We start from the raw sequence: 72089 nt of genomic DNA on the forward strand, positions 1-72089 counted from the left end.
TCTCACCCTGGAAGGGCTTGATACGCTCCGGAAAGCGTGGAAATCTAAATCCAAGATACGTAGGGCCTTTTGAGATTCTCGCAAGAATCGACCAAGTAGCTTACAAACTCAAACTACCTCGCGAACTCAGTAACATACATTTTACTTTCCACGTCTCGAACTTGAAAAAGTGTCTGTCCGACGACACTCTTGTAATCCCACTCGACGAGATCGATATCAACGAGAGCCTCAACTTTGTGGAAGAACCTGTAGAGATCATGGACCAAGAGGTCAAGCAAACGAAGCAAAGTCGTATCCCGATAGTGAAGATTCGCTAGAATGCCAAGCGAGGACCTGAATTCACTTGGGAGCGCGAGGATCAGCTGAAACAGAAATATCCTCATCTTTTCGTTTAGTTATTTGTAGTAGCTTATTTGTTTAAACTCTAATTTTGGGACGATATTCTCTCTAACGGGGGATGATGTAACAACCCGAAATTTCTATCTTATACAACCATTCAATTCAATCAAAGTCAGACTTGTTTTTGGCTATCATTTAGCCCTTAAAGGTCTGTTTGGGTGTTTAAAGCCTAGTACCTTCAAAGTTAGGGTTTAGAAATGAGTTCCCTAAAGTTCACCACTTTTCCAAATTGGCCAAAAGCTCCATCATGTTGAGTTTATGGCCGTAAACTCATGCCTTTATGGGTGATATTCCCTCTCTTTTATTCATTTCTCACACTTTCATCTCAAGAAATCGAACTCTCTCTCAAGTATCATCAAGAACTTTCATCTTGATCTTCAATCTAGTAAGTAATCTTTGCATTTTCAAGTTGATATCATTCTATATGTAGTAAATATACATGATTTCATCCATGAAATCTCTTCTTTTGGTTAGATCTTCAAGTGTTCTTCATTATTCACCAAGAACACCAAGAACACCTACTAGTTCTTGGACCGTGAAGCCCCTCCCAAGCTTCAAAAATGTGAGTATATCTTCTATCTCATAGTTAGGCTTGTTAAACTCTTGATTCCTAGCCTTGAATCATCATATAATGCATGAACTCCAAGAGTTTACGGCCATGACCATCTCCCTTGGCCGTGAACCCTTGTTTAGGGCATATTTGGCCTCAAACTCATGTTATACTACAACACAAGACCATAGTCACTTAGAGGATGCAAGATAGAGCCTTGGACTACACGTTTTGACAAGTTCTTCAAGGAGTTTACGGCCGTAAACTCCATAGCCGTACACACCTGACCGTATACTCCTTAGGGTCGTGAACAAAATGGCCGTGAACACAAGGGCCGTGAACACCTTGGCCGTAAGAACACTTGTGTGGCCGTACTCCTATTATATGCAACCCTTGGTACTTCTACCACTCCAATCCAAGTGTTTTCCTAAGTCCTAGGGTGTTTTCCTTACATGATTAGTTGTTTAAATACTAATTACATAATTATATGTGTCATTATATGTTTATTAGGATCCGTTGTGCTCAGGTCTTCACTTGACACGTACCATCCTACAAACCGATCTTTCATTCGTATCACTCACTGCAGGTGAGTTTATACCCCCTTAATTTACCTTTTAAATGATTTTAAATGCTTTTATGAGGGGGGTGAGGGGAATACAAGTAGAAACATTATAGTTATTATATCAATCACATGTGATTAATAACTATCAAACAAATGGATTTCTTATACTCCAAACTGTGTTTTCAAACAAATTGCTCAAATCTTTTTATCAAACTCTTTTATATGCAAAACTCTTTATCAAACTCTTTTAAACTTATATTTTGTCAAATCACGTCTATATAGATATAGTTATATAAGTAGGATTGAAAGGACTTAGGACTGATAACTCGCATTACTTCCTTTTCCTTGTTTGGTTGTTGACTTAGGGATCGGTTGTTTGTCCGAAGGTCGTCTGAATCTTAGTTATATATTATGTATATGTATATAGATATAAAATTTCTTCGATCAGTTCAATACCTTTGAGTAGCAAACGTGTACAAACATGTCCATTCATACAAACAACATTACTAGTAAACTATAATAGGTATGGTTTAGGAAGTCACTACTTACTATCAATAGAACAATGAAACATACAGGAGTCGGTACATACTATAACGAGAGACAATACTCACTATAAAGAGAAACAGATAAAGCATACTATAATGAGAGACAATACTTACTATAAAGAGAAACAGATAGAGCATACTATAAAGAAAAACAGATAGAGCATACTATAAAGAGAAACAATACATACTACACACTATACACTAGAGAACATACTACATACTAGACAGAGAGAACATACAATACACTAGAACATACTATACAAATACAAGAATACTATAACATTAATGTGAGATACTACTTCATGGCTCGACAATATACTGATGCGTCACGTTTTATACCTAGATAGAACTACAGTACATCTTTATTTTCCCATTTCATTCACATTGTGATCTTCTCACATAAACGGTAATGAAAAACTATATTTTGGTAATGATAGTCATACTTTGGGAAAACACACACTTTTACAAAAGAACAAACATAGAGAACAGTTGAGTCTTGGTAGAAGACTACTTTAGCAGAAAATATAGGATTATCTAGGAAGTTTACAAACATTTACATCAAACACTTACAAACTTTTACATCAAACATTTACAAGCACTTTCTTCAAACTTATACAAACAATGACACTAAAATACTTATGAACACACTAGCTTTAATGCTGATCTACTCTTTCAAAATAAATTGTTTTCTCAGGTCGCCAGTAGACAGGTACCAATGACCAGGTTTTGAGAAGATGGAGCACATTCAAGACTCATCTCTTATTTTGATTATTTATATTTTGGTGTCTTATAAACTTCGAACACACTTGTATTAAAATTATACTATTAATGCAGTGGATGATGCTGTTGCTTGTTTACTATTATGCATTGTTGTGATACTGTACATAACGTCCTCCGCCCCCAAACGTTTCCGTCGTTCCGGTTTTGGGGTGTGGCACTATCTCTTTTTCCTTGTTTGGTTGTGGACCTATGACAGAGTCGCACATCCGACCGTCTTACTAATCATAATTATGTATGACTTGTATACACGAGGTAATGATAGATGGACCAGGTATGAATCCTATCATGGACATTAGGGCAAAGTTTCCCAGGTCTACGAGTGGGTATTCTGCCAATCAGAGGAGCACAACCCCAGTAGTACTGCTAAGAAAGCTAATTTCGGGACAAAATTTCATCTAACGGGGGGATGATGTGACAACCCAAATTTTTTTGCCTTGGAAGTCCAGCCATTCAATTCGACCGTGTGTCAGACTTGTTTATGCTATCAATTAGCATTGATTAGAGTCTGTTTAAGGGTTCTAAGCTCAGTACAATCAAGCTATGGGTTTAGGGATGTGCCAGCTAAAGTTCTTCGCGTTGCAATCGAGCCGAACACTCCATCAAAGGGAGTGTACGGCCGTACACATGGGTGTACGGCCGTACACCCATGTTGGCCGTAAACCCTCCCCGATATATAGAGTATCCCTTCATTATTCTTCATTCGTACAACTTCCAAGCCTAGAAAATCGATTCCTCTCAAGTATCATCGAGTTCTTCATCCTAGATCTTCAAAAACGTAAGTGTTTCTTCCATCTTTGAGTTGTTATCCTTCTTAATCATGTATCACCCTTTGATTTCATCCATGAAAATCATCTTTTTCGGTAGATCTTCAAGATCTTCATCTTTCACCAAGAACACACACTTGTTCTTGGTGGCCGTGAACCCCCTTCAAACCTCAAAATCATAAGTATCCTTTCCTTATGCTTAGCATACGTTAGGAACTCTTACTAAACACCCTAGAATCGACCATTTTACAAGAACAAAAGGAGTGTATGGCCGGACACCTTTGCATGGCCGTACACACCTCAAAACACTCCAAAAGGCCCTCCAAAATGAGAACCTAGTTAATATTCTTGATGAGCAATAGACCCTCTAGCTTCCCCATGGTTCAAACACCCTATTATGCATGTTTTACCATGAGTATATGGTCATACACTCCATGTTCGTACACCCATGGCCGTACACTCCATGTTGTGGCCTTAAACCCCTTTTAGTGAATCACATGTGATTCTAACACTAAGTCCAAGTGTTTCCTAGTCCCGAAGGGTGTTTCCTTGCATGTTAGTTGTTTTAAACACTAAATTCATGCCAATATATGCCATTATATGTCATTTAGGACTCGTTTGTGTCTCGAGACTTCATTCGTGGAACTTATCATCCTTACACAAATCTGCAATTGAATCACCCACATAAGGTGAGTTCATACCCCTATAATCAATCTTTTAAACTGTTTTAAATGCTTTTAAGGGGGGGGGATACAAGTTGAACACAATGATAATTTTGTAAATGTTTTGGTATAAACATCATTTCAACAGATTGCTTATGTATTTATAAGTGATCAAAACATTTCAAAAACTCTTTTAAAGTTATGTTACTTTATAGTTTATAAAACTCCGTTTGTAAAGTACAATCATAACTTAGTAGATAAATGAGTCTTTTCTTCAAGTCAATAACAGTTCATGGTAAACATACTAGTAAACTATATTAGGTATATTTTAGGGGTTCAGTTTACACTAGAACACATAGAACATACTATAAAGAGAAATAGGGAGGAAGATACAATACACTAGAACAGAGAGAACATACTATAAAGAGAAACAGGGAGGAAGATACAATACACTAGAACAGAGAGAACATACTATACAATAGAACATATAGAACATATTATAAAGAGAAACAGGGAGGAAGATACTATACACTATAACAAAGAGAACATACAATATACTATAACAGAAGAACAAATCATGATTAACAAAATTATACCAATGATCACTAACTCATTGTTCTAAACCAAATGTGATAATAAAAGTGGTATACAAGATCAAGATAACTTTAATGTGAGACTACTTCACAGCTTAGCAATTTGTTTGCTGAAGTCGTGTTTTGTAGCCAGAGTCTCTTGCAGGGAGAGCGTATAGTATGGTTACAACCACATCACATTATGACCTTAAGTAAACAAACTGGTTTTAAGGTAGTCAGTACCTCAGTAGTCATTTTAAAAGACTAATGCATTAGTTTCATTTTCCCATTTCTTTCATATTGTGACATCCTCACTTGAAATATAATGCAAGCTATTTTCGAGCAAAGAGAGTTATAAACTAGGGAAAACTTACATCATTACAAACGACAAACAGAACAGTCGAGTCTAGTACATTCATTAGGAAAGGGCCAATAATTCTAACTTTATGATTCCTTATTTTATACATCATGAATATATATTAATCGGATCCGACAGGTAGTTAGATGTGTGCTTTCCGCTTCATTTCCTGTTCCTTGTTTGGTTGTGGGCTTAAAGCAGATTCACCCAACCTACTACCTATTCGATCTTAGCTATATATATATATATATATATATATATATATATATATATATATATATATATATATATATATATATATATATATATATTTCGTATACACTAAGTAATCATAAGGAGTACCAGGTATGGGTCAGGTCATAGTACAATAATTCAATACACCGTTTTCTAGTACAAAACATACTTTTCAAGTAGAACATTTGGTATACAAAACTAGAAACTTACCAGAAAAAGGGTTTAATCCATTTTATTAAACCATTATAACTTAAAGGACCTTAGGTGGTTAATTCTATAATACCTTAGTTTATACATCAGGGTTATATATAATTAATACCCGATAGGCACTTGGATGTGTGCTTTCCGCCTTACTTCTTGTTCCTTGTTTGGTTGTGGGCTTAGGGCAGATTCACACAATTAACTATCCGTTCGATATTAGATTATATATAGGCTGTATAAACTAAGTGATTATAGGAGGAAGTATTATGGTTATTAGTTTTACTAAAAGAAATAAGGGTTTTCTTAAAGAATGCTTTCATCAAGTATAAAGGAACTATTACAGTTAACTCCGTGAGTACCAAGTGAATACGCCAGGGTTATATACAACGATAATCTAACAAACCATGGGATATGTGCCTTCCGCCTCATTTCATGTTCCTTGTTTGATTGTGGGCTTAGGGAAGATACATACAATCGATTGTTTGTTTAATCTGGGTTTTATATGACTTGTATCCGTTTAGTACTTACAGAAAGGATTCTAGAGTCATTTTACTTATCTTTCATCAGATCAGGAAATATAGGATTTTCTGGAGGAACATGCGAACTTTTCTAAAAGAACTTACAACTTACTTTACATCACTAAAATCTTATGAACTCACCAGCTTAAATTGTGATCTACGCTTTCAAAATAACTTGTATTCTTAGGAGACCAGTAGACAGGTTCGCACACTGGGATTCAGAAGATGGAGCATAATAGCTTCATCTCTTGTTTTGTTATTTACTTTGTAGTCTATGTTATGTGAACCACATACTTTGTAAATACTTTATTTCTAATGAAATGGTTGTTTATTACTTTGATTACTATGATGCATGTCTTGTGATACTAAACATGATGTCCTCCGCCCCCGAACGTTTCCGCCGTTCCGGTTTTGGGGTGTGATAATGATGACCGCTCTTCGGGCCACAACCTCGAATCAGGACTTTATTCGAAACAGGACATTACAAGGCTAGTATATTCTGACTGGGCGGAGGCGAGGTAGAAAGGTATGGGTAAATACCTTTCGTAGCCTCAATGTGATTAGTGACTTCTTGTGTCTCAAGTCCAATAGTAGTCAAGATATGTATGGGTAAGCGTCTTAAAAGTACCAAGACGGATTGATCTTTAGAGGGAGGGTACCTTTTGAGATCACGAGTGACGAAGAAGTTGATTTCGCTGCCCATGCAGATCTTTGCATCGCGGTGGAGGTCTGAGATGCATAAGGACCAAAACCTCGCAAAAGTGAGCTCTATAGGATTTACCCTTGGATTATCCTTTCGGATGTACTGAAGGAAGTCATCCCATAAGATATGACCGTAGTTGACGTCGTGGCCTGTGAAAATGCTCCAAACGAGCTCCAATAGCTTGAGGCCCATGTTATCTGTGCCTCCGGTTCTTCCTGACAGACTGTGGATCACGAAGTGACAGACGAACTTCCAGACCGCAGGGAGTTGATTTTTCGTGAACTCTCCTATCCCTTTGAGCTTCTTCTGGTATCCCATTTGGTACAATGAAGAGATGATGTCCGTCACACTGGGAGAGATGAAATTTGTAGTGGGATGAACCAGTAGATTGATTGCATTCAGAAACTTCTCTTTGGTCAAGATGAGCAAGGAATCATCCATTAAGTTCAGATGAACTTCTTGCAGGTTGTTGAGGGGACGGTATGCCGAGAATGCACACTTGAAGAGTGTTGAAATTGGAACCACATCAGTGAAGGAATCAAATGGTTCAAACAGTAGGTGATTAGAGATGAACTTGATCATGATTCGAATAGATTCATTGTAGGCTGAATGATCTTCAAAGATTGCCCTAAAGTTGCTTGAGGAAATAGATGGCGATTCGTTCCTTGTGGCGGAATCAGAACAAGAAGATTGAGCGGAACCAGAAGCTTTGGATTGCTTTTTTGAAATGCGAGACATCACCATTTTGAAAAAGATTTGAAGAACTTGCAGAAAAAACTTGAGTGCAAGAGGGTGAAGAAGATGAAGATCGTCTAAGAAGGTTCAGAAAGCGTAAAGCTTTCTTGGATGAGAAAAAATGTTTTTATAGGGGTGGATCTCAAAAGTTTATTGTTTTTACCTTATATGTGGTGGTTAAAGATAAAAACCCATGAGTTTTTATTTTTAAGGAAAAAAGGTGAATATCAGCCACAAAAACAATTGAAAAGAAATGTTTAAATGTTTTTTTTTATTTTCCAAAAATGTATAATTTAATGAAATGTTAGGCCCATTATCATACGTTTGAGGATCGTGTGGTGAGGGGCTTAAGTCCGTTGAATAAAGTGGAATTTGAACGGATATGACATCTTGGGGCAAGGGGGATTAGACAATATAAGGAAAAAGATTTCTTAAAGATCTCTTTTATTGGGAAACTATTTTATTTGGTTTCAAACCCAAAATAGGTCTGACAAAAGGATGATTTGAAAAAGGAGAACTGAAACGGTGATGTGCTACACAAAGAATGTTTTAGGAATGTTTTTTAATTTAATGAATGATCATTAAATAGCACACAAATTTCTTTAGAATTTATGAAGTAGTTGAAGGTTCATTCAATGGGACTGCGGATTGGTCAGTCATTACGGATTGATACATCAATGCAAAGAGATTAGTCATTGCGGTGGATGGTTATAAGACTGTGGTAGAAGGAACTGAGATAAACACTTGCACAAAATCAGAAATAACAAACAATAAGGACCTTAGAAATATAGGTATGATATAAGGTTGCGGTACACTAGGTATACTGCGGTACACAAAGTATACTAAAACCATGTATGATAGATATATTTTGTTAGGACAGCAACGGGGACCAGAGATGGTCTGCGGTGCCTATCAATTCAAAAAGAATTGTGGGTCCGGATTCATCGTTCCTAACATTCGTAAGAAACTGTTGAGCTTTGTAGAGTCAAGTGCTTTTGTGAATACATCAGCAAACTCTTCATCAGTGTTAACAAAAATTAGTTCAATGTTACCTTTCAGAATGTGGTCTTTGATGAAATGATATCGTAGTTCACTATCGCACTCTCTGAGTCACAGTAAATCGGTATCCGCAACATCCTGTATCTGTAGTCCATAATTTGTGTTTTCATCCACAAGACTTGTGAACAACAGCCGGCTGCAGCCACATATTCATCTTCTACGGTAGCCAATGAGACACAATTTTGTTTCCTTGAAGATCAGCTGATGAGTCTTCCAACGAGAAATTGACAACCACCGGAAGTGCTTTTTCTATCAAATCTACATCCAGCATGATCCGAATCTGTGAAAGCTTGTAGGCTGAAGTCATTCTTGTTGGATTAGGTGTCTAAGCCCATAACTATAATTGGTATGTACTTGAATTGATAGCAGCACAGTCCTTTTGGGTTGCCCTCAACCTAGCAACTGGACAAGGAAATTATGAAAGGAGAGATATTAATTTATAAGATTAATAAATTAATGTAAATGATTTATTAATATGTTAAAAGATTAATATATTAATTAGAAATCATTATGTTTAATTAATAGTTAGCCAGAAATTAATCAGAATTAATTTTGGGGTTAAAAGAATTAATTATAAAGTGCAGGGACTAGTTTGCAATTAACTAATAGTTGAGTGGAAGGATCCAGAACCCCCTTGGAAGGAGGTGGACGAAATCCATAGGGGAAACCCTAGAGATTTCGTCCAAGGGGTCCAGATAAGGCCCTTGGGTTTTGATTAGGCCCTAAGCAAAGGATAATTAGGGTTTTCCCTAAACCCTAGATACCTCAGCTATTTAAGGAGCCTCCTGGCTCACATTTTAGGTCACTTGTTCTTTGGAAGAAACCCTGGCCGAAATTGCATACTCCCTCCCCTCTCTCTTCTTCTACTTTCCTTCTTGCTAGTTCTTGGGTGTGATTCCATTAGAGGCATTACACTTGTGGTGCTAAGCTTCCAAGAAGATCAAGATCAAGATTAAGGGAATTATCAATTGTTTGCTATAACAATTGAAAGGTATGTAACTCCTAAACCCTAGTTTGTTAATTTCAAAATTAGCCTCTCTCCTCTAGGGTTCTTGTTTTGCAATTCAAAGTTATATGTTCAATAGTTAAAACATAGATCCAAAGTAGGTTGCATGTGAACTTAGGAATTGTTTTCTAGTTTATTTGTTTTACCTAAAACCCATCAGTGGTATCAGAGCCATTGTTTGTTTTAAATTGAATTGCTATAATTGTTGAATTGCAAATTAGGGTTTATAGCTATTAAACCCTAAAGGCCAAATTTTCGAAATTAGGGTTTTGGATAAAACGGTTTTCGAAAACCCTAGCCTCCAAAGAACCCTAATCGAAATTAGGGTTAGGGTTTTGAAAACCCTAGCCTCCTCCCTTGTAAATTTTGAAATATGCTAGAAGTTTTAGGGTTTCTTGTTTTGGATAATTGTTACTGGATTAGATTAATTGGATAATTATCCTTACCCTAATTTTCGAAATTTAGAGGGATAAGGATTAGGATTAAATTAATTGATTAATTTAATTAGATAATCCTTACAAGATTTAATAAATTGATTAAAAGTTAATTAATAGATAAATATTAATTCTAGTTAATTGGTTTATTTAAATTTAAATTTAATAGTTTGAATTTCGAAATTTATATAACCTTGAAGTTTTAAAAAGTTTTAAAACACACCTTATATATGTATTGTGATTAAATGTTTAATATTATATATGTATAAGACTATGGTCAGTCAAATCGCTAGTATGCCTCATTCACGAATCTAGTCTATAAGGGGGGTATAAGGAAACTGCCTATAAAATGGTAGTTGAATGGGTGTCCACTCTCACCCACCGCTCCCTTGATTAGTGGAGGGTCGTTAGCAGAACGGATTTGATAGGACAACTACTTCTCATTAAAAGTATAATGCTATTAAAGAAAGTACTAGAACATTATTTTTCAAAATCCCAACTCTAGTTACTTTAGGAAAAATGTGAAAAGTATGCTAATCCATGAAATTGCACATTATGCTTTATTGGTTGTTAGTGGAGCGTGTGTGGTTAACCAGCACACTAAAAGGCACTAATAAAGAGTAGTAATGGGTATCTCATAATTGTCATTTTGATGGAGCGTGTGTGGTTTACTAGTACATCAATAGTTAATGATAAAGACAATGAGGTTACCAAGCACATTTGCATGGTTATTCACATCTTGTTTGTGATCCTCGGCATCCCAGTCACAAATAGAAGAGCATAATCTGAGATTAAAACATGCCATTGAATAGTTTCAATGTATCTCAAAAGAATTAGGAATTTCACTTCGTTTGTTTCGTCTAATGGTGGAATTGGTGAATCGTCATTCACCTACCTTTATGAAATTTACACTTGGATCTCGGCATCCCATTTCTAAGTTGTGAATCTTCATAGTTGGATCCTAACCTTGATATTTTATCTTTGGGTTATTATATTGAGGTATCTTGAAATCTAACTAAAACTTTCTTTCTTTTCAGATGTCTACTCCTGGAAACACTTCTGCTTCATCCTCCTCCAACCAAAACTTCTCTTTGCTCAATATCTGCTCGAAAGTCATTATGGATGGCTCTAACTATAACGATTGGATACGTAACATCAAGATGGCTCTTCGTTTTGAGAACAAAGAGTATGTTCTTGAAAAGGAGCTCAAAGAGCTTGATGAGTCTGAAGCTACTCCTGAAGATCTAGCTGCCTACAAGAAACATTACGATGATGCTACCAAAGTGGCGTGCATCATGGTGGCAACCATGTCCCCAGAACTGCAGAGGTACTATGAGGACTACTGGCCTTTCGAGATGAACAAGGACCTTATGGAAAAGTACCATAAGCGAGCTCGTCAAGAAAAGTTTGAAGTAGTCGGTTGTGTCACATGTGCAAAGAATGCAACGCTACATAGATCGTTTGGTCAAGCTCAACATTCACATTGATGAGGAATTGGCCATTGACATGGTCTTGAACTCACTACCTGATTGTTATGGTCAGTTTATTCTAACTTACCATTTCAACAATACTGAGCAGACTTTGGCCTAATTGCACAACTTGTTGCAGACAGCTGAAGCAGGGATGAAGGGTAAAAGTATACCCTCCACACCTGCAAGTGCCCCTGTGTTGGCTATTGGACAGGTAAAGGGAAAAAAAGGAAAGGTCCTCCCAAGCAAAATTGGAAGAGCAAGGCTCAAGCTGGGTCGTCTAGTAATGGCCCAAAGGCTAAGCCCAATGGTTCCACTCCCCATGTTTCTGATCCAAAAGAGGCTGTTTGCTTTTATTGCAATCAAAAGGGGCATTGGAAGAGATCTTTCCCACAATATCTGCAAGATATCAAGGATGGCAAAGTGAAGCCATCTTCGGCAGGTATTTACACTATTTCTGCTAATAACTCATTATCTTCTCGTTCATGGGTCCTTGATACAGGATGTGGTTTTCATATCTGTTCTGATATGCAGGGGCTAAAGGAAAGTGAGGAGATAGAGTGAGGAAGGATAAACTTGATCATGGGAAACATAAAGTCTTCACCAGTAACCAAGATCGGAGTTTATCAGCTTTTGCTTAGTAATGATGTTAGATTAGACTTGATAAATTGTTGCTATTCGTCTGAGATGACGAGAAACATTATTTCATTTCATGCATTGTTCAGACAAGGTTTTAAATATTCTTTTAATGATTTGAATGGTTCAATTTCTATTTATAAGAATGGTGTTTTTATGTTTGAAGCTTTACCTTGTGATGGTGTGTATGAAACAGTGACTTGTGTTGATAGCTTAGGAAATAGTGTACTTAATATTGACTTGTCTAATAGTGTAGACAAGGCATGCTTGTGGCATTGTCGTCTTGGACACATTAACAAGAAACGCATAGCCCAACTCCAAAAGGATGGAGTGTTGGAATTATTTGACCTAAAATCAGATGATATGTGTGAATCTTGTCTTTTGGGAAAGATGACAAAATCACCATTCACAGGGTCTTGTGAAAGAGGTGAAGGTCTGTTGGATCTCATACACACAGATGTGTATGGGCCCTTCAGATCAACCACAAGGGATGCTAATCGATTCTATGTGACTTTCACTGACGATTATAGCAGATATGGTTATATCTACTTGATCAAACATAAGTCAGAAACCTTTGAAAAGTTCAAAGAGTTTAAGCACGAGGTTGAAAATCAATTGGGCAGAAAGATAAAGATACTTAGATCCGATAGAGGCGGGGAGTATCTTAGTATCGAGTTCAACGACTATCTGAAAGAATGTGGGATAGTCTCACAATTGACTCCTCCTAGGACACCACAAATAAATGGTGTAGCTGAGAGGCGTAATCGAACCTTGTTGGACATGGTTCGTACTATGATGAGTCGTGCTTCGCTTCCTATTCACTTCTGGGGGTATGCCTTAGAGACAGCCGCCCACATCCTCAATCTTGTCCCTACAAAGAAGGTTTCCAAAACACCTCACGAAATGTGGATGGGGAAAGTTCCCTCGTTAGCACATATTAAAGTCTGGGGTTGTGAAGTTTTCGTAAGACGAGAGACTCACGACAAGCTAGCAGCTAGAAGTGAGAAATGTGTTTTCATTGGTTACCCAAAGCAGACTTTTGGATATTTGTTCTACAGGCCTAGTGAAAACGTGGTCTTTATAGCACGAAGAGGAGTCTTTCTGGAAAGAGAGCTCATATTTAAAGAGGACAGTGGGAGCACCATTGACCTTGAAGAAATTCGAGAGTCAGCCAATGAAGGAACCTTAGATGACACTAGCACTCAACCAGAGGAAACAGTTCCTATTGAACCAGTTGATAACTCATTACCTCTTCGAAGGTCCACTAGGGTGAGTGTGCCACCTGAGTTGTATGGTTTTCATATTACTTCAGATGGTGAGACATTCATAAGTGACAGAACACTGGTAAACTTAGATGAACCAGTCACTTATAAGGAATCAATAGCAGGCCCAGAGGCTTCCAAGTGGAAAGAGGCAATGGACAGCGAGATTAAGTCCATGTATGACAACCAAGTTTGGAATTTGGTTGATAGTGCACCAGGTCGTAAGACAGTTGGGTGCAAATGGATCTTCAAGAAGAAGACAGACATGGATGGGAATGTGCATACATTCAAGGCTCGACTGGTTGCAAAAGGTTTCACTCAAACCCTAGGGGTTGACTATGATGAGACTTTTTCGCCAGTAGCTAAGATTAAATCTATTAGGATATTGCTCGCCATAGCTGCCTTTCATGACTATGAAATCTGGCAGATGAATGTCAAGACTGCTTTCCTTAATGGGAAGTTGGCTGAGGATGTTTACATGAATCAGCCAGAGGGTTTTGTTGATGCAAAGTTTCCCAATAGAGTGTGCAAGCTTGAGAAATCCATTTATGGATTGAAACAAGCATCTCGCAGCTGGAATCTTTGCTTCCATGAGAAAGTCAAAGAGTTTGGTTTCTCTAGAAGTGAAGATGAGTTTTGTGTGTATATCAAGGCTAGTGGGAGTATAGTAACTTTTCTGGTGTTATATGTCGATGACATATTACTCATTGGTAACGACGTTCCAACCTTGAGAGATGTTAAGTCTTGGCTTGGAAAGTGTTTTGCCATGAAAGACCTTGGAGAAGCTGCCTATATTCTTGGGATTAGAATATTGAGAGATAGAAAGAAGAGACTAATTGGACTTAGTCAGAGCACATACTTGGATAAGGTACTAAAGAGGTTTAGTATGGAAAATTCCAAGAAGGGAGAGCTACCTATCCAGAGCAACACCAAATTGAGTAAGACTAAATGCCCGAGTATAGATGTTGAAATAGATGACATGAGTCGTGTACCTTATGCTTCCGCTGTCGGATCGATCATGTACGCTATGACATGTACTCGCCCTGATGTGGCATTTGCTTTGAGCATGGTCAGTCGCTATCAGGGAAACCCGGGTAGAGCTCATTGGATAGCAGTAAAGAATATACTCAAGTATTTGCGAAGGACAAAGGACTGGGTCCTTGTACTTGGTGGCAATGATACTTTGAGAGTAGATGGTTACAGTGATGCCAGCTTTCAGACGGATAGAGATAACTTCCGTTCTCAATCGGGCTGGGTATATTTACTGAATGGAGGAGCAGTTACTTGGAAAAGTTCCAAGCAAGATACGGTGGCTGATTCTACTTGTGAATCAGAGTACATAGCAGCGAGTGAAGCGTCGAAAGAAGCAGCTTGGTTGAGGAACTTCATCGGAGATCTCGGAGTTGTTCCAACCATCCAGGAGCCTATGGAACCGTTCTGCGATAATGAAGGAGCGGTTGCCTTGACAAAGGAACCGAGAGATCATGGTAAAACTAGACATATCGACAGAAAGTACCATTTCATAAGACATAGAGTAGAAGAAGGCCATCTTGTAGTAAAGAGGGTGTCATCTGAAGATAACCCAGCAGATCCCCTCACAAAGGGTCTGAGTAGGGCTAAGCATATTCAGCATGCTCGGAGCATGGGACTGAAAGATGATATTAGTTTTAGTAGTTAGATTAGTTTTGTTCTGAAACTTGTAACAAAGTAAATGTAATTGACTTTTGGTGATTAAATAATAAAGTATTATTTATAAGTTTGGTTACTGCCTTTGTCGATTATTTATTATTGTGTTTCATATTTTGCATGTTTTACTTCCCGAATAATAAGATTATTCAAACTCCACAGTCGCTCGTACTTTTGGAAGTAAGTAGTGAATTAAGACTGTCATGAACTAGATTGTAGATTGTCTGTGGACGGGCATGGCAATAGAATTGCTACAATGTTCATGAGTACTCAGAAATTGAGATTTGAGTATTGGATAAACCCTCGCTCAGAGTATCACTTCATGGAATTCATCACGAGTAATACTGAGACGATAATATCTTATAATCTTGAAACGAAGATATACGAGTTGTAATTTACAAGTCGGTCATGCATTGGTGATACGAAAACACATCAGTAACTTGGTGTTATAAAACGTATTGTCATGTATAATTTGATGAGTAAAAGATACAAGCATATGAGTCAACGTTTATTCGTTCCTTTTGCCCTAAGCGGAAAAGCGATATCTGTGGGCCCCTCGATGATTTGGTGTTGACTTATGTGCTGGGCCCAGCCAGGACTAAATTGATGTGTTCAATTAGAAGTCCTACATCATCACAAATCAGGAATCGGGAAACATAGATTCTGGATAAAGAGATTGATTATATTCCATGTCTTTTGTCTGGGGATATCCAGGAGAACGAAGGATTATATGATCACTTATCTTAGGACACGTAACTGACCGGGTCAGAGTTCGGCGGCAGCTTTTTGGAAGCTACAATTTGCTGGTCAAATTTAGAAGGCATACTAGCAATTATAGTTACAGACTTATCCAAGTGGGAGATTGTTGGATTAGGTGTCTAAGCCCATAACTATAATTGGTATGTACTTGAATTGATAGCAGCACAGTCCTTTTGGGTTGCCCTCAACCTAGCAACTGGACAAGGAAATTATGAAAGGAGAGATATTAATTTATAAGATTAATAAATTAATATAAATGATTTATTAATATGTTAAAAGATTAATATATTAATTAGAAATCATTATGTTTAATTAATAGTTAGCCAGAAATTAATCAGAATTAATTTTGGGGTTAAAAGAATTAATTATAAAGTGCAGGGACTAGTTTGCAATTAACTAATAGTTGAGTGGAAGGATCCAGAACCCCCTTGGATGGAGGTGGACGAAATCCATAGGGGAAACCCTAGAGATTTCGTCCAAGGGGTCCAGATAAGGCCCTTGGGTTTTGATTAGGCCCTAAGCAAAGGATAATTAGGGTTTTCCCTAAACCGTAGATACCTCAGCTATTTAAGGAGCCTCCTGGCTCACATTTTAGGTCACTTGTTCTTTGGAAGAAACCCTGGCCGAAAGTGCATACTCCCTCCCCTCTCTCTTCTTCTACTTTCCTTCTTGCTAGTTCTTGGGTGTGATTCCATTCGAGGCATTACACTTGTGGTGCTAAGCTTCCAAGAAGATCAAGATCAAGATTAAGGGAATTATCAATTGTTTGCTATAACAATTGAAAGGTATGTAACTCCTAAACCCTAGTTTGTTAATTTCGAAATTAGCCTCTCTCCTCTAGGGTTCTTGTTTTGCAATTCAAAGTTATATGTTCAATAGTTTAAACATAGATCCAAAGTAGGTTGCATGTGAACTTAGGAATTGTTTTCTAGTTTATTTGTTTTACCTAAAACCCATCAATTCCATGCTGGATACCAGAGACCTAGAGCCTTGTTGCTCTTTAAGTATTTGAGAATTTGCTTAACTGCGGTCATATGAGATACTTTTAGATCGGCTTGGTATCTTGCGCATACACCTGTTACGAAGACAATGTTTGGTCGGCTTGCGGTGAGGTACATCAAAGAGCCAATTATTCCTCTATAAGTTTTGTGGTCTACTGATTCACCAGAAGAATCAGCAGAAATCTTATATCCGATGGCCATAGGAACCTTGGCAGATGAACAGTTGTCCATTGAGAATTTCTTCAGCAGTTCAGAGGTGTATTTCTCTTGATGGATGAATATTCCTTGGGGAACTTGGTTTACTTGAAGTCCAAGAAAGAAATTAATCTCTCTGTTCATGCTCATTTGAAACTTGTTGGTCATGAGCTTTGCAAATTCATCCACCATCCCTTGATCATTTGATCCAAAGATGATATCATCCACATATATTTGTACAAGCGTAAGGTGATTACTGTTTGCCTTTCTAAATAAAGCGGGGTCAATCACTCCTCTTTTGCAACCGGACGAGACAAAAAATTTGGAGAGAGTCTCGTACCATACTCTTGGTGATTGCTTTAGACCATAAGCTGCTTTCTCAAGCTTGTAGTAGTGATCTAGGAATTCAAGACATTCGAAGCCTGGAGGTTGCTGAAGATAAACCTCCTATTTCAACTCACCATTCAGGAAGCCACTCTTTACATCCATTTGATATACACTGATATTCTTGTGAGTAGCATACGCTAAGAAGATGCGTATGGCCTCCATCCTGGCTATAGGGGCGTATGTTTCATCATAATCAATACCTTAAAGTTCACTATACCCCTTAGTGACTAGCCTCGCTTTGTTTCTGACAACCACACCGGATTCATCTAATTTATTCTTGTACACCCATCTGGTACCAACAACAGTGTGACCTTTTGGCTTCGGAACGAGTTGCCATGCTTTGTTTCTTTTAAACTCTTCCAGTTCCTCTTGCATTGCGGATATCCAGTCGGGCTCCATTAACGCTTCTTCGATGGTTCTGGGCTCGAGGGAAGACATAAACGCTGCATAGTGACAGTGGTCAGATAAATCTTTGGAGCCCGTCGAATTGTCTTGGACTGGTGATGTGGAATTAACATTTTCTTGAGCAAGTGAGAGAGGTTCCCCCTGGATTGCGGATGGGAGTTCCCCCTGAACCTGAGAAGGTTCCTCCTGGATTATTTAGAGAGTGATAATCCTTGGATCGGTTTCCGTGTCAATGTTCTCTATATCTTCATCATCCGAGTCTGAGGAGACATTTGATGGGAGAGTAATTTTGCGGTTAGGGACCGGAGCTGCTTCCTCAGATACTAGAACCTCGATCGTTGTTACTTGATCTGGAGTGGAGCTTTCTCCCTCAACCAGCGAGGTGGAAGTATTGAGTGACACATCATCGGATAGAGTAGGACCAGAAACTTCAACATGCTGCTGTTGAGCTTCCGGAGACACGAGAATTTCGGAGAGTTGAGTAGTTTCTACGGGGTCGAAAAGACAATCATAGTTTATTTCAACTATGTTAGGGGACCCGAGGAGGCTAGGATATCACTTTCCAGGATTTCTTTTGTTTCATTTGAAGGAGAAGTGTTGCGGACGTAATAGTCATCGAATTTGACGACAAAGCTTTCAACTATTAGTCTCGTGCGTCTGATGAGAACCCTATAGGCTACCTTGTTTGTTGAGTAGCCAAGGAAAATGCCTTCATCTGACTTCGGTGAAAAATTGTTAAGATTATCCTTGTTGTTGATCACAAAACATCTATAGCCAAAGATGTGAAAGAATCTGACATTTGGCTTGCGGTTGTTAAGGCCCTCATACAGAGTTTTGTTGAGACGCTTGCAGACAATGCTTCAGTTTTGAACAAAGCATGTTGTGGCCACTACTTTGGTCCAGAAATAGAGAGGAAGATTTGCGAAGTGAAACATAGATCTGGTTGCTTCCACCATAGTTCGGTTTTTTCTCTCTACTACGCCATTCTGCTGTGGTGTGTAAGGAGCTGAGAAATTGTGATTGATGCCGTCTGAAACCAAGAAACTATTCAGGAGATGATTAGTGAACTCGGTTCCATTATCACTTTGGATGCGGCGCACTGGTAATTTGATTTGAAGTTCAATTTTGTTGATAAAATTGATCCGCACCTGCGGAGTTTCTGATTTGAGTCTCAGGAAGAAGACCCATGTGAAACAAGTGAAGTCATCAACTATATCCAGTATGTATTTTTTTGTGGTGGAGACTGGCTACGGTAGATGGACCGCAGAGATCAATATGTAAGAGTTTCACTGGTTCAGAAATTGAAGAATCAATCACCATAGGATGGCTTGCTTTTGATTGTTTTCCACATTCACAGGCTCAGCAGAGGATATCATTGTTGAATTTGAGAATGGGAAGACCTCGGACGAGTTCTCCGGTGACCAGATTGTTGATATATCTAAAGATAAGATGGGCTAGCTTGCGGTGCCATAGCCAGCTGACTTCGGATACTACTTTGGACAGAAATCACAACTGCGGTTTCCCAATGATCAGAGAAACGTCCAAAGGGTACATAGTCCCTTCGGACTTGGATTTGATCAAACAGGTGCTTCTATCGCTTGTCATTATGTAATAATATTCCTTATCAAATTCAACCCTGTGGCCTGCTTTACACAGTTGGCCTACACCGATGAGATTGTGTTTAAGACCTTCTACGTAAGCTACATTTTGAATAGAAAAGTTCCCTGTAGTAAGCACACTGTACCCTCGTATTATTCCATTCGCATTGTTGCGAATGTGACGTTTCCACCATTGCAAATAGGCCTAAAATCCCGAAGTTACTCTAACCTCCTGATCATGTGTAAGGAGTAGGCACTATCTATTAACCAGTCCTCTTCTTGATCCTCCTTGCACATTGCTTGATAATTAAAAGGTTAGTTTGGGCACCCAAACAAGTTTGGAGCCCGAGGTGACTGGTGGGTTTTTCAAAGATGCATGAGTCGAGGCTGTAGGGACTGGTTTTATGTCAATATTGAGACCTAAACCTGGGTGTTTGTGAACTTTTAAAGTGTTGTGAGATTTAGAAACGTTACGAGGTTTTTGAAAAGTGCGAGATTTGACTTGAGGTGATCCCTTTTGACAATGACATTTACATGAAAGATTTTTGTCATTTACCCTGACATTCTGCTTAGTCAGCGGTCTGAAGGGTGTGGGAACAGTTTTTTGACCAGTCCGAGAAGAGTGAGATCTGACAGCGGTGCTTTTGGAATTTGAAAAAGTGGGATTTGAGAGTGTGTGAGCAAGTGTAGATTTCCTAGGATGTGATTTCCTAAAAGTTTGAGGTGACCTTAAAAGTGTTGGAGTTGGCAAAATCCCTTTCCATTTTGGATTATCTGAGGAATAGATCTGAAAACCATTTCTTGGAAAAGACTATACATTCTTTGGATTGAGTCAGAGGAGTTTGAAAAGGTTTTACGAACTGTATATCCCTTTTTGTTGGTTTTCTTGACTGTAGAGTTTTTAGAAAAATAATTTGAGAAAACAAGTTTTTCTGGACTCTTGGGTTTTGAAACTTTGATTTGTCTTTTGTTTTTTGAAAAGATTTCCCGCTTTTTACCACGAGGATGAAGTTCCTCTTTGAAGGCCATTTTTGCCTGAGTTTTTGTAGAACCGTAGTCATTGAGATTCAACTGCGGTTTCTTAGATCCACTAGATTGCTTTTGAACATGAGGACTTGATTCATCTGAACTAGAAAGTTCAGGATTCTGGGAACATTGACCATACTCGAAATTCTCTATAGGAAACTCAGGATGAATTGGTTGAATGGTCACTGAACTCTTAATTGTAGACTGTGGTAAGGAAGATTGGACTACCCCAGAATAAGTCTGAGTCGATTTTTTTATGGGACATTTGATCAGAGGCAATTGGTCAGACTGCGGTTCAGAGTTGTAGTGAGCAGTACTGCAGTCCGAAGGCAGTGATGCGAAATTCATGCGAACTTCGGATTCCATAAGAATTTCTTCATCAGCAACTGATGAAGTCTGAGATTTGGGATAAATTGTGCAAGAGATAGGAATTTGATCACTTGAGTGACCCGAAAATTCAGGAAGAATTTCCTCAATAACACAATTATTACTCAGATTATGAAGTCGACCAAAATGAGTTTTGATGACCTCGGGAAAGGTTTTGTCATTGACTGGGAAATGGAACTCTCGGTCCGGAGGGACATAGGGACGATCTTTGTTAAATCGGGGTGATGAGTCCTTAGCGGTGGATTACCCATTGGACCAACCCCAATTATATGTGTTATCTACGGTTCCATTGTTCACAAGATTCCCAATAGCTTCACTTTCATTAGACAGTTTTTCTATTAAAAGTTTTAATCGTACAATTTCATTTTGAGCTAAATCTCTCTGATCTAATGATATGCCTAATTTGGTTTCACATAACATTCTTGCATGCTTCTCTAATCCTAAGTCTCTTTCTAGCATGGAAACTTTGAGTCTTTTGTCTTCTAGACGTCCTCTAACATGGAACATTTCTTGGGACACAATGTTCTTCTCATCTAGGGCTTTGTTATAGTCTGAAAGGACGACAACACATGTATCATTAAGGTTGCCAAGGAATATTTGACAATCATTCATGCTATAATTAAGATTTTGGATCATGAGTTTTACCTGCTCAACGATGCTCAGAGTTCCATCATTTGCCATATAGTAGTAATTTTTTTCTAGCTTGGTTGACCCATCCTCATCCGCAGTTGCTATCATGCAGATTTTTCCTTTACCCTTGATGTTGTTGATATCTACATCCTCATCTCCGAATGACCACACTTGATGGTCTCTCTTGACTTGGGATACGTATGCCCTTGCTTTCTCTTTTTCTTTCGTTTCTTGAGCCATTCTGAGATAAAATGCTCTGTCTTTCACTACATTTGCTTTGCAATATTTAGCAAAGTGATTTTCGTTGTTGCACTTGTGACAAATTACAACATCAGATTTTTCTTCTGCTGATGTACCGGAGTTAGTTGTCTTGACAGGCTGCAGTGCCTCTTTGGATTGAGTGTTTTGAGATTGCGGTGCTGGGTGAGGATTTTTGGGATATCGTGATTGACTGTTCTGAGGATTGAAGTTGCGGTTGAAAGGAGGTTTAGTAAACTGTTGATTTTTGTGGAAAGATGAGGGCGCTAACTTGTTGAATTGTTGACTAACTAGAGCAATAGCGTTTTTGGAATTCTTCTTCATCATCGTATTCTGAGTCAGCTTCATATGACTGCGGAGGGTTTTCATAAGAGGGTGAGTAAGATATAGTGTGAGGTGCTTGTGCTATGAGAGAAAGTGGTCCTCCGAAGTAAGCAAAATCTTTGATTACGGTTAATTCTTGTGCTTATTGTTCACCATACAGTTTGTAAAGAGATAAAGAATGAATTTTTCTATATCCATAGACTATCATCTTAGTTATAGTCCAATGTCTACCCAAACCATTGAGAAACTGAAGATTGGTCTCATAGTTACTTCGACTGGTTCCAGCATTTGATAGCTTTGTGTTAATTAAATTGAATCTCTTGAAGGAATCTTCCAGACTTTCACCAGCATGAGCTTTGAAGTTGTTGAATTCGTTGAGTGCAGTTGTAAGCTTCTTATCTTGAGCTTGTTCTATACATTCATACAAGTTCTTGAGAACATCCCATATTTCTTTGGCTGACTTGCAATTTATGATGATGTCGAATTTGTCAGGAGCAACTCCGCAAGATATCTCATAAAAGGCAACAACATCATTTTCCATTTTATCAAGATCATCTTTGGTGGGATGATTCATGGCTGGTTGACCTTCTCCTAGTCTAGCTTGAGTTCCATCGTTTTGAACTAGAGTAAGAACAGGGACATCAGGTCCTTCTACAAATCGCCATACATCTCTTCCAAGTCTTTGCAGATACCTGTCCATTCTTTGAGACCAGTGATGATATTCGTTTGCCACCAGTATTGGAGCTCTATTCGAACCTCTAACACTGTTGGAAACATTAAGAGATAATGGTTGTGCTATATTTCCTTGTTTTTGAAAAGATTTGATATTTTTGTTTTTTTTAAGAAATGGGCTCCAGTGGTATAGAAGGCCTTTTAAAATTAGAGTTCTTGTTTAAAAAGCAACCACTTTGGCTCTGATACCAATTGTTGAGAGAAAAACTTGAGTAACACACTTGAACAAACTTTAGAACAAGTAATAATGCGGAATGAAGTTTAACTCAGTGGATCATAAAGCTCAAGAATAATAATAAGTTAGAGTTAGATAATTAGGTGAGGAAATGTAAGGAAATATAAATGAAAACAAGTATTATATCAAGAAGACACTTAAGCTGATTCTTAACAAGGATTGCAATCAACCCAAGTTAGTAAGTGAGATCAAACTTAGTGATTAAGTCAAAGTTGACTTGCTCCGAAGAGATAGAACGATCTTAATATTTCAAATTAAGTTCTGAAGATCTTTTAAGATGAGAAGGTAAGAGAGAATAAGTAGAATGAGATATTTCAAGATAGAGATAATTGATAGAGAGATGTATTCATTCTGAAATGAGAGAGCTCTATTTATAGAGTCTCGAAGATTACAAAGTTAAATCTATCTAAGGTTGCCATGCAAGGCACATTGGATAAAGAAGTGTAAAGACATAAGATAACAGATAAAACTAAAAACTAAGATTGTTGACTTCGACTGCGGATACGGTTCTAGATTGCGGTGGGGATCTTGACTGCAGGTCTTGTGATGGCTTCGGATCTCTTCAAGTTTAAGAGGGTCACTTTTATGTTTCAACACATATTATAGCCTTAGAATGCCTGATTTATCCTTTTTTCTTGTTCCTTGTTTGGTTGTGGATTTGAGTTAGGATCATTTATTCGAATGTTTATTGAGTCTCATATTATGTACAATAGGCATACACAAAGCAAATAGCGAGGGAAACATAGATCTCATGAGGCGGAGCAGAGCAATCTTGAGTCAGTGTCTAAATGCTTAGTTGTTGTTCCAAGGAACCATTAGGGCGAGTCTATATATGATTTGAGGAGGTAGAGTCCTTGGGGTCTTGAGGGGACAACTTGAGACAAATATGGGATGGTGTGGAAAGTAGTATTAGGCCCGTACTACTAGAAACACTGGATCCGTATGCAGCTCGAGGAGTATCCTCAAGGAACTAAAGAGCTTGTAGGGTTGGGAGTGTCGGAATTGCGGTTTAGCTTAATTTATGATGATTTTCTTATGTGTTTCAGTATGGTGGTCGTCACACCCCAAAACCAGCACGGCGGAAACGTTTGGGGGTGGATGACTTTCATGTACAATATCATAACAAATGAATAGTAGTGATCAAAGCATTACAACCATCATATTTAATATTAAATAAGTTTACATTATACTCAAAAACATTGTCTACTTGATATCAAATGTGTATGGAAAAAATAGATAACGTTACGCGACGACGCCCCATCCACCAAAAACTCTTGTGAGTAACTATTTACTGGTTTCCTAAGAATACAAGTGATTTTGAAAAGTGTCAACAATTAAGTTGGTGAGTTCATAAGCATTTTGTATGAGAGAAAATCGGTAGCTTTTCCTTGTAAAATGATAGGATGTGCTTTTAGAAAATCAAATATTTTTTTTAAAAATGAGCTGTAAGTCTTAACCCAAGACATAAAAGTGTAAGTAGTGTTATACTGGAAAGTAGTATTATGAAGTTTTATCTTTATATAAAACTAATTGAATGTATGGTAACCCTGTAAACCAAATGTATTGTTAATACCCCATGTGAGTTATCATAACCATACTAATGACTAGTTGGCCTGCTACAACGTTCTTCAGGCGTCGGAACTGTTAGACATTTTCCACCCTAGACTGGCCAGTCTAACTGTAGCTAACAGCTCAGGTGCGGGGTTGTCAATCCCGTATAAATCTATACACAAGTTTCACACTCTCCCTACAAGAGACTCGGGTTATAATTTTGGACTTAGTGTGTACTCTAGTGGGTACGGTGAAGCCAAATGTCTCACAAAATTATATTAATCGGTTTACGTATAGTGTACTGAAAACCCCATTTTCTTGTAAATGAATGCATCACTCTTCTATTCTGGTTACATGGTGTAAAAATAATTATACCTTTAAATAATTATATGCTTCTTCCGAAATGATAATGTAGTGTTTGTGACTCCCAAACTATACCAATTATAGTTTATTATGTTTATTTGTTAAGACGATTTATATAATCATTTATATAAATACATAGTAGTTATCTTGTCTAGATGTCTATAAAAGATTATGTCATAAAAACTTACATCTAACACAAGTATGAGAAATTTGTATGAAAAAGTCCATTTCGAGCTTTTCCCCGTTTTTAATGGTGTTTTTGGTCTAGCTTGAACATGTATGGTCAAAACAACATATTTTGGGTTGTATCCCTAAAAAATGGTGAAATAACTAGAATGTAACTATTTTTGTTAGAAAAACCATATCTTGGTAAAATTCTCAAAATCCTTGTAGCTTTGTGGTTTTAACCTTTTACTAAAGAACATATACATAGTTTGTTTGTTTTTGTTAGTTTTATATCATTAAAACTACCATACCACATATAAATGTTTGAAACACTAGTAATACTCATATTTTATGCAAATAATGTATTATATTCACAAAGAAATAGATCATGCAAACATTTGTGTTAAAAGCTAACTTTACTTGTATTCCCCCCCCCCTAAAACATGAAAAACTCGAAAATGTAGGGGTATGTACTCACAATGAGTGTGTTTGTGGTTAGACAAGAAGGTTATGGTGAAGATCTCTAAGCCTAGAACACTTGAAAGTGGTTGATGAACTCTTTGAAGATGATATTATCCTAAGAGTTTTAACACATGATAATGTATATAAATAAGATGAAACTAGTGTAAAAGTGTGTACAAACAGCAGATTATGAAGAAAACACTTACCAAAATGTCATGAATCACTTGGAATAATTTGCCTAATGAGGAGAAGCTTTGTTCGTTGAGAGAGTATGGAGTAATGCTGGAAGAAAATGGAGATGGTGGGGGTTTGTGGGTGATCTCAGCCAAAGATAAGGAGGGAAGGTGAAGTGATGTTTACATTGATATTTGAGGGATAATAGCATTGTTATATGTTGGGTAATAACTCTTATAGGGAACTGATGTATCTATCACGTCACAAGGTCAACTCCTTTCATTTCTCTTCCCAGCCGAAATCGTCAAATTCCTACCGAAATCACATGTGATTTCGGTCCAAGAAGCCACCGAAATCGTATGGGGACTTCGGTCCAAGGATCCACCGAGATCCTAGAGATTTCGGTCCAAGGACCACCGAGATCCTAGGGTCCTCGTCCTAACCGCAAACTCTAAAAGCAAGAACATAGAGTTTTCGGTCCTAATCCGAAAACTCTAAAACCAAGGTATAAACTCAAAATTTATGTCTCACATGTTTGACCTTCGTTGACTTGTTCAACTTTTGCTGACTTGTTGACTTTACTTGACTTTTTTTGGATTGTTTGACTTCTGATGGATCCAAAATCGGCAGCTGTCACAGTGGTTATCCGAGGTTCAAGCTCCAGCAAACCCGAGAGGTCGAGTGCCAGCGATGATCAGATCCGGAGGATCGTTGCCGCGAAGGTGGCCGCAAAAATCAGAGAGTCTATTCCGGAGATTTTTTATTCTATCAAGACCACACTGATTGAGAATTTTGATGAGCGATATGTTGCTGTCACTGAGGTTGCTGCTGCCGTAGCCACCGTATATGGGGCTGCTGCGAGACCATAGGGGTGATTCGTTGTGGTACCGGGATTTACCAACACGAAGCCACCCAAGTTTGATGGGACACAAGATATGATTGCTTCTATGAGATGGATCTCTGATGTTGAGGGATGCTTCTATAGCTGCTCCTATCCGAAGAATCTGAGGGTTCGTTCCACACTGAACCTGCTTCGCTTGGGAAGGAAGGACTGATGGAAGTTTGTGACGGCTAATTACACTATTGTAGAGCACACTGCGGTGACTTGGGAGAGGTTTACTAAGACGTTCAGGGATGAGTTTGTACCCGCAGTCGAGCGGGAAAGGTTGGCCCACGAGTTCCTGTCTATCAATTAGAAAATAGAGACGATAATTGAGATCACCTGGATGTTTCATGAGAGGGCTTTGTTTTTCCCAGAGTAGGTGTCCACGTAGCAGGCCTGTGTGAGTCGATATTTGAGTGTTCATAAGAGGCTTGTCCATGATTTTGTGGCGAACACCATGTATCGGACATTAGCTGAGTTGCAGACCAATTCCAAGTGGAGAGAGATTGAGTTGGAGGGTCGGGCAAGGGAGGAGAGGGAGACCCAAGGGAGAGATAGGAGGCTAGTACAGTCGCAACCAGCGACTAAGAGGCTCAAGACCGCTGATCAGAGGGTTGGGGGCCAAAAGGCATGCACTTGTAGAAAGTGCGGTAAGGGACACGAGGGACCCTCTCGGTCTGGGCCAGCTTGCTACCTTTATGGCAAGGAGGGGCATTGCTACGGGTTGCCCCAAGGGATTTTTGGTTTGTTTCATCTACAACCATACTGGCCACATGAAGGCAGATTTTCCTCATCTTGCATCTAGGGCGGTTCAGACTCCCCCCCTCCCTTCCCCGACCCTGCATATCACTAATGGCCGACAGGTGAAGGCCGAGGCACCGAGGGTTCGATGGAGAGCATTTCAGTTGACAACAGAGGACGCCCGTGAAGCTCCAAATGTCATGGATGGTATGTGTTCTTTATATTTCTGATGATTTATTTATGTTGCTTATATTATCAATTTTGTAGGTACTTTTATTTATGTTCCTTATATTATTGATTGTGTAGGTACTTTTCTTGTGAATTTTGTGCATGTGCTTGTGCTATTTGACTTAGGTGTGAGTCGATCGTTTATGTCATCATTAGTTTGTCGCGATTTTAGTATCGCGAAAGACCTTGAGCAGGCCCTTGAGAGTCTTGATACCTGATGAGCATCCAGTCTCTTCTACTCATATCTATTGGGGTTGTGTATTAGAGGTCTTCAGTGTTAGATATCCGAAAGATCTCATCCCTGTCGTGATGGGAGATGTTTCTGTGATCGTGGATATGGATTGCTTGAGCCGGTTTGGGGCTATGATTTACTATGAGTGTCAGTTAGTGATGGTTCGAAACCCTAGTGGGGGAGTACTGACTATCTATGGCGATGGTACTAGATCGGGATCAACTTTCTGTTCCACTGTGAGGGCAAGGTAGAGTTTGCAGCATGGGTGTATCGGTTATCTATCATATGTAGTGGATACTTGGGTCAAGAAGAAGGGATCGACCTACATTCCTCATTTTCCGGTGGCATGTGATTTTCCGATGTTATTCCCGAGGAGTTACCGGGTGTGCCTCCTGAGAGGCCAGTGAAAAGCCAGATCGATCTGATTATGGGTGCGGCGCTGATTGCCAAGGCACCAAACCATCTTGCACCTCCTGAGATGAAAGACTTATCCTCTCAGCTGCCGGAGTTGTCAGGGAAGGGGTTTATTCGGTCGTGCAGTTCTCCTTAGGGAGCCCCGATCCTTTGTTTTTCACAAAGAAGGATGGTTCACACCGGATGTGCATTGATTATCGGGAGTTGAAGAAATTGATAGTGAAAAACTGATACCCATTGTGGAGGATTGTTGACCTTTTTAACAAACTTCAGGGGGCATCTTGGCTTTCCAAGATCGATTGGAGGTCCGACTGTTATCAGATAAGAGTGCGAGGGGAGGATATTCAGAAGACGGCCTTCCGAACTCGTTATGGTCATTACGAGTTCGTGGTGATGCCTTTTGGGCTCACCAATGCACCATTGGAGTTCATAGATCTCATGAATCGGGTGTGCAGGCCTATGTTGGATTAATCAGAGATTGTATTCATCGATGACATTCTGGTGTATTTGAAGACTGCACAGCATGAGGAGCATTTACAAGAGGTTCTTGGGGTTTTGAGGATGGAGAGGCTATATGCCAAGTTCTTTAAGTGTGATTTCTGGTTGCGTGAGGTTTAGTTTTTGGGATACCTCATGAATCAGAACGGTATCTTGGTCGACCCAACCAAGATAGAGGCGGTGATGCAGTGTGAGGTGCCGAGATCTCCATCTGAGATTCGAAGCTTCCTCAGATTGGCAGGTTATTATAAGAGATTCATCACAGATTTCTCAAAGATTATTGTTCCTCTAACCAGATTGACAAGGAATGATGTTTCTTTTAGTTGGGGGCCTGAGCAACAGGCATTATTTGAGACTTTTCGCCAGAGATTGTGATAGGCGTCGATACTTACCCTCCCTGAGGGAGTTGAGGATTTTATAGTCTACTGTGATTCATCCATTGCAGGATTGGGTGTTGTGTTGATGCAAATATGGCTTGTGATAGCATATACTTTAAGGCAGCTGAAGCCTCACGAAGCGAAGTATCCTACGCATGATTTGGAACTGGGGCGGTTGTTTTTCGCCTACAAGATTTAGCACCACTATCTCTATTTTCATCGGTGTACCATCTACACCGACCATAAGAGCCTGATATATCTTATGGACCAGCCTAGCTTGGATATGAGGCAAAGGATTTGGTTGGATGTAGTGAAAGACTATGACTGTGAGATCTTCTATCATCTGGGCAAGGCCAATATGGTAGCCAACGCCGTGAGTTGGAGGGCGGCAAGTGCCCCGATTTCGGATGTGTGCATGAGGATGACCTTGATGACTCCAGTCTTAGAGATCATTAAGGAAACGTATTCGGAGGCCATAAAAGAGGAAAATCATAAAAGTGAACAGGTGATTGGTCAGATTTCAGCCTTTAAATATTAATAGTCGAGGGCTTTTGACTCTTCATGGGTGGGTATGGGTACTGTATGTGGGTGGGGCCCGACGGATTTTGATGGAGGAGGCCTACAAATCGAGATTTTCCATCCATCCAAGGGCTACCAAGATGTATCTCGACTTGAAGCATAATTATTGGTGGCTATGTATGAAAAGAGATGTGACATGGTTTGTAGAGCGATATTTGACCTGCCGGAAGGTCAAGGTTGCACCCTCATGTAAAGTTATAGCCTCTAGAGGTTCCCCTATGGAAGTGGGAAAAGATCGCCATGGATTTTATTACAATCTTACCAAGGACTGCGAGGGGTGTTCACACTATCTGGGTTATACTGGATCGTTTGACGAAAAGTGCTCACTTCTTAGCAACTAGTGAGAGCTCTTATGCAGAGAAGTAGGCCGACATTTATGTTTGAGAAGTGGTGGATCGACATGGGGTGCCCGACTAAACTTCAGTATCGCATACCATCTGCAGACGGATGGACAAAGTGAGCGGAAGATTCAGACGCTCGACGAAATGTTGCGTGCCCGTGTCATTTATCTTGGTAGGATTTGGGACTCCTATCATCCATTGGTTGAGCTTTCTTATAAAAATAGCAATCATGCTAGTATCAGCATGCCCCCATTCGAGCTCCTTTGTGGTCAGAGGTGTTAGACTCCTATTTGTTGCGGCGAGGTGGGACAGAGGGTCATGGGGAGCTAGAAGGTAGTGCTCAAGATGACTGAGCTTATATAACAGGTTCGACAGATGTAATACCGTAAATTTCCAAACAAAATTTTCATTTTAGAATCATATAATTCTCATAACGCATTTCATAAAATCTCATTTATTTAGTTTATAAAAAATCATCTCCATAATTGTTTGATTAATAATCCAGGATCCTCAAAAAATAACTCTTTCTCTGCTGTGTACAATCGAGCCGTTGCCTTCCCGCGATCCTGAGAAAAACTTGAAACACATAACACGGTAGGCAAGAAGCTTAGTGAGTTCCCCAAAATACCACACACATCTCAGTAGCCTCTCATGGCTATACTCAGATAAGACCCTCCGATCAATGTGTCTCAGTGGGACACTCCGGTCCCAGAACTCAGGTGGACCCTCCGGTCCTACCTCAATAAGCGCTTAAATACAATACTCAGCATAAATCACAGAGACATAATGTAGAATATCACACCACACAAATAAGCACATAAGACATCTCAGACACACAAGGATACCACTCATGGTAAGTATAGTGAGAAGACTCACCTAGGATGAAGAACAGCCCCTAAAAACGCTGCTACTACGCACCGGCCTCTAACTCTGAGCCAAACCCACAATTAACCCAATTAGGAACTAAGTCCAAACTCTCACTCATTAGGCCTAAGGGTAGACCATTAACCAACCTATTAATAGCCTAAAACTTATTGGGCCCACATGCCCCAATAATAAATGGGCTCACCCGAGACCCACTCTTAAAACTAAATGGCAAGCCCAACTTAAGGTCCTAAGCACAAATATATATTCCTCTATTCCAATACTCTATTGCAACAAGCCCAAACTCCAGGCCCAACACTCAAGCCCAAAAATGAGACTTAGCCCAAAAGTCCACAGTGAGGTTACGCGGGGCGTACCTCCCTTAGTACGCTCAGCGTACTCACAATCCAGATTTGGCCATCGGGGACACTGGGGTAGTATGCGGGGTGTACAGGAATTACACTCAGTGTACTCCCCAGATTCACTATTTCTACTCCTTTGGTCTTAATTATTTAAGAAATTAACTCAAATCTCAGATCTGGACTCCCTAATGGCTCTTACTCCATAAAGTCAGTGACTTTAAGCCTTTGCATGGCTGGAAAGGTCACAAACACCCAAAACACTCACTCCCTTATCTCAAAAGGTCATAACACATGCATGGCTTGATTGCAACAACTAAGATTGGATTTTTATGACATTACACCACTAATATACTCAAAAGAGGTTGGTCCTAGTCTCTGGAACTCAAGATCTAATCAAGTCTCCTCCTTTTTGGGACAAAACCCTGAATGTCTCATCTATGATGCACATAAAAAAAGAGTGGTAAAGTTTGAAGCTTTGTACCTCTATATGAAGCTCCCAATATAGATTTGCTCAGATCCAAGCGCTTGGACTCCCATTCCTTCTTCTCCAAAGCTTTCTCTTCTCTTCAAGAATACACAAACACTCTCAAAGGCTCACAAATGCACTCACAAGCTCTAAAACGAGGGTTAGGGCACACTTAGGGTTTGATGTCTTAGAATGGTGGCCAGAAATGAGGCCATCATATCCTTTATATAGGGGACTCACCCTAAATTGAGGTTTTCACTGTAGGCCTAGTACGCCCAGCGTATGTGACAACCCAAAATTTCTATCTTGTACAGTTATTCAATTCAATCAAAGTCAGACTCGTTTCTGCTAACTTTTAGCATTGTTTAGAGTCAATTTGAGTGTTCTAAGCCTAGTACGTTCAAATTTAGGGTTTAAAATTGGGTTCCATAAGTTAACCACTTTCGAAAATGGCCAAACACTCCAACATAAGGAGTGTACGGTCGTACACTTGAGTATGCGGCCCCACACTCCCCTCCTGGAAGCACACTCTCATGTATAAATGAGAGACTTAGCCTTCATTTAGCTCTTTTCACCCTCCTAAGCTAAGAACTCATTCTCCCTCAACTATCATCCAATTTTTCATCCTATATCTTCAAGATTGTAAGTGTTATTCCCTTGATTTGTTGATTCCTTTCACTATCTAGTAAGGATCATTGATTTCATCCATGAAATCACTTCATTTTGGTAGATCTTCAAGTGTTCTTCAGTTTCACCAAGAACACCTACTAAGCTTTTGGACCTCAAACACCCCTAAAGGCTTCTATATCGTAAGTACCTTCTCCTATGCTTGTTACTTACTGGATATACTCCTTAGAAATCATCCAAACTATGATCATCAAGGAGTGTGTGGCCGCACACACCTCATGTGGCCGTACACCCCTTTGTTTAGTGCATATTGGCCTCAAACTCATGTTGTATGCTAGCACAAAGTCATGGACACTTAAGGGATGCAAGATATAGCTTTGAAACTCACTTTGGCATGTTTCATAGTGAGTGTACGACCGTACACCCACTTGGGCCGTACACCCTAGCCGCACACTCATGAAACTCATGCATTTTGGCCGTACACTCAAAGGTGTGGTCGTACACCCCCTTATATATACAATCTTATGTGATTGTAGCTACTACAAGAAAAATACCCTTTAATGACGCGCAAACAATGACACTCGCTGATTTACGATATGCATTTTTGTGTATCCTTAAAAATAATGTCAGCCTTCCAAAATTTGAAGGACAGAGGACACGTATTTTTGCGCGCCCTAAAATTAATGTCCAATAATAACAAAAAAAACACGGAGGGCACCTATAATAAAAGCGTGTCCTCTACAAATGTCACTTTATAATTTTTTACTAAAAGCGCATTTCTGGGACTCCTTGATAGATAAGGGGGAAAACGAAATCCCCCAAAATTTTGAACACCCGCCTTCCTCTTCCTCTGTATTCTCTACACCCGCCAGATCGACTTCATTCTCTCCCTTCCATCTCTATGCAAACTCCTTCCTCTACGATCGACTTTCACTTCCTTCTTTGTGCAAACCCTAATCAAACATAACGCATTTGCAATGGTAATATCTTCTTTCACAAAATAGACGATTGATCGAAGAACTAGGGCTTTTGATGAATCGGATATCACCAACAACGATAGCTACCCATAACAATTTGTGTTTTCTCTCGGACTCCATCGTTCCAACATCGCACCACAACACCATCCCTGAGCCACCACCACACTGCCTTCGCAATATCCCATAACCACCACTACACCACCACATGTCTTTCAACAAACCTAAAAAGTCGCAATCAGTTGTCGCTTTACAGATTTAAGAGTTTTGGTTGTCGTGGATATTGTCGATGTTTCCTCTTCTACTATCAACTCTCTCATCTCCAACCAACCTCAACCTAAACGTGCCTCCCACCTTTGATCAGGTTTAGTTTCCTCATTATACTGTTTCCATAAGAGCATTCGCCGTCTGTCTTAAGTTTTTTTTTTTTACACAAAGTATGTTAATTGCTACCTGAGTTTTGACTACTTTTAGATTTTAGTACATGAAATTCAATATTTCGGTTTAATTTCCCCATTTTTCTGTTTTAGAGGAACATTCGCTATATTTTTATTGCGTTATAAGCTTTTTTTTAACTAGATTTATCGTATTTCACTCGATTTCATGAGCTTTCATAGGATTACATGTGTGTGCATTTATCTATTTAACTGTGTGTATCTATGTGTATTGATTTGTTAATAATGGTTATAAAAATATGTTTTTGAACAAACAGGTAGCTTTTATTAATAGTTCTATAGCCTTTTCAACAGGATAGTGATAGATATTTCTTTGATGATGGATTTGATTTTAGTAATCTTACTTTAAAATTCATTGTGTAGATTACAGTAGGAAGGGGTTGTGCATATTGTTAGGGGTTGGAAGAGCTAATCGAGGGGAAGAATAGATGAGCTATCAAGTTGAAAATGCATGTAAATAGTCACATAACAATGATCTGAAGTATTAGAAACGCTTATTGAGGGGTGGATCTTGTGCTCTTTTGGAATAATAACATTATTGCCTTGACAATACAGATCTTCCAGCAGCAGAGATCAGCCAATATAAACTTGTATTTTCCCCCTTTTGGCTCTCATTCCTAGTTGCTGCAGAAAGAGCAGGAAAATCAAAGGTAACATATTACATTTGTGTGGTACTTGATTTTGAAAAAAAAAATATGCTGCTATACTCGATTTAACACCTAACCCGAAGAAAAAAAAAGAAAAAAAAAACAGTATTTGTTTGTACCGCTTGGTTTCAATGAAAAACAATATTTTTTTTGTATGATTTGTTAAAAATGGTATGAACATTGTGAAATTTTGTTAAAACTATATGAACATTGTGAAATTTTGTTTTATGAAACATAAGGGTAAAACGGTAATTTAGTCTAGTTAAAAAAAGAAGGTGTCTCGTGTATTATGCTTGTACCCTCTGGTTGTCTATATTCAAACTGTGAATCGTCCTTGACCTTTCTTTCTTTTTGTGAAAACTAGTATAGGTGGCTTTCCTCAAGATCATGTAGCCCTACAAAGTCACCATTTGAAGAAAAATTTCTCTCACAACAACCTCAAGCTCCAGCTGGATGGCCAAATTTTCTGTGTGTATGTTCTGTTTTCACATATGGATCTATTCAGCTCCAATGGTCTGAATGTGACAACCCGAAATTTTCATTTGTATAAACTCTACAGTCAAGCACTACAAATATTAGTCAAATTCATTTTGGAAATTTTTAGCCGGTTTTAAGTCCGTTTGGGTGTTTTTATTTTAAATTCGTCAAACGAATAAATAAAAGGAAGTATCGTTATAAGTGATGTGTAACAATTAAACATTTCAACACCATAACAAGGTGTTTACGGCCAAACTTGGGGAGTTTGGGCCGTAAACTCCTTTTGACAATGAACTCATGCATATAGCATGAGTTTACCCTTCATTCCCTCACTTTACACTTCCAAACTCAAGAACTCCCAACTTCTCTCTCAAGTATCATAACACTCTCCTTCCAATCTTCCAAAAATGTAAGTTTTTCTTGACTTGATTTGTTATTATAACCTTCCTTCTAGTTGTTATACATCATTTCATCCATAAATTCTTCATTTTTACTTAGATCTTCAAGTGTTCTTCAAAACACCAAGAACACCAAGAACACACACTAGTGTTCCTTAGCCCTAAACACTCTTACAAGCTTCCTATAAGTAAGTACACTCCTCCTAACTAGTTACTTGCTTAGAATACTTGCTAAACCATTGAAGAACACCAAAAACCCCCAAGAACACATGGGTTTACGGTCAAGGGATATCCTTGAATCGTAAACACCATCTAGTGGTGTTTAAGTGCCACTAACACCTTCTAAGGCTTGGATATTAGGCTACAACCTTGCATGCATGAGCTAGAAACCCCAAATCATGAAATGGTTGGAGTGACCATGAGTTTACGGCCGTAAACTCATGGGTTTACGACCGTAAACTCAAGGGTTTACGACCGTCAACTCCCAAGGAGTGGTCCAAGGACCGTAAACTCCAAAGATGAGCCATTTCGAGCCCTAGTCCCTTCCTAAGCCTTTGATTCAAACCTAGAACACTTCCTTGAGGGGTATAGGACCTTAAAACACACAAATGTACAATTTACCATGATTTTACGGCCGTAAACTCATCGGGGGAATGACCAACAACCGTAAACACATTTAGGGTTACCAAATGAGAAGTAAACTCCAATGTAAGGCCATACTCTCCTTAGATGCAACCCTTTAGCACTCCTAGCACTTGAAACAAAGTGTTTCCATGTATTAGGATGCCTTTACTTGATTAATTAGTTGTTAAATGACTAATTAGATACATTTATGTATCACTACATGTTACATAGGATCCGTGTGTGTGTTCAAGTCCTCACTTGACACTTAGCATCCTATCCGACGCTTCCATCCAAACCACTCACTGCAGGTGAGTTCATACCCCTTAATCAACCTTTTTAAATGTTTTAAATGCTTTTATGGGGGGAGGATACAAGTTGAACCATTCTAGTTATCGCTTTAATCACATGTGATTAATAACTAGAATAAACAGAAAGATTTACTACTACTTTCAAATTATTATCAAACTTATGGATTTTCAAGCTTTCAAACCTTTTTATTAAACTATTTAGATGCTAAAACTGTTTTCAAACTCTTTTATACTTACAATATTTTCAAATCCATATCTACATCACTATATTTATATAAGTAAGACTTGAAGGACTTAGGACTGATAGCTCACCTTACTTCCTGTTCCTTGTTTGGTTGTGGACTTAGGGTATCCTGTTATCTGTCCGAATGTCGTTGAATTCTTAGTTATATATCATATATATATATATATATATATATATATATATATATATATGTGTGTGTGTGTGTGTGTTGGATATAAAAGCTTTTACTTCAGTACTGTACCTTTGTGTAACAAAGGCATCCAAACAACCTTACTATTTAGCTATAATAGGTATAGTTAAGGGATTATTATTCACTATTATTATTACTCATACAAGAGTCAGTACATTTATGAGTCACTACATAAGTACTACATTGAGTAACAATACATGCTATACACTATACAAGAGAACATACTAAACACTATACAAGAGAACATACTATACACTATACAAATATTGAATACTATAACGAAATGCGACATACTACTTCTCGATACGACACTTCATAGTGGTATCACCGTGTAACCAGAGTCTCCTGGAGGGAGAGCGAGCATTGTGTGTATAGATCTATACGGGACAGACACTCCCACATCCCGACTGCTAGCTACAGTCCGAGCCGATACGGCCCAGGGGTGACAAAATGTCACACTACTACATATGACCTGGAGGGTCATCAGTTATTCAGCCGTCAATTAGCATGGTTACATACGAGTTCACATTCAAACCTTTATTTTGTAATCACATTATCTGAGTGAAGTCTAAAACTATATTTTCATACTGATAGTTTCACTAGGGAAAAACTCTTACATTTACAAAAGAACAATCATCCAAACAATTGGGTCTTGGTAGAAGACTACCTTTTTACTGGAAAACACAGGGTTTTCTAGGGAGTATACTATTTCCAAAACATTTGAAATCAATTACTACACTGCATTGTTACTAACATTTTTATACAAGCAAAGACACTAAATACTTATGAAATCACCAGCTTTATGCTGATACTCGCTTTCAAAATAACTTGTATTCTCAGGTCATCAGTAGACAGGTACAGATGAAGCTTCTGAGAAGATGGAGCACATACAAGACTCATCTTTTATTTTGATTATACTTTTGGTGTCTTACAAACTGTACAGAACACGCTTGTATTACAATTATTATATTAATGCAATGGACGTTGTTGCTTGTCTTTACTACAATGCATTGTTGTGATACTGTACATGACGTCCTCCACCCCAGAACGTTTCCGCCGTTCTTGGTTTTGGGGTGTGACACTGAATGGCCACTGAATCAAAGTGGCACATCTGAATGGTATTGCACAAGCAAAGCCCTCTTGGGAGCTGGGCCTAGTGGGATTATGACAACTCATGCAATCATGACAGATTTAGGAGCTTTACATGTGGCAGGAGTCCCAATTGTGAACCCGTCAATACAATGTTGCTTTTTTTTAATGTGGAATTGAATATGGTTTATCTGAAGTTAAATTAAAATTGCTGGAAATCTGGTAAAAGCCATATTGGTTATAATGTTGATTTTCTGGACATTAATTGGTTGTGCCGGATTACAGGTGCATAAAGATGCAACAACAGAAAACAGTAGGTGAACGCTTAATTACTTTGACATTGGGAGGCCACTAGGGAGAGGAAAGTTTGGTCATATCTACATAGCTAAGGAGAAGATCTGGAGTTATCTGGTGAAAGTGAAAGAAGTGAAAGATATTAATGACTTGGTATTGAGGTTTGACCAATTTCAGTCTGCATGTTGGGCGTTGACCAAGTCATGGATTGATGTTCAAGTTGATTTGGAGTTATCTGGTGAAAGTGAAAGAAGTGAAGATATTAATCTGAATCACTTCTTGGACCTGAAAATTGGCCACTTCAAGTATTAAACCAACAACCACGTGACCTTTCTGCCCTTCTTCAAAAGCTTCATTTAAGGTAAAAGTATAAATCTGGGATTTATATTTTTAGTTTAACAAAGATTTTTGGTACTTAATTTTTTTTTTAATTTATTTATGATTTAGTGAGTCTGTATATAAAGCTGTAACTCGAGGGTGTAAGGAGCAACATCGCCAGATCGACGTTTTCATTTTTTTCTTTTCCTTTTTACAATTTTTTATTTGAATAGAAATAAGTCAAATAACATGATTTTTTTTATTAATTTTGTAAACAGATGAGTTTAATGTTAGGGGATATTCCTCGTTTACTTGACCTTATATGGTCATGGATATCTCCATCAGGAGGCGATGAAGATATCTTCAGGTAAATAAATCATCACTCTTTCATTTCATTTTTTATAAAGTTTTTTCATTTTTAGATTTTCTTGAAATTGTTTTTTTCTTTTTGGAAGGCCTCATGGGGACCCACAGATGATCCGTTTTGGGGCACATTTAGTTCTTGTGCTTCGTCATTTACTAGCTGATGAAATGAAACATGCTTTCAAGGAGAAGACAATGACTCTTGGTGATCTTATTCTTCACATGTCAGTCTTTTACTATCCTTTTTTTCAATAATTAACTTTATTTCTTTTAACTTGTTTGAACTTAATATGGTCAAATATGTAATTTTCAGGTATGCTGTGTTTCTTTTTTCAAAACAACAAGAAGAGTTGGTCGGAATCCATGCATCTCAGCTTGCACGCCATCGTTGGAGTTACGCTTGAATTGCAGGTGAATTTTTATACATATAACAAAATATTTACATTTGTGTATTTTTAATACTTTTTTTAATGTTTGGTAGTGTTCATGTCCAATACAAAATCTTTCTTTCTGCTATAGAGTACCTCCCGTTTTCCCCTGGAGATGATTCAAATGGCAGTTTTGAAAAAGGAAGCTGTGAAGAAATTATGTCTATGGTGTCAACTTTTGACTTGAAAAAAAATGTTTTGTATTATAGGTTATTATAGCTACTTGTATGCAAAGTGTTTTGCATCAACCATATGGGAAAGAGTATGCAAGGAGGATCCAGTGTGAATAGAGACTGGTACTACTATTAGAACAAAGTTACCGCAACATGGTGGAGCTAAACATCCTGCACAGTTACTTAATGATCTTGCTGGTGATGGGATTACAAGGAGCTACCAAAATCATGGACATGGAGGAGGTATAGTTCCAAAAATGGCATAACATGTAATGAATTGAACTTAAGAAGATGAAACAAAATCACGATTTTGCCCTCCTAAGCTGCCAACAATTTTCCTTATGGTTTGATGTAAGACCTACTGCTAGGTCATGTTTTTCCTAGACTCATTTTACATCATTAATACCAGTAATATTGGCAGTTGTCTAATATGTGGAAAGTCTTTACTCTTGTGTTTCCCTAATTTATTTGTTGTACCTCTATCTGATAGTTGGACTATGACGATTTAGTCCATGAATCACTATCATCTTACTTACAATAGATCCTTACTATTGTCATCATCCCTATCAACTTTCAGTAAAAGATGTCGCCTCGTCCACGTCCAACCCGGGGCAGACCTGCAACCCAAACTCCGCCACCACCACTTCCTCCGCAGTTCGATGCGGTTATGTTCCAAGCAGCTATGACCGCAGCTGTAAATGCGGCCATGGCTCAAGTAAATTCTGGTGGCGCCAGTGGAGGTGGAATGGGCACTATCTTTAGCCATGGTGAAACCCAACCAAGTGCACGGGAGTGCACCTATAAAGATTTCATCAGCTGCAAACCAACCTACTTCAACGGAACCGGAGGGATCCTTGTACTATCCCAATGGATCGAGAGAACAGAAGCAATCTTCGAAATGTGCTCATGCCCTGAGGGAAGCAAGATAAAGTTCGCTGCTTGCACCTTCATCGAAAGGGCCCTGACGTGGTGGAATGGCCATGTCAAATCACTCTCACTGGTAACAGCCAACGTCATGGGCTGGGACACACTGAAGGACCTTCTGACAAGGGAGTACTTCCCGAGCGGCGAAATTCAGAAACTCGAGTAGGAACTGTGGAACCTCAATATGCAGGGTTCCGAGATAGTGGCTTATACAGCCAGGTTCTGCGACCTGGTCGCTCTATGTCCTAACATGGTCCCCACCGAAAACAAAAAGATGGAAAGATACATCTGGGGTCTGGTGCCCCCATATCGAGGGAACGTTCTAGCGTCACACACCCTGCGACCTTTGACAGCGCCAAGGAATTGGCCCAAAGGCTGATTGATCATGAAGTTCCCTCTACTCCATCAACGACTACCCCCGCATCAACCAAGACATCTGACAACAAGAGGAAGCGGTGGGACCGAAAGAAGGGTAAATCAGCTCAATCCTCTTCCAAGAACCAACAAACGGTGGCTGTCTGTGCTGCCACTACTCCTGCTGCCCCTGTACCAGCCAAAACATATGAAGGGAGCCTACCCAAGTGCACTAAGTGCTCTTTCCATCATAACGGCCCCTGCCGTGAGATGCATTGCACTAATTGCGACCGGAAGGGCCATACCGCCCGGTTTGCAGAGCACAACCCAAACCCATCACCTAGGTTCCCAGTTCCGGAGTGAGTCAAGCCTGCTACGGTCGCGGCGAGACAGGGCACTTCAAAAGAAACTGCCCTACGGCTGGGAATGCGGGAGGAGCAGGAAGACTACTTGCTATTGGCCACAATGAGGCCGTGGCAGACCCCACGGTAGTCACGGGTACGTTCCTTCTCGATAAGTCTTATGCTTGTATCCTATTCGATAGTGGGGCAGAAAGGAGCTTCGTAAACCAAAAATTTAAACACTTACTTAAACAACCACCACAAAGACTAAAAGAAACCTTCGTCGTAGAAATGGCTAACGGCAAGACAGAGAGTTCTAACGAGATTTACATAAGTTGTACCCTCACGCTAGATAATCATTCGTTCCCAATCGACCTTATACCAGTAGCTATCCAGAGTTTCGACGTCATCATAGGCATGGACTGGCTGAGTCTTTATCGTGTCGACATTCTGTATTTCGAAAAAGCAGTCCGCCTGAATCTACCGAATAACGAAACCTTGTTGATCTACGGAGACAAATCCAGTACGAGCCTTCGTATCATCTCGAATATTCAAGCCCAAAAGTAGCTACGTAAGGAATATCGTGCATTCCTGGCGCACATTGTCGATACGAGCCAGAAAACAAAAGACCTAAAAGACCTCCCCGTAGTACGCGATTTTCCCGATGTCTTTCCGGAAGAACTCCCAGGATTACCCCCGCAACGTCAAGTCGAGTTCCGAATCGACTTAATTCCAGGAGCAACCCCGTAGCCAAATCGCCCTATCGTCTAGCACCTGCTGAGATGCAAGAACTGTCCGATCAACTTAACGAACTGCTCAGCAAGGGCTTTATAAGACCAAGCTTCTCGCCCGGGGGAGCACCAGTCTTGTTCGTGAAGAAGAAAGACGGATCGTTCCGTATGTGCATCGATTATAGGGAACTCAACAAGCTTACAATCAAGAATCGTTACCCTCTTCCTCACATAGACGATTTATTTGACCAGCTGCAAGGGGCGAGCTACTTTTCCAAGATTGATCTGAGGTCCGGGTATCACCAGTTATGAGTGCTGGAGGAGGATGTCCCGAAGACAGCCTTCCGAGCTCATTACGGACACTACGAGTTCGTAGTGATGCCATTCGGATTGACCAATGCGCATGCAGTATTCATGGACTTGATGAATAGAGTATGATGTCCTTACTTGGATCAGTTCGTCATAGTTTTCATCGATGACATACTTATCTATTCTCGAAGTAAGGAGGAGCTTAGCGATCATTTACGACAAGTCCTAGGAACCCTACAATCAGAGAAGCTTTATGCGAAGTTCTCTAAATGCGAATTTTGGATCCGAAGAGTCAAATTCTTAGGACGCGTGGTCAGCGAAGAAGGAATCCATGTGGATCCATCCAAAATTAAGGCTATTGAGAACTGGTCAGCACCAAAGACACCTACAGAAATTCGTTAATTTCTAGGTCTCGCTGGCTACTACCGCATGTTCATTCAAAACTTATCTCGAATCGCGAAACCCCTTACGACATTGACCCAGAAAGGCGTGGCCTTTGACTGGGAAGAGAAGCAAGAGAAGGCATTCCAAAGCCTGAAGCGAGCCTTATGCACCGCACCAGTACTGTCCTTCCCCGAAGGGATAGAAGACTTCGTGGTATATTGCGATGCATCCAATCAGGTGCTCGGCTGTGTTCTGATGCAACGAGGTAAGGTCATTGCCTACGCCTCAAGATAGCTGAAAACACACGAAGTCAACTACACCACACACGATCTCGAATTAGGGGGAGTTGTGTTTGCCCTAAAGATCTGGAGACACTACCTGTATGGTACGAAGAGCACTATCTTTACAGACCACAAAATCCTACAACACATATTCAACCAGAAGGAGCTCAATATAAGACAACGACGGTGGGTCGAGCTACTCAATGACTACGAATGCGAAATTCGTTATCATCCGGGTAAAGCCAACGTGGTAGCAGACGCCCTAAGTCGGAAAGAATATTCGGGTCGAAGAGTCAAGTCATTAACAATGACTATCCATTCGTATATATCCGCACAAATTAAAGAGGCTCAGCTTGAAGCCTTGAAGCCTGAAAATGTAGCGGGAGAATCCCTGCGCGGAATGGATAAGAACTTGGTAGTCAAGGGTGACGGAGCCCTATATCTCATGGACCGGATCTGGACACCGCAACACGGTGGCTTCAGAGACCTGGTCATGAAGGAAGCACACAACACTCGATATTCCGTCCACCCGGGTTCAGATAAGATGTATCTGGATCTTAAAAAGTCATACTGGTGGCCTAACATGAAAGCAAATATTGCTACCTTCGTGAGTAAATGCCTTACTTGCGCCAAGGTCAAGGTCGAATACCAGAAACCGTCAGGTCTACTCCAACAACCAGAGATACCTGAGTGGAAGTGGGAGCGGATCACTATGGACTTCACAATGGGTGGGCTTGATACAATTTGGGTCATCGTCGACAGATTGACCAAGTCCGCGCACTTCCTACCCATCAAAGAGACCGATAAAATGGAGAAGCTCACAAGAACATACATTAGGGAGATCGTACGGCTGGATGGTGTCCCTATATCTATTATCTCCGACAGAGATAGCAGATTCACTTCGATGTTCTGGCAGTCACTACAAAGCTGCTTAGGAACGAGGCTAGACATGAGTACAACCTACCATCCACAGACCGACGGACAAAGTGAGAGAACTATCCAAACCTTGGAAGATATGCTGCGAGCCTGTGTGATCGACTTTGGGAAGGCATGGGATACTCATTTACCCCTTGTTGAATTTTCCTACAACCAAAATTATCACACGAGCATAAAGGCTGCTCCATTTGAAGCCCTCTACGGGCGGAAGTGAAGATCCCCTCTGTGCTGGGCTGAAGTGGGTGACACTCAGTTAGCTAAATGTGACACCCAAATTTTTACAAAAATTTTAAACTTTTAAAACCCATCTTAAACTAAATTAAAACAACTGAAATAGTCATAACATAATTCATCAACTTAATAATCATATAAAATAAGTGTGGAAGTAATAATAATAATAATAAGGTCCCAACAAAAATAACTAGTAGCGATGTCCCGGTGCTCCATGTCAAGCCTTAGCCTCTTTAATCTTAACACCTGAAAAGTTATAAAGGAAACCGTAAGCACAAAGCTTAGTGAATTCAAACACAGACATTGTAGTAACATTCATATTTACTAACCCTAATCCATTTTCCAATTATAATTATATGATAAGGGCAAAGAACGAATCAATGCCTATAATACAAGAAGGACTTGTAGGTTTGAACCGCACCGGGAAGATCCCGTATCATTTGGCCCTAATCACCGCACCTCATGATGAGTATTACGTTGGTGATATTACCTACCCACCGCACCGGTAAATCCATATCATTTGGTGGTGTCCCCATATCCATAATTAGTTACATACAGTGCACATGTACGAATTAAAACAATAGTTATATAGCATGCTCTTATAATGAATTCAAATAATCACACACGAGCTAACTAGCAAACACAATCATCAATACAACGGTGTGAGAGAACTCACCTTGAGTGAGTAGTAAGGATAGCTAACAATCAAATAATGCTACCAAGCTTGAGAAAACTTCAAAACCTCACCTAAGAAGGACTAAAGGTTAGAAAGGAGAAGTAATGAAGCTATGAGTTGAGAAAAGACTAATCACAGCAAGGTCTCTAAAATAGACCTGCTGTTCAAAACGGATTTACTCCAAAATATAAAAAAGAAACATAGCTTTAACAAAATTTTATAGGAAACTATGGTTGTTCAGGATTCGAGAACTATAAAGAACTCCTTCTAACTCCAAAGGATGAATTAAATATGAATTTTACAAAAAAGTGTATCACTGCTGTATCCAACAGGACAGTCAAGTGATGTTGGCTAATTCTACCTAACTTTTGAGTAGAATTCGCCCAAACCAAAATTCAGAGAAGTAAAGGACATACATATGAAAGTCTCAGAGTTTGAATTGAATGAAAATCATTTCCCAAGATCCGGATATAAAATTCACATTGTGGACAATCACAGCACTAGTAAAAGTTGGTGAATGCCCACTGATCTGGAGTGTGGATCCATTATATCCACTTTATAATTGGAAACAATACCTCATCTGCTCCAGATCTTAAATTCATAATATAAGGAACATATAGAAACTTGGAATCACTCTGGATCCTTTTCCAAGCCTTAGAAATGATGAAAACAAAATGACATATCAGAACAGACCCGGATCAGACTTAACAGAAAAGATGTCATTCGTGCCCATAGATACAGTCCTTATCAGTGAGGTTGGCCTCCTTAAGAAAGTTAGCCAACTCAATTTGGGAACTTTGGGCACTGGTTTGGGGTCTATTTGAGTTCTAGAGCTCCAGCTATGATTTTTACAAAATGACTACATATCTGATGAAAAACAGAATTGTAGCCACTCGTGATTCCTTTTTGGCTTATCCATCCTTCTCCCTTTGAAACACATTTTAGGATGTGTTCATCATCCCGATTTAGTCCCCATGATCATGGTGGTACTAAAAAGGGTTAGGGATCATTAGGATTTCATTTAGCCACAAGAATGTAATAATAATCAACATGAAAATAAACATAAAGCACATAAAATCACCATTCTCCCTTTTAGGGTTTCCATGATCTTTTGCAACATGTAATCACCTAGATCCATCATCCACCATGTATGGGGTGAAGATAGGATCTTGAGATGATGTATAACATACAATTCTTTGCAAATAACAAAAGAGATACAAATCAAATAAGAAGGAGTAGAAGTGAAGATGAAATCATAAAACCAGAACAAGGTTATGAATCAAGTTGTAAGAAATGATAAGGAGGTTCATACCAATACGAATCAAGGCTGGAAATAAACAAGAATTAAGCTCCAAACAACAGCCCCTAGGCTGCTCTTGATCCTAACGAGAGAGAGAAGGATGGCATGAGGGAGAGAGATAGAGAGAGGATAGGGTTTAGAGTGTTTTTCTTGTGTGTGTTCCAAATGACTCAATTAACACATTAAGTATTATTAACTAGATGGATTTTGAAAATAGGCCCATAGCCCCATGGACTTCAATAAAAGGAGTTTACAAGATGATCAAAAGAGTCCAATAACATAAGAAAATCAGACCTTGGTTAAATAAATTAACCCAAGGTTACAAGAATAATTAAATTAAAATAACTAAACGTACCGAGAAAAACTGGGGCGTTACACTAAAGGACGAGTTCCTGACAGCACTCTCACGGGTCTGGAGATCATTCGGGAAACGACAGAGAAGATCGTTCAGATTCGTGAACGATTGAAAGCCTCTAGAGACCGACAGAAAAGCTACGCAGACAAACGAATAGGTGGCAAACCAGGGAGGTCCTCCGAAAAGACATCACTGAAGTCGGAAACGATAGGAACGTCGTCTAGTGCTATAGCAGAAGAGCAAGAAGCGATGGTGAGGAGGGGGGTGTCCCCCTGAATGATAAGTTCTCCGCCTCTAGGGTTTTGAACACGAACTTGCTTCTTACGACAGTGTATTTCCACATCACACGCATCAAGCCAATCCATGCCTACGATAACGCAGAGCTCTCGCATCGCAATAGGGATAAGATCAATGGGGAATTCAACTCCATAAAACTCGAGAGTGCAACCCCGATAAACATCGGTGACATAAATAGTACGGTTGTCGGCACCTTCGACAACCATTGGGTGAGCCAATTTTCCGATACTACGCCCCAAACGATTAATAAACGTGCGAGATACAAAAGAATGGGTAGCACCGCTATCAAACATAACAACATCGGGCTCGGAATCTAGCAAATAAGTGCCTGCCACTGTCGCTGTAATCACCGGCTCCTTCGCAGTCATCTGGTGAGCACGACCTCGTGTCACCATAGTGGGTCCCTTAGAGGACGATGCAATTGCAGGATTTGTACCCCCGTCTCCTTTACTAGTCTTCAACTTCGAGCATTCGGGCTTTTTGTGTCCCGTCTCGTTGCAGTGATAGCAGACGGGAACTGCAGAAGTAATATGAGGTACTGCACTCGCAGGGGGATCCTTACAATTCTTCCAATGATGCCCTGGCTTTTTGCAGTTGTAGCATATCAACGGATTTTTCTCGCCCTGAAGACGTCCTATACTCATACCTTGACTTACCACCCTACTTTTGCTTTTTCTGGGCATCTCTGGATGTCTTGGAAGAGGTGTCATTGGCCTTCCTCTTGGACTGGGTCTGCAACTCGATTTCCCTCCTCCTCGCTGCATTCATGATCGCGGATAAAGTCGAGAACTCCTGCATGCTAACGAATTCCTGAATCTCGGTACGTAGGATGGCCGTGTACCGGCTGACCAACCAGGCCTCGTTCCCAGCAAACGAGGGGCAAAAAGATAGCATCTCCAAGAACTTGGCGTTCAGGTCGCTAACGGACTCGGTAGTCTGCTGTAAGGCCATGAACTCTTGCTGCATCCGCTGCTGCTCCACCTTAGGCACATATTGTGCCTCGAACCTCTCCACAAATTGGGCCCAAGACATGGCCCTCACTTCTTCTTCGTTCAATAGAGCGGTGATGGTGTTCCACCATGTCTTTCCCCTTTTTCGCAGCTGATTCATGGCGATCACTACTTTGTACTGGTCCGGACACCCAATAGTTATGAAGGCGCCCTCAACATCTGACACCCAGTGCTTAGCAGCAACTGGGTCGGATTCACCGTTCCAAAGAGGAGGGCTACACTTGTTGAACTTCTCGAAGTAGTATGCCGAATCCTGAACAGGCAGAGCCGGTAACGCTCCGCCGGGAATAGCCGCGAGGCGCTCATCCAGAAGAGCACCGACTTGGTTGATTATGTCGTTGGTCACACCCGGTATTAGTTCGTTGAAAGCGTTATTGAATTCCTCAGCGACAATATCCCTAACTTACTCCATTTGGAGCTGATTAAGTCTAGCAGGCGGAGCCATTGGTATCCACAAAAGAAGGAAAATCTTAGAAACAATTCAGCCTAGATATTTCTAGGAAGACAAAACACTCAGCTTGCCAAAAAATTTTCAACCTTGCCCCGACCCGAAACCGGCACCGATGTTTCAAATAGTAGGGGCCCTTCTACTACCTTCCACACAAGTTCCAATTTCGCATTCGCGTCTAGTTTCAAAATTTCCAGTTCGCTCTAGCCGTTAATTTTACAACTCTCTCACATGTTAACACTAACTAAGTGTGTAATCTAACATTTTAAGGCTAGTAGAATCCAATTCATAGTCAACAATTTAACATAAACATTTAACATAAGAAATAAGGCTTACTTGGCTGGCTGACTGGCACACCACGACATCTTCCACTACTAGTCTTCAGAAGGTTTGAAAAATATTTTAAAAAGAAAATAAACTCTTATAGAGCCTCAAATTTGAGTCTAGAACATCCACAAGAATGCCTAGTTCCCTCAAACTGTGGCTCTGATACCAACTTGTGATACCCAAATTTTTACAAAAATTTTAAACTTTTAAAACCCATCTTAAACTAAATTAAAACAACTGAAATAGTCATAACATAATCCATCAACTTAATAATCATATAAAATAAGTGCGGAAGTAATAATAATAATAATAAGGTCCCAACAAAAATAACTAGTAGCGATGTCCCGGTGCTCCATGTCAAGCCTTAGCCTCTTTAATCTTAACACCTGAAAAGTTATAAAGGAAACCGTAAGCACAAAGCTTAGTGAATTCAAACACAGACATTGTACTAACATTCATATTTACTAACCCTAATCCATTTTCCAATTATAATTATATGATAAGGTCAAAGAACGAATCAATGCCTATAATACAAGAAGGACTTGTAGGTTTGAACCGCGCAGGGAAGATCCCGTATCATTTGGCCCTAATCACCGCACCTCATGATGAGTATTACGTTGGTGATATTACCTACCCACCGCACCGGTAAATCCATATCATTTGGTGGTGTCCCCATATCCATAATTAGTTACATACAGTGCACATGTACGAATTAAAACAATAATTATATAGCATGCTCTTATAATGAATTCAAATAATCACACACGAGCTAACTAGCAAACACAATCATCAATACAACGGTGTGAGAGAACTCACCTTGAGTGAGTAGTAAGGATAGCTAACAATCAAATAATGCTACCAAGCTTGAGAAAACTTCAAAACCTCACCTAAGAAGGACTAAAGGTTAGAAAGGAGAAGTAATGAAGCTATGAGTTGAGAAAAGACTAATCACAGCAAGGTCTCTAAAATAGACCTGCTGTTCAAAACGGATTTACTCCAAAATATAAAAAAGAAACATAGCTTTAACAAAATTTTAGGAAACTATGGTTGTTCAGGATTCGAGAACTATAAAGAACTCCTTCTAACTCCAAAGGATGAATTAAATATGAATTTTACAAAAAAGTGTATCACTGCTGTATCCAACAGGACAGTCAAGTGATGTTGGCTAATTCTACCTAACTTTTGAGTAGAATTCGCCCAAACCAAAATTCAGAGAAGTAAAGGACATACATATGAAAGTCTCAGAGTTTGAATTGAATGAAAATCATTTCCCAAGATCCGGATATAAAATTCACATTGTGGACAATCACAGCACTAGTAAAAGTTGGTGACTGCCCACTGATCTGGAGTGTGGATCCATTATATCCACTTTATAATTGGAAACAACACCTCATATGCTCCAGATCTTAAATTCATAATATAAGGAACATATAGAAACTTGGAATCACTCTGGATCCTTTTCCAAGCCTTAGAAATGATGAAAACAAAATGACATATCAGAACAGACCCGGATCAGACTTAACAGAAAAGATGTCATTCGTGCCCATAGATACAGTCCTTATCAGTGAGGTTGGCCTCCTTAAGAAAGTTAGCCAACTCAATTTGGGAACTTTGGGCACTGGTTTGGGGTCTATTTGAGTTCTAGAGCTCCAGCTATGATTTTTACAAAATGACTACATATCTGATGAAAAACAGAATTGTAGCCACTCGTGATTCCTTTTTGGCTTATCCATCCTTCTCCCTTTGAAAAACATTTTAGGATGTGTTCATCATCCCGATTTAGTCCCCACGATCATGGTGGTACTAAAAAGGGTTAGGGATCATTAGGATTTCATTTAGCCACAAGAATGTAATAATAATCAACATGAAAATAAACATAAAGCACATAAAATCACTATTCTCCCTTTTAGGGTTTCCATGATCTTTTGCAACATGTAATCACCTAGATCCATCATCCACCATGTATGGGGTGAAGATAGGATCTTGAGATGATGTATAACATACAATTCTTTGCAAATAACAAAAGAGATACAAATCAAATAAGAAGGAGTAGAAGTGAAGATGAAATCATAAAACCAAAACAAGGTTATGAATGAAGTTGTAAGAAATGATAAGGAGGTTCATACCAATACGAATCAAGGCTGGAAATAAACAAGAATTAAGCTCCAAACAACAGCCCCTAGGCTGCTCTTGATCCTAACGAGAGAGAGAAGGACGGCGTGAGGGAGAGAGATAGAGAGAGGATAGGGTTTAGAGTGTTTTTCTTGTGTGTGTTCCAAATGACTCAATTAACACATTAAGTACTATTAACTAGATGGATTTTGCAAATAGGCCCATAGCCCATGGACTTCAATAAAAGGAGTTTACAAGATGATCAAAAGAGTCCAATAACATAAGAAAATCAGACCTTGGTTAAATAAATTAACCCAAGGTTACAAGAATAATTAAATTAAAATAACTAAACGTACCGAGAAAAACTGGGGCGTTACACTAAAGGACGAGTTCCTGACAGCACTCTCACGGGTCTGGAGATCATTCGGGAAACGACAGAGAAGATCGTTCAGATTCGTGAACGATTGAAAGCCTCTAGAGACCGACAGAAAAGCTACGCAGACAAAAGAAGGAAACCTTTGGAGTTCCAGGTGGGAGACCGAGTCCTTTTGAAAGTCTCACCCTAGAAGGGCTTGATACGCTTCGGAAAGCGTGGAAAGCTAAATCCAAGATACATAGGGCCTTTTGAGATTCTCGCTAGAATCGGCCCCGTAGCTTACAAACTCAACCTTCCCCCTGAGTTAAGTAACGTACATCCTACCTTCCACGTCTCGAACTTGAAAAAGTGTCTATCCGACGAGACTCTCGTAATCCCACTCGGCGAGATCGAGATCAACGAGAGCCTCAACTTCGTGGAAGAACCGGTAGAGATCATGGACCGAGAGGTCAAGCGAACGAAACAAAGTCGTATCCCGATAGTGAGGGTTCGCTGCAACGCCAAGCGAGGACCTGAATTCACTTGGGAGCGCGAGGACCAAATGAAACTTAAATATCCTCATCTTTTTACTTAGTTATTTGTAATAACTTAGTTACTTGAACTCTAATTTCGGGACGAAAATCCCTTTAACGGGGGGATGATGTCACAACCCCAAATTTTCATTTGTATAAACTCTACAGTCAAGCACTACAAATAATAGTCAAATTCATTTTGGAAATTTTTAGCCGGTTTTAAGTCCGTTTGGGTGTTTTTATTTTAAATTCGTCAAACGAATAAATAAAAGGAAGTATCGTTATAAGTGATGTGTAACAATTAAACATTTCAACACCATAACAAGGTGTTTACAGCCAAACTTGGGGAGTTTGGGCCGTAAACTCCTTTTGACCATGAACTCATGCATATAGCATGAGTTTACCTTTCATTCCCTCACTTTACACTTCGAAACTCAAGAACTCCCAACTTCTCTCTCAAGTATCATAACACTCTCCTTCCAATCTTCCAAAAATGTAAGTTTTTCTTGACTTGATTTGTTATTATAACCTTCCTTCTAGTTGTTATACATCATTTCATCCATAAATTCTTCATTTTTACTTAGATCTTCAAGTGTTCTTCAAAACACCAAGAACACACACTAGTGTTCCTTGGCCCTAAACACTCTTACAAGCTTCCTATAAGTAAGTACACTCCTCCTAACTAGTTACTTGCTTAGAATACTTGCTAAACCATTGAAGAACACCAAAAACCCCCAAGAACACATGGGTTTACGGTCAAGGGATATCCTTGAACCGTAAACACCATCTAGTGGTGTTTAAGTGCCACTAACACCTTCTAAGGCTTGGATATTGGGCTAGAACCTTGCATGCATGAGCTAGAAACCTCAAATCACGAAATGGTTGGAGTGACCATGAGTTTACGGCCGTAAACTCATGGGTTTACGACCGTAAACTCAAGGGTTTACGACCGTAAACTCAAGGGTTTACGACCGTAAACTCCCAAGGAGTGGTCCAAGGACCGTAAACTCCAAAGATGAGCCATTTCGAGCCCTAGTCCCTTTCTAAGCCTTTGATTCAAACCAACAACACTTCCTTGAGGGGTATAGGACCTTAAAACACACAAATGTACAATTTACCATGAGTTTACGGCCGTAAACTCATGGGGGAAATGACCAAAAACCGTAAACACATGTAGGGTTACCAAATGAGAAGTAAACTCCAATGTGAGGCCATACTCTGCTTAGATGCAAGCCTTTAGCACTTCTAGCACTTGAAAAAAAGTGTTTCCATGTATTAGGATGCCTTTACTTGATTAATTAGTTGTTAAATGACTAATTAGATACATTTATGTATCACTAGATGTTACATAGGATCCGTGTGTGTGTTCAAGTCCTCACTTGACACTTAGCATCCTATCCGGCGCTTCCATCCAAACCACTCACTGCAGGTGAGTTCATACCCCTTAACCAACCTTTTTAAATGTTTTAAATGCATTTATGGGGGGGGGGATACAAGTTGAACCATTCTAGTTATTGCTTTAATCACATGTGATTAATAACTAGAATAAACAGAAAGATTTACTACTACTTTCAAATTATTATCAAACTTATGGATTTTCAAGCTTTCAAACCGTTTTATTAAACTATTTAGATGCTAAATCTGTTTTCAAACTCTTTTATGCTTACAATATTTTCAAATCCATATCTACATCAGTATATTTATATAAGTAAGACTTGAAGGACTTATGACTGATAGCTCACCTTACTTCATGTTCCTTGTTTGGTTGTGGACTTAGGGTATCTTGTTATCTGTCCGAATGTCGTTGAATTCTTAGCTATATATATATATATATATATATATATATATATATATATATATATATATATATATCATATATATATATATATATATATATATATATATATATCTGTGTTGGATATAAAAGCTTTTACTTTAGTATTGTACCTTTGTGTAACAAAGGCATCCAAACAACCTTACTATTTAGCTATAATAGGTATAGTTAAGGGATTACTATTCACTATTATTATTACTTATACAAGAGTCAGTACATTTATGAGTCACTACATAAGTACTACATTGAGTAACAATACATGCTATACACTATACAAGAGAACATACTAAACACTATACAAGAGAACATACTATACACTATACAAATATTGAATAATATAACCGAATGTGACATACTACTTCTCGATACGACACTTCATAGTGGTATCACCGTATAACCAAAGTCTCTTGGAGGGAGAGCGGGCATTGTGTCTATAGATCTATACGGGACAGACACTCCCACATCCCGACTGCTAGCTACAGTCTGAGCCGATAAGGCCTAGGGGTGACAAAATGTCACACTACTACATATGACCTTGAGGGTCATCAGTTATTCAGCCGTCGATCAGCATGGTTACATACGAGTTCACATTCAAACCTTTAATTAACCTATTAAGAATTAAAGGTAAAACGGACTCCCCGAGGTGTATTGTACATTTAATACTACATGGAGTCTGCATTTTCATTACTACTACTTAGCAGTGACACTGCTAGGGTGAAACACTATTTTCCCTATTACATTTATTTTGTAATCACATTATCTGAGTGAAGTCTAAAACTATATTTTCATACTGATAGTTTCACTAGGAAAAAACTCTTACATTTACAAAAGAACAATTAACCAAACAATCAGGTCTTGGTAGAAGACTACCTTTTTACTGGAAAACACAGGGTTTTCTAGGGAGTATACTATTTCCAAAACATTTGAAATCAATTACTACACTGCATTGTTACTAACATTTTTATACAACCAAAGACACTAAATACTTATGAACTCACCAGCTTTATGCTGATACTCGCTTTCAAAATAACTTGTATTCTCAGGTCATCAGTAGACAGGTACAGATGAAGCTTTTGAGAAGATGGAGCACATACAAGACTCATCTTTTATTTTGATTATACTTTTGCTGTCTTACAAACTGTACAGAACACGCTTGTATTACAATTATTATATTAATGCAATGGATGTTGTTGCTTGTCTTTACTACTATGAATTGTTGTGATACTGTACATGACGTCCTCCACCCCAGAACGTTTCTGGCATTCTTGGTTTTGGGGTGTGACACTGAATGGCCATTGAATCAAAGTGGCACATCTGAATGGTATTGCACAAGCAAAGGCCTCTTGGGAGCTGGGCCTAGTGGGATTATGACAGCTCATGCAACCATGACAGATTCAGGAGCTTTACATGTGGCAGGAGTCCCAATTGTGAACCCGTCAATACAATGTTGCTTTTTTTTAATGTGGAATTGAATATGGTTTATCTGAAGTTAAATTAAAATTGCTGGAAATCTGGTAAAAGCCATATTGGTTCTAATGTTGATTTTCTGGACATTAATTGGTTGTGCCAGATTACAGGTGCATAAAGACGCAACAACAGAAAACAGTAGGTGAACGCTTAATTACTTTGACATTGGGAGGCCACTGGGGAGAGGAAAGTTTGGTCATATCTACATAGCTAAGGAGAAGATCTGGAGTTATCTGGTGAAAGTGAAAGAAGTGAAAGACATTAATGACTTTGTATTGAGGTTTGACCTATTTCAGTCTGCATGTTGGGCGTTGACCAAGTCATGGATTGATGTTCAAGTTGATTTGGAGTTATCTGGTGAAAGTGAAAGAAGTGAAGATATTAATCTGAATCACTTCTTGGACCTGAAAATTGACCACTTCAAGTATTAAACCAACAACCACGTGACCTTTCTGCCCTTCTTCAAAAGCTTCATTTAAGGTAAAAGTATAAATCTGGGATTTATATTTTTACTTGAACAAAGATTTTTGGTACTTAATTTTTTTTTAATTTATTTATGATTTAGTGAGTCTGTACATAAAGCTGTAACTCGAGGGTGTAAGGAGCAACATCGCCAGATCGAGGTTATCATTTTTTTCTTTTCCTTTTTACAATTTTTTATTTGAATAGAAATAAGTCAAATAACATGATTTTTTTTATTAATTTTGTAAAAAGATGAGTTTAATGTTAGGGGATATTCCTCGTTTACTTGACCTTATATGGTCATGGATATCTCCATCAGGAGGCGATGAAGATATCTTCAGGTAAATAAATCATCACTCTTTCATTTCATTTTTTTATAAAGTTTTTTCATTTTTAGATTTTCTTGAAATTGTTTTTTTCTTTTTGGAAGGCCTCATGGGGACCCACAGATGATCCGTTTTGGGGCACATTTAGTTCTTGTGCTTCGTCATTTACTAGCTGATGAAATGAAACATGCTTTCAAGGAGAAGACAATGACTCTTGGTGATCTTATTCTTCACATGTCAGTCTTTTACTATCCTTTTTTTCAATAATTAACTTTATTTCTTTTAACTTGTTTGAACTTAATATGGTCAAATATGTAATTTTCAGGTATGATGTGTTTCTTTTTTCAAAACAACAAGAAGAGTTGGTCGGAATCTATGCATCTCAGCTTGCACGCCATCGTTGGAGTTACGCTTGAATTGCAGGTGAATTTTTATACATATATTTTAACAAAATATTTACATTTGTAAATATTTTTAATACTTTTTTTAATGTTTGGTAGTGTTCATGTCCAATACAAAATCTTTCTTTCTGCTATAGAGTACCTCCCGTTTTCCCCTGGAGATGATTCAAATGGCAGTTTTGAAAAAGGAAGCTGTGAAGAAATTATGTCTATGGTGTCAACTTTTGACTTGAAAAAAAATGTTTTGTATTATAGGTTATTATAGCTACTTGTATGCAAAGTGTTTTGCATCAACCATATGGGAAAGAGTATGCAAGGAGGATCCAGTGTGAATAGAGACTGGTACTGCTATTAGAACAAAGTTACCGCAACATGGTGGAGCTAAACATCCTGCACAGTTACTTAATGATCTTGCTGGTGATGGGATTACAAGGAGCTACCAAAATCATGGACATGGAGGAGGTATAGTTCCAAAAATGGCATAACATGTAATGAATTGAACTTAAGAAGATGAAACAAAATCACGATTTTGCCCTCCTAAGCTGCCAACAATTTTCCTTATGGTTTGATGTAAGACCTACTGCTAGGTCATGTTTTTCCCATACTCATTTTACATCATTAATACCAGTAATATTGGCAGTTGTCTAATATGTGGAAAGTCTTTACTCTTGTGTTTCCCTACTTTATTTGTTGTACCTCTATCTGATAGTTGGACTATGACGATTTAGTCCATGAATCACTATCATCTTACTTACAATAGATCCTTACTATTATCATCATCCCTATCAACTTTCAGTAAAAGATGTCGCCTCGTCCACGTCCAACCCAGGGCAGACCTGCAACTCAAACTCCGCCACCACCACTTCCTCCGCAGTTCGATGTGGTTATGTTCCAAGCAGCTATGACCGCAGCTGTAAATGCGGCCATGGCTCAAGTAAATTCTGGTGGCGCCAATGGAGGTGGAATGGGCACTATCTCTAGCCATGGTGAAACCCAACCACGTGCACGGGAGTGCACCTATAAAGATTTCATCAGCTGCAAACCAACCTACTTCAACGGAACCGGAGGGATCCTTGTACTATCCTAATGGATCGAGAGAACAGAAGCAATCTTCGAAACGTGCTCATGCCCTGAGGGAAGCAAGATAAAGTTCGCTGCTTGCACCTTCATCGAAAGGGCCCTGACGTGGTGGAATGGCCATGTCAAATCACTCTCATTGGTAACAGCCAACGTCATGGGCTGGGACACACTGAAGGACCTTCTGACAAGGGAGTACTTCCCGAGCGGCGAAATTCAGAAACTCGAGGAGGAACTGTGGAACCTCAAAATGCAGGGTTCCGAGATAGTGGCTTATACAGCCAGGTTCTGCGACCTGGTGGCTCTATGTCCTAACATGGTCCCCACCGAAAACAAAAAGATCGAAAGATACATTTGGGGTCTGGTGCCCCCATATCGAGGGAACGTTCTAGCGTCACACCCTGCGACCTTTGACAGCGCCAAGGAATTGGCCCAAAGGATGATTGATCATGAAGTTCCCTCTACTCCATCAACGACTACCCCCGCATCAACCAAGACATCTGACAACAAGAGGAAGCGGTGGGACCGAAAGAAGGGTAAATCAGCTCAATCCTCTTCCAAGAACCAACAAACGGTGGCTGTCTGTGCTGCCACTACTCCTGCTGCCCCTGTACCAGCCAAAACATATGAAGGGAGCCTACCCAAGTGCACTAAGTGCTCTTTCCATCATAACGGCCCCTGCCGTGAGATGCATTGCACTAATTGCGACCGGAAGGGCCATACCGCCCGGTTTGCAGAGCACAACCCAAACCCATCACCTAGGTTCCCAGTTCCGGAGTGAGTCAAGCCTGCTACGGTCGCGGCGAGACAGGGCACTTCAAAAGAAACTGCCCTAAGGCTGGGAATGCGGGAGGAGCAGGAAGACTACTTGCTATTGGCCACAATGAGGCCGTGGCAGACCCCACGGTAGTCACGGGTACGTTCCTTCTCGATAAGTCTTATGCTTGTATCCTATTCGATAGTGGGGCAGAAAGGAGCTTCGTAAACCAAAAATTTAAACACTTACTTAAACAACCACCACAAAGACTAAAAGAAACCTTCGTCGTAGAAATGGCTAAGGGCAAGACAGAGAGTTCTAACGAGATTTACATAAGTTGTACCCTCACGCTAGAGTATTAGAGGTCTTCAGTCTTCTACTCATATCTATTGGGGTTGTGTATTAGAGGTCTTCAGTGTTAGATATCCGAAAGATCTCATCCCTGTCGTGATGGGAGATGTTTCTGTGATCGTGGATATGGATTGCTTGAGCCGGTTTGGGGCTATGATTTACTATGAGTGTCAGTTAATGATGGTTCGAAACCCTAGTGGGGGAGTACTGACTATCTATGGCGATGGTACTAGATCGGGATCAACTTTCTGTTCCACTGTGAGGGCAAGGTAGAGTTTGCAGCATGGGTGTATCGGTTATCTATCATATGTAGTGGATACTTGGGTCAAGAAGAAGGGATCGACCTACATTCCTCATTTTCCGGTGGCATGTGATTTTCCGATGTTATTCCCGAGGAGTTACCGGGTGTGCCTCCTGAGAGGCCAGTGAAAAGCCAGATCGATCTGATTCTGGGTGCGGCGCTGATTGCCAAGGCACCAAACCATCTTGCACCTCCTGAGATGAAAGACTTATCCTCTCAGTTGCCGGAGTTGTCAGGGAAGGGGTTTATTCTGTCGTGCAGTTCTCCTTAGGGAGCCCCGATCCTTTGTTTTTCACAAAGAAGGATGGTTCACACCGGATGTGCATTGATTATCGGGAGTTGAAGAAATTGATAGTGAAAAACTGATACCCATTGTCGAGGATTGTTGACCTTTTTGACAAACTTCAGGGGGCATCTTGGCTTTCCAACATCGATTGGAGGTCCGACTATTATCAGATAAGAGTGCGAGGGGAGGATATTCAGAAGACGGCCTTCCGAACTCGTTATGGTCATTACGAGTTCGTGGTGATGCCTTTTGGGCTCACCAATGCACCATTGGAGTTCATAGATCTCATGAATCGGGTGTGCAGGCCTATGTTGGATTAATCAGAGATTGTATTCATCGATGACATTCTGGTGTATTTGAAGACTGCACAGCATGAGGAGCATTTACAAGAGGTTCTTGGGGTTTTGAGGATGGAGAGGCTATATGCCAAGTTCTTTAAGTGTGATTTCTGGTTGCGTGAGGTTTAGTTTTTGGGATACCTCATGAATCAGAACGGTATCTTGGTCGACCCAACCAAGATAGAGGCGGTGATGCAGTGTGAGGTGCCGAGATCTCCATCTGAGATTCGAAGCTTCCTCAGATTGGCAGGTTATTATAAGAGATTCATCACAGATTTCTCAAAGATTATTGTTCCTCTAACCAGATTGACAAGGAAGGATGTTTCTTTTAGTTGGGGGCCTGAGCAACAGGCATTATTTGAGACTTTTCGCCAGAGATTGTGATAGGCGTCGATACTTGCCCTCCCTGAGGGAGTTGAGGATTTTGTAGTCTACTGTGATTCATCCATTGCAGGATTGGGTGTTGTGTTGATGCAAATATGGCTTGTGATAGCATATACTTTAAGGCAGCTGAAGCCTCACGAAGCGAAGTATCCTACGCATGATTTGGAACTGGGGCGGTTGTTTTTCGCCTACAAGATTTAGCACCACTATCTCTATTTTCATCAGTGTACCATCTACACCGACCATAAGAGCCTGAGATATCTTATGGACCAGCCTAGCTTGGATATGAGGCAAAGGATTTGGTTGGATGTAGTGAAAGACTATGACTGTGAGATCTTCTATCATCTGGGCAAGGCCAATATGGTAGCCAACGCCGTGAGTTGGAGGGCGGCAAGTGCCCCGATTTCGGATGTGTGCATGAGGATGACCTTGATGACTCCAGTCTTAGAGATCATTAAGGAAACGTATTCGGAGGCCATAAAAGAGGAAAATCGTAAAAGTGAACAGGTGATTGGTCAGATTTCAGCCTTTAAATATTAATAGTCGAGGGCTTTTGACTCTTCATGGGTGGGTATGGGTACTGTATGTGGGTGGGGCCCGACGGATTTTGATGGAGGAGGCCTACAAATCGAGATTTTCCATCCATCCAAGGGCTACCAAGATGTATCTCGACTTGAAGCATAATTATTGGTGGCTATGTATGAAAAGAGATGTGACATGGTTTGTAGAGCGATATTTGACCTGCCGGAAGGTCAAGGTTGCACCCTCATGGAAAGTTATAGCCTCTAGAGGTTCCCCTATGGAAGTGGGAAAAGATCGCCATGGATTTTATTACAATCTTACCAAGGACTGCGAGGGGTGTTCACACTATCTGGGTTATACTGGATCGTTTGACGAAAAGTGCTCACTTCTTAGCGACTAGTGAGAGCTCTTATGCAGAGAAGTAGGCCGACATTTATGTTTGAGAAGTGGTGGATCGACATGGGGTGCCCGACTAAACTTCAGTATCGCATACCATCTGCAGACGGATGGACAAAGTGAGCGGAAGATTCAGACGCTCGACGAAATGTTGCGTGCCCGTGTCATTTATCTTGGTAGGATTTGGGACTCCTATCATCCATTGGTTGAGTTTTCTTATAAAAATAGCAATCATGCTAGTATCAGCATGCCCCCATTCGAGCTCCTTTGTGGTCAGAGGTGTTAGACTCCTATTTGTTGCGGCGAGGTGGGACAGAGGGTCATGGGGAGCTAGAAGGTAGTGCTCAAGATGACTGAGCTTATATAACAGGTTCGACAGATGTAATACCGTAAATTTCCAAACAAAATTTTCATTTTAGAATCATATAATTCTCATAACGCATTTCATAAAATCTCATTTATTTAGTTTATAAAACGCATCTCCATAATTGTTTGATTAATAATCCAGGATCCTCAAAACATAACTCTTTCTCTGCTGTGTACAATCGAGCCGTTGCCTTCCCGCGATCCTGAGAAAAACCTGAAACACATAACACGGTAGGCAAGAAGCTTAGTGAGTTCCCCAAAATACCACACACATCTCAGTAGCCTCTCATGGCTATACTCAGATAAGACCCTCCGATCAATGTGTCTCAGTGGGACACTCCGGTCCCAGAACTCAGGTGGACCCTCCGGTCCTACCTCAATAAGCGCTTAAATACAATACTCAGCATAAATCACAGAGACATAATGTAGAATATCACACCACACAAATAAGCACATAAGACATCTCAGACACACAAGGATACCACTCATGGTAAGTATAGTGAGAAGACTCACCTAGGATGAAGAACAGCCCCTAAAAACGCTGCTACTACGCACCGGCCTCTAACTCTGAGCCAAACCCACAATTAACCCAATTAGGAACTAAGTCCAAACTCTCACTCATTAGGTCTAAGGGTAGACCATTAACCAACCCATTAATAGCCTAAAACTTATTGGGCCCACATGCCCCAATAATAAATGGGCTCACCCGAGACCCACTCTCAAAACTAAATGGCAAGCCCAACTTAAGGTCCTAAGCACAAATATATATTCCTCTATTCCAATACTCTATTGCAACAAGCCCAAACTCCAGGCCCAACACTCAAGCCCAAAAATGAGACTTAGCCCAAAAGTCCACAGTGAGGTTACGCGGGGCGTACCTCCCTTAGTACGCTCAGCGTACTCACAATCCAGATTTGGCCATCGGGGACACTGGGGTAGTATGCGGGGTGTACAGGAATTACACTCAGTGTACTCCCCAGATTCACTATTTCTACTCCTTTGGTCTTAATTATTTAAGAAATTAACTCAAATCTCAGATCTGGACTCCCTAATGGCTCTTACTCCATAAAGTCAGTGACTTTAAGCCTTTGCATGGCTGGAAAGGTCACAAACACCCAAAACACTCACTCCCTTATCTCAAAAGGTCATAACACATGCATGGCTTGATTCCAACAACTAAGATTGGATTTTTATGACATTACACCACTAATATACTCAAAAGAGGTTGGTCCTAGTCTCTGGAACTCAAGATCTAATCAAGTCTCCTCCTTTTTGGGGCAAAACCCTGAATGTCTCATCTATGATGCACATAAAAAAGAGTGGTAAAGTTTGAAGCTTTGTACCTCTATATGAAGCTCCCAATATAGATTTGCTCAGATCCAAGCGCTTGGACTCCCATTCCTTCTTCTCCAAAGCTTTCTCTTCTCTTCAAGAATACACAAACACTCTCAAAGGCTCACAAATGCACTCACAAGCTCTAAAACGAGGGTTAGGGCACACTTAGGGTTTGATGTCTTAGAATGGTGGCCAGAAATGAGGCCATCATATCCTTTATATAGGGGACTCACCCTAAATTGAGGTTTTCACTGTAGGCCTAGTACGCCCAGCGTATGTGACAACCCAAAATTTCTATCTTGTACAGTTATTCAATTCAATCAAAGTCAGACTCGTTTCTGCTAACTTTTAGCATTGTTTAGAGTCAATTTGAGTGTTCTAAGCCTAGTACGTTCAAATTTAGGGTTTAGAATTGGGTTCCATAAGTTAACCACTTTCGAAAATGGCCAAACACTCCAACATAAGGAGTGTACGGTTGTACACTTGAGTATGCGGCCCCACACTCCCCTCCTGGCAGCACACTCTCATGTATAAATGAGAGACTTAGCCTTCATTTAGCTCTTTTCACCCTCCTAAGCTAAGAACTCATTCTCCCTCAACTATCATCCAATTTTTCATCCTATATCTTCAAGATTGTAAGTGTTATTCCCTTGATTTGTTGATTCCTTTCACTATCTAGTAAGGATCATTGATTTCATCCATTAAATCACTTCATTTTGGTAGATCTTCAAGTGTTCTTCAATTTCACTAAGAACACCAAGAACACCTACTAAGCTTTTGGACCTCAAACACCCCTAAAGGCTTCTATATCGTAAGTACCTTCTCCTATGCTTGTTACTTACTGGATATACTCCTTAGAAATCATCCAAACTATGATCATCAAGGAGTGTGTGGCCGCACACACCTCATGTGGCCGTACACCCCTTTGTTTAGTGCATATTGGCCTCAAACTCATGTTGTATGCTAGCACAAAGTCATGGACACTTACGGGATGCAAGATATAGCTTTGAAACTCACTTTGGCATGTTTCATAGTGAGTGTACGACCGTACACCCACTTGGGCCGTACACCCTGGCCGCACACTCATGAAACTCATGCATTTTGGCCGTACACTCAAAGGTGTGGCCGTACACCCCCTTATATATACAATCTTATGTGATTGTAGCTACTACAAGAAAAATACCCTTTAATGATGCGCAAACAATGACACTCGCTGATTTACGATATGCATTTTTGTGTATCCTTAAAAATAATGTCAGCCTTCCAAAATTTGAAGGACAGAGGACACGTATTTTTGCGCGCCCTAAAATTAATGTCCAATAATAACAAAAAAAACACGGAGGGCACCTATAATAAAAGCGTGTCCTCTACAAATGTCACTTTATAATTTTTTACTAAAAGCGCATTTCTGGGACTCCTTGATAGATAAGGGGGAAAACGAAATCCCCCAAAATTTTGAACACCCGCCTTCCTCTTCCTCTGTATTCTCTACACCCGCCAGATCGACTTCATTCTCTCCCTTCCATCTCTATGCAAACTCCTTCCTCTACGATCGACTTTCACTTCCTTCTTTGTGCAAACCCTAATCAAACATAACGCATATGCAATGGTAATATCTTCTTTCACAAAATAGACGATTGATCGAAGAACTAGGGCTTTTGATGAATCGGATATCACCAACAACGATAGCTACCCATCACAATTTGTGTTTTCTCTCGGACTCCATCGTTCCAACATCGCACCACAACACCATCCCTGAGCCACCACCACACTGCCTTCGCAACATCCCATAACCACCACTACACCACCACATGTCTTTCAACAAACCTAAAAAGTCGCAATCAGTTGTCGCTTTACAGATTTAAGAGTTTTGGTTGTCGTGGATATTGTCGATGTTTCCTCTTCTACTATCAACTCTCTCATCTCCAACCAACCTCAACCTAAACGTGCCTCCCACCTTTGATCAGGTTTAGTTTCCTCATTATACTGTTTCCATAAGAGCATTCGTCGTCTGTCTTAAGTTTTTTTTTTTTTTACACAAAGTATATTAATTGGTACCTGAGTTTTGACTACTTTTAGATTTTAGTAAATGAAATTCAATATTTCGGTTTAATTTCCCCATTTTTCTGTTTTAGATGAACATTCGCTATATTTTTATTGCGTTATAAGCTTTTTTTTAACTAGATTTATCGTACTTCACTCGATTTCATGAGCTTTCATAGGATTACATGTGTGTGCATTTATCTATTTAACTGTGTGTATCTATGTGTATTGATTTGTTAATAATGGTTATAAAAATATGTTTTTGAACAAACAGGTAGCTTTTATTAATAGTTCTATAGCCTTTTCAACAGGATAGTGATAGATATTTCTTTGATGATGGATTTGATTTTAGTAATCTTACTTTAAAATTCATTGTGTAGATTATTACAGTAGGAAGGGGTTGTGCATATTGTTAGGGGTTGGAAGAGCTAATCGAGGGGAAGAATAGATGAGCTATCAAGTTGAAAATGCATGTAAATAGTCACATAACAATGATCTGAAGTATTAGAAACGCTTATTGAGGGGTGGATCTTGTGCACTTTTGGAATAATAACATTATTGCCTTGACAATACAGATCTTCCAGCAGCAGAGATCAGCCAATATAAACTTGTATTTTCCCCCTTTTGGCTCTCATTCCTAGTTGCTGCAGAAAGAGCAGGAAAATCAAAGGTAACAGATTACATTTGTGTGGTACTTGATTTTGAAAAAAAAAATATGCTGCTATACTCGATTTAACACCTAACCCGAAGAAAAAAAAAAGAGAAAAAAAACAGTATTTGTTTGTACCGCTTGGTTTCAATGAAAAACAATATTTTTTTTGTATGATTTGTTAAAAATGGTATGAACATTGTGAAATTTTGTTAAAACTATATGAACATTGTGAAATTTTGTTTTATGAAACATAAGGGTAAAACGGTAATTTAGTCTAGTTAAAAAAAGAAGGTGTCTCGTGTATTATGCTTGTACCCTCTGGTTGTCTATATTCAAACTGTGAATCGTCCTTGACCTTTCTTTCTTTTTGTGAAAACTAGTATAGGTGGCTTTCCTCAAGATCATGTAGCCCTACAAAGTCACCATTTGAAGAAAAATTTCTCTCACAACAACCTCAAGCTCCAGCTGGATGGCCAAATTTTCTGTGTCTATGTTCTGTTTTCACATATGGATCTATTCAGCTCCAATGGTCTGAATGTGACAACCCGAAATTTTCATTTGTATAAACTCTACAGTCAAGCACTACAAATATTAGTCAAATTCATTTTGGAAATTTTTAGCCGGTTTTAAGTCCGTTTGGGTGTTTTTATTTTAAATTCGTCAAACGAATAAATAAAAGGAAGTATCGTTATAAGTGATGTGTAACAATTAAACATTTCAACACCATAACAAGGTGTTTACGGCCAAACTTGGGGAGTTTGGGCCGTAAACTCCTTTTGACCATGAACTCATGCATATAGCATGAGTTTACCCTTCATTCCCTCACTTTACACTTCCAAACTCAAGAACTCCCAACTTCTCTCTCAAGTATCATAACACTCTCCTTCCAATCTTCCAAAAATGTAAGTTTTTCTTGACTTGATTTGTTATTATAACCTTCCTTCTAGTTGTTATACATCATTTCATCCATAAATTCTTCATTTTTACTTAGATCTTCAAGTGTTCTTCAAAACACCAAGAACACACACTAGTGTTCCTTAGCCCTAAACACTCTTACAAGCTTCCTATAAGTAAGTACACTCCTCCTAACTAGTTACTTGCTTAGAATACTTGCTAAACCATTGAAGAACACCAAAAACCCCCAAGAACACATGGGTTTACGGTCAAGGGATATCCTTGAATCGTAAACACCATCTAGTGGTGTTTAAGTGCCACTAACACCTTCTAAGGCTTGGATATTGGGCTACAACCTTGCATGCATGAGCTAGAAACCCCAAATCATGAAATGGTTGGAGTGACCATGAGTTTACGGCCATAAACTCATGGGTTTACGACCGTAAACTCAAGGGTTTACGACCGTCAACTCCCAAGGAGTGGTCCAAGGACCGTAAACTCCAAAGATGAGCCATTTCGAGCCCTAGTCCCTTCCTAAGCCTTTGATTCAAACCTAGAACACTTCCTTGAGGTGTATAGGACCTTAAAACACACAAATGTACAATTTACCATGATTTTACGGCCGTAAACTCATCGGGGAAATGACCAACAACCGTAAACACATGTAGGGTTACCAAATGAGAAGTAAACTCCAATGTGAGGCCATACTCTCCTTAGATGCAACCCTTTAGCACTCCTAGCACTTGAAACAAAGTGTTTCCATGTATTAGGATGCCTTTACTTGATTAATTAGTTGTTAAATGACTAATTAGATATATTTATGTATCACTACATGTTACATAGGATCCGTGTGTGTGTTCAAGTCCTCACTTGACACTTAGCATCCTATCCGACGCTTCCATCCAAACCACTCACTGCAGGTGAGTTCATACCCCTTAATCAACCTTTTTAAATGTTTTAAATGCTTTTATGGGGGGGGGATACAAGTTGAACCATTCTAGTTATCGCTTTAATCACATGTGATTAATAACTAGAATAAACAGAAAGATTTACTACTACTTTCAAATTATTATCAAACTTGTGGATTTTCAAGCTTTCAAACCTTTTTATTAAACTATTTAGATGCTAAAACTGTTTTCAAACTCTTTTATACTTACAATATTTTCAAATCCATATCTACATCACTATATTTATATAAGTAAGACTTGAAGGACTTAGGACTGATAGCTCACCTTACTTCCTGTTCCTTGTTTGGTTGTGGACTTAGGGTATCCTGTTATCTGTCCGAATGTCGTTGAATTCTTAGTTATATATATATATATATATATATATATATATATATATATATATATATATGTGTGTGTGTGTGTGTGTGTGTGTGTGTGTTGGATATAAAAGCTTTTACTTCAGTACTGTACCTTTGTGTAACAAAGGCATCCAAACAACCTTACTATTTAGCTATAATAGGTATAGTTAAGGGATTATTATTCACTATTATTATTACTCATACAAGAGTCAGTACATTTATGATTCACTACATAAGTACTACATTGAGTAACAATACATGCTATACACTATACAAGAGAACATACTAAACACTATACAAGAGAACATACTATACACTATACAAATATTGAATACTATAACGAAATGCGACATACTACTTCTCGATACGACACTTCATAGTGGTATCACCGTGTAACCAGAGTCTCCTGGAGGGAGAGCGAGCATTGTGTGTATAGATCTATACGGGACAGACACTCCCACATCCCGACTGCTAGCTACAGTCCGAGCCGATAAGGCCCAGGGGTGACAAAATGTCACACTACTACATATGACCTGGAGGGTCATCAGTTATTCAGCCGTCAATTAGCATGGTTACATACGAGTTCACATTCAAACCTTTATTTTGTAATCACATTATCTGAGTGAAGTCTAAAACTATATTTTCATACTGATAGTTTCACTAGGGAAAAACTCTTACATTTACAAAAGAACAATTATCCAAACAATCGGGTCTTGGTAGAAGACTACCTTTTTATTGGAAAACACAGGGTTTTCTAGGGAGTATACTATTTTCAAAACATTTGAAATCAATTACTACACTGCATTGTTACTAACATTTTTATACAAGCAAAGACACTAAATACTTATGAAATCACCAGCTTTATGCTGATACTCGCTTTCAAAATAACTTGTATTCTCAGGTCATCAGTAGACAGGTAAAGATGAAGCTTCTGAGAAGATGGAGCACATACAAGACTCATCTTTTATTTTGATTATACTTTTGGTGTCTTGCAAACTGTACAGAACACGCTTGTATTACAATTATTATATTAATGCAATGGACGTTGTTGCTTGTCTTTACTACTATGCATTGTTGTGATACTGTACATGACGTCCTCCACCCCAGAACGTTTCCGCCGTTCTTGGTTTTGGGGTGTGACACTGAATGGCCACTGAATCAAAGTGGCACATCTGAATGGTATTGCATAAGCAAAGCCCTCTTGGGAGCTGGGCCTAGTGGGATTATGACAACTCATGCAATCATGACAGATTCAGGAGCTTTACATGTGGCAGGAGTCCCAATTGTGAACCCGTCAATACAATGTTGCTTTTTTTCAATGTGGAATTGAATATGGTTTATCTGAAGTTAAATTAAAATTGTTGGAAATCTGGTAAAAGCCATATTGGTTATAATGTTGATTTTCTGGACATTAATTGGTTGTGCCGGATTACAGGTGCATAAAGATGCAACAACAGAAAACAGTAGGTGAACGCTTAATTACTTTGACATTGGGAGGCCACTGGGGAGAGGAAAGTTTGGTCATATCTACATAGCTAAGGAGAAGATCTGGAGTTATCTGGTGAAAGTGAAAGAAGTGAAAGATATTAATGACTTGGTATTGAGGTTTGACCAATTTCAGTCTGCATGTTGGGCGTTGACCAAGTCATGGATTGATGTTCAAGTTGATTTGGAGTTATCTGGTGAAAGTGAAAGAAGTGAAGATATTAATCTGAATCACTTCTTGGACCTGAAAATTGGCCACTTCAAGTATTAAACCAACAACCACGTGACCTTTCTGCCCTTCTTCAAAAGCTTCATTTAAGGTAAAAGTATAAATCTGGGATTTATATTTTTAGTTTAACAAAGATTTTTGGTACTTAATTTTTTTTTAATTTATTTATGATTTAGTGAGTCTGTATATAAAGCTGTAACTCGAGGGTGTAAGGAGCAACATCGCCAGATCGAGGTTATCATTTTTTTCTTTTCCTTTTTACAATTTTTTATTTGAATAGAAATAAGTCAAATAACATGATTTTTTTTATTAATTTTGTAAACAGATGAGTTTAATGTTTGGGGATATTCCTCGTTTACTTGACCTTATATGGTCATGGATATCTCCATCAGGAGGCGATGAAGATATCTTCAGGTAAATAAATCATCACTCTTTCATTTCATTTTTTATAAAGTTTTTTCATTTTTAGATTTTCTTGAAATTGTTTTTTTCTTTTTGGAAGGCCTCATGGGGACCCACAGATGATCCGTTTTGGGGCACATTTAGTTCTTGTGCTTCGTCATTTACTAGCTGATGAAATGAAACATGCTTTCAAGGAGAAGACAATGACTCTTGGTGATCTTATTCTTCACATGTCAGTCTTTTACTATCCTTTTTTTCAATAATTAACTTTATTTCTTTTAACTTGTTTGAACTTAATATGGGCAAATATGTAATTTTCAGGTATGCTGTGTTTCTTTTTTCAAAACAACAAGAAGAGTTGGTCGGAATCTATGCATCTCAGCTTGCACGCCATCGTTGGAGTTACGCTTGAATTGCAGGTGAATTTTTATACATATATTTTAACAAAATATTTACATTTGTAGATATTTTTAATACTTTTTTTTAATGTTTGGTAGTGTTCATTTCCAATACAAAATCTTTCTTTCTGCTATAGAGTACCTCCCGTTTTCCCCTGGAGATGATTCAAATGGCAGTTTTGAAAAAGGAAGCTGTGAAGAAATTATGTCTATGGTGTCAACTTTTGACTTGAAAAAAAATGTTTTGTATTATAGGTTATTATAGCTACTTGTATGCAAAGTGTTTTGCATCAACCATATGGGAAAGAGTATGCAAGGAGGATCCAGTGTGAATAGAGATTGGTACTGCTATTAGAACAAAGTTACCGCAACATGGTGGAGCTAAAGATCCTGCACAGTTACTTAATGATCTTGCTGGTGATGGGATTACAAGGAGCTACCAAAATCATGGACATGGAGGAGGTATAGTTCCAAAAATGGCATAACATTTAATGAATTGAACTTAAGAAGATGAAACAAAATCACGATTTTGCCCTCCTATGCTGTTTTGCCAGAGAAGGAAATTAAGCAGGTCTGGTGTGGCCAATGACCAATTCTATGTTGTTGATCATATTAGTTTTTTCTGAAATCGAGCACCATATTCTTGCATTAAAGGTTTTGTTCAAAGCCAACTCAAACAGTCCTAGGTGGAGCACCAACTTTGCGGTGAAGTTGAAATACAAAGTCACCTTAGGCATCCTAATATCCTTCGACTATATGGTTATTTTTATGATAAGGTACACAATCTTTCTATCATATTCTTGTTCAAAAGATCTATCAGAAATTTATAGATCATATACAACAACTCCTAAAGAAGAGAGTCTACCTGATCAAAAATTTATAGATCATACCAACCTATATGGAACACCTCTTATCAGAAGCCCTTATTTCATTACTCAAAATTTGACATTCTCTGTTAGTGCCATTTATTTTGTGATTCTTGTTTCAACAGGTGTGTAATGGCACAAACAATCAAACTAATTTGGTCAGTTTCACAAGGTCACTAATTAACATGCACACATCCAATTTGTTTTGTTAGGACAAATAATAAATATCATGTTGTTTCAGGTTAGCCCTTCAACTCACTTTGGGTGGATGCCTTCTTTGTGCAACTGGTAAATCTCTATCTTCATTTCAAAACTTTAAGTAGGAATTCCTATTATAGTATTGTAGAAAAATCTACAAAATTGACATATTTTGTTTTTGCAGGATAAAGCAACTTCTGGAAAACAGGGACTTGGTATTAGCAAGGTTTCATTTTCATGGGACAAAAACGTCTTTTAGTGATAGTGAGTGGGAGAAAAATAGCAGGAGTTACGTTTGCCAGTGATTTGATTAAGCAGATGAATGAGGTTATTTTCGGCTTTTCACATTAAATAAAACCAGTCTTCTATTCTCAATTCCACTGATGTTAAATTCTTTTTTTTGTGGTTAGGAATCCTTTTTTTTTTTGTTCTGAATTTTTGGCCTCACTAAGTTGGCAAACTGTAGTCGATTTCTACTTAATTATTGTGAATTTTTGGCTGAACTACTTATGATCTTTCAAGAAATAGTCTGTACAGATAAAGATTCCCTCTATACCTCATACACAATGTTTATTTATAACTCTTATTATTTCATTTCTATCTTATTCTTCTAATAAGCCATCAATTCCAATGCAGTCGACTGTTTTTTAGAATCTTTATGATTTGTATTTAGTTTCTATCCAGACCAAATTATCCTTGAAAGGACTTATTAATGATCATCATTTTTGGTAATACATGATATGGCATCATGTGAAATTGTTCATAATTGGGTTGTTAATGCTCCTGTTTGTTTTCATTTATGTAGGTAACAATCTTTTTGAATTAGAGGTGAAGAACACATGGCTTTCTTTGGACCATATGAATCAGATGTAAATGCTAACAAGTTTAACACTCGAGTCCATACGATCAGATGTTAATGGTTACAAGTTTAACACATGTGTCTTTGTTATACATACAAATTAGGAAGGTAGATCCGACTTTGGGCATGGATGATTATTTGTTAGTTTTATAGGAATGTATAACCCATGTTAGAAATGTATTATTTTTGTTTAACATTTGAATGATTCTTTTTATGACATATTATAATTTGTGCAATTTATTTTATTTTTTGAGTATGAAATTTTATTTTATATTATGCAATGGATTGTAGTTTTTCTATATGGTATTTTATTTCTATTATGAGACATTAAATGTAAATTTAATTTAAAAATTAAGAATTATATAAATATTTTTTTTAAACATTTAAATTTACGATACGCAAAAATGTGTGTCATCTTCGTTAATGACATGGCTTTTCTTGACAGGGGTTTTAATGATACGCATTGCGTGTCATAAATGCTCGTCGTCTATAGACGACACACAAAAGCGTGTCGTCTCTCGTTATGACAGGGCCTTTCTTGACACGCATTTGTGCGTCGTCTGAGCGTTTTACGACACACATTGCGCGTCGTAAAAGGCTGTTTTTCTAGTAGTGAGCACCTCAATCTAAGTGTTTCCTAAGTCCTAAGGTGTTTTCCTTACATGATTAGTTGTTTAAACACTAATTATATGCATATATGTGTTATTATATGCTTATTAGGATCCACTGTGCTCAAGTCTTCACTTGACACTTAGCATCGTACAATCGATCTTTCATTCACATCACTCACTACAAGTGAGTTCATACCCCGTAATTTACCTTTTAAATGATTTTAAATTTTTTTATGGGGGGGAATACAAGTAGAAACA

This window comes from Lactuca virosa, chromosome 9, assembly GCF_052849685.1.
Source record: "Lactuca virosa cultivar CGN04683 chromosome 9, Lactuca_virosa_CGN04683_v6, whole genome shotgun sequence".
In the NCBI taxonomy this organism is placed as follows: Eukaryota; Viridiplantae; Streptophyta; class Magnoliopsida; order Asterales; family Asteraceae; genus Lactuca; species Lactuca virosa.